The sequence below is a fragment of the Phascolarctos cinereus genome, unplaced genomic scaffold (assembly GCF_003287225.1).
Source record: "Phascolarctos cinereus isolate Bilbo 61053 unplaced genomic scaffold, phaCin_HiC Scaffold_3;HRSCAF=262, whole genome shotgun sequence".
Classification (NCBI taxonomy): Eukaryota; Metazoa; Chordata; class Mammalia; order Diprotodontia; family Phascolarctidae; genus Phascolarctos; species Phascolarctos cinereus.
The window spans coordinates 211230381-211302469 of NW_027555736.1; the positions used below are offsets into that span (position 1 = coordinate 211230381).

Genomic DNA, 72089 nt, shown 5'->3' on the forward strand with positions numbered 1-72089 from the left:
GGTGTTTACAAATAACCCCCTGAGATTATAGCAACCCAGAGAAATTTAGTAGGGTTGACAATTATCTATGAGTGTACTGAGATTCTAGAAACAAATTCTGCTTTGAAATCCAAACAAAGAAAAAAATAATCAAAATATGTTTTATTTATGTTACGGTTTTTGAAAGTCCTGATACTTAATGACTTTAATCAAATTTATGCATTTTATTTATAGCCCCTTTTATTAGTTTCTGGAACCTGCTGATGTAGCACCATTGTGTATGTGTATGTTTTTAACAGGATCTATGGTATTGCCATAATAAATATTACAGCAGAAAATTCACACACTTCCCACCCCAGCCCCAAGGGTGAGAAGTTTGAAAGTGCATGTAGATTTGGCCACGTGAATTCATACATTGTATATGGGATTGTAAAAACCAATACTGTGAAAATTTATTGCTTTCATGGGCCCAAAATTGGCACTGAATAACAAAAGTTGGTTGAGAGGTATTTGCACCTACAGATGTGGTGGGGACCAGCAGAATGTTCGTTGGGACAGTCCCATAGGTCATTGACCATATTCAGTGCTTGCTAACCAGGGCTCGTGCTTAAATAGTGGCATGTGGTCTTAACATCTAACATATGGCCTGAATTTACAGTACTCTGGCAGGGGCTATTAGGCTCAAGAATGCAAGATGACCCAGTGCATTAACAGACTAGATATCTAGAACTCATGGTTTATAGTATGGGTTGTTGACGTGGGGTCCATGGACCTCCCAAAGGGTCTATAGCTAGATTTCAGAGGGTTAATGAACTTGGATGGGGAAAAATTACATCTTTATTTTCACTAACATATAATTGACATTCAGCATTTCCTTCAATTATGATTTTAAATCAACAACAACAATAACAACATTATTTTGAAAGAGGGTCCGTAGGCTTCACTAGACTGCCAAAGGGTCCATGACACATAGAGTTTAAGCCTTGTTTTATAAGTTGTCTCAAATAATTGGCTGTTAGGGTTGAAAAGGACCTCAGATATCCTCTACTACAATTGGTACGTGATCAAGAATGACCTCTAAAGAAGAGGTCATTCAATCTCTCTTTGACAGTGTTTAGTGGTGGAGAATTTTGAATGGAATCCATCTGCCTAATATACCCTTTGTTCACTTTTCTCATCATGAATGTATGTGACTTAATTAGTTTTAAGAGAAAGGAAGATTTAAATAATAGTAGTGCAAATGGATTAATGATATAAACTTGAGAATAAACTTGTGATTTGATGTGGAGACCACTGAGTTAACTCAGTACTCAGATTCAAAATGTTCTGGAGTAGAGAGACTGTATGATGTGATGGAAAGTGCTGGTCTTGGAGCCATGAGTCACCTTGGTTTACATTCTGGATCACATGTTTGCTACTTACATCATAACTCAGTAAAAACCACATAGCTTCTCTGAGACTCAGTTTCTTCATCTATAAATGGGGATAATAATACTTGTGCTATCTTTCTTATAGGGTTGTTGTAGGAAAGGAACTTTATAAACTGGAAAGCACTTTAAAATGTGAGTTTTAACTATTCTAAAGTTCTTACTCCTAGACATTTTTAAAAAATGTCTTTAAAAAAAACCCAAGATTTTTTTTAGCAAAACCAAAAATAAATGAAAAAAACTCCTTCATTGATTTCTGTTCCCCCTAATCCCACTAACCCTCCAAATTAGAAAGGCTCTTTCTACCATCTTTGTAGCACTTTTACCTTTCTTGTTTACTTATCACCATTTATTTATTATTATAATATGTATATATTGCATTCCAATACTGTATTGCAGGTTCAATGAGGGTAGGAACAATGCCCTATGGGATATTTTTATTTACCCCTTGAACAGATAGATAGTAAGGATTAGATATTTGACACTGCATAAATAGTGATTGAATCAATGGGTAGGCCATTTCTATTAATTAAAATTCTAGTTTATATTTATATAGAATTTTATGGTTACAAAGCACTTAACAACATACTCTACCACAGTGAGACCTCATAACAATCTCTAGCACCTAGCATAGTGTCTGATATATGATTGGTATTTATATTGCCTGATTGATTGAATTCCACAGGGTAGACACTGTCAATATTATTACCTTCATTTTATATATAACCAAATTGAGGTGTGTTAAATGACTTGCCATAGGTCATATGACTTAATAAATGTGGAGGATTCTCCCAGAACAGGTGATGCCATATCTCTCTCTCCTTTGAAGTACAACATGCTGCCTTAAATCTGAAAAGAGCAATGCCATTGGCTCAGATATGTGATCCATGGCCAACTATTATCTCTGTAGGGTCTTGATGTCCTTTCCAAAAAGAATTGTACCCAGTTATCCAGGAATCGACTATATTAGTATCACAGAAGTATAGTAAGTAGGGGATGAGTGAGAGAGAAAGTAAGGAAAGTGGGGACTGGCTTGGACCCTGAATGTCAGAAGGAATGGAGACTTTATTTAGTAGGAAATGGGGAGACAATGATGGTTTTAAGCAAGAGGAATGACAGAATCAAAGTGTTGCTTCAGGGAGATTAATTAATTAATTTGTGATTGATTGAAGGCAAGGAGATCAATTTGGAGACTACAGTTGTTGTTAAGTCATTTCAGTTATGTTTGACTCTCTGTGACCCCATTTGGGGTTTTCTTGGCAAAGATACTGGAATGGTTTGCCATTTCCTTTTCCAATTCATTTTACAGATGGGGAAACTGAAACAGGTTTAAGAGACTTGCCCAGAGTCACGAAGCTAGCGAGTGTCTGAGAACAGATTTGCGCTCATGAAGATGAATCTTCATGACTCCAGGTCTGGCATTCTATCCAATGAACCACCTACCTCCCACAGTTGTAGACTAGGGATTAGGTATTAATGACCTAAGATAAAATCAACATAATAGTAATAGAAAAGAAGATAATGCTTGGGAATTGACTTGCATGTGTGTGTGTGTGTGTGTGTTGGAGGTGGGGTGGGGCTTAGGAGAGGAAAGTATCAAAAATGATACAAATTTTTTTTGAGGAGAGAATCTGGATCTTTGATGTTCTTCATTTAGGAATCTGTATGGAAACTTCCTCTATCATAATAAAATAATAATTAGTCTGTAATTTATAGTGTTAGTTGCCTGAGGTACAAAGAGTTTTAGCTATTTACTCTGGGTCACGTAGCTGGCATGGTACTTGAAACCAAGTCTTCCTGACTCCAAAGTTAACCTTCTATCTACACTGCCTCTAAGACCTGGATTAACAGGAGAATAATGGTAAAACAGCAGGAAAGTCAGAAAGAGGAGTTGGTTTGGTGGTGATGGTGGGAAGGGAATACTGAGTGCTTCTTTTGCTCTGTAGAGTTTAAAGCAATGGTGGGAGATCCAGGTGGAGATGAAAAACGGGCAGTTGCAAATGTGGAAATGGGAGCTTGGGAAAAAGGCTGAGGTGAAAAATAGGACTTTGGGAGCCATGTGGATAGTAGTGTAGATGTAAGTATGTAGATATGTAGTTAAGATCACCAAAGGACTATAGAGACAATAGAGATGAGGACCATAGATTGAATCTAGCTCAAAGCTCATATTTATGAGGTTAAGATAAGGAAAAAGTCAGTGAAGGAGAATGAAAAGAATAGATCAGAGAGGTGGAATGTAGGATGAAATGAATATAAAATTTCCTGTTATCCAAGGATGAAGAAGGTGCCAAGAAGGAAGACACAACCAATAATGTCAAATCTTGCATGTAGGTTTAGAAAATTGAAGACTAGAAACAGGTTGTCGGATTTGGTAATAAGTCGGTCACACTCGTGACCCGGTAAAGAGTGGTATTGTTAGAGTGGGGTGGCAGAAGAATTTAGATGTTGTGAACAGAGAGAATGAGTAGTGAAGAGATAGAGGCACTAAGTGTAGAGAATTCTCTGACACATCTGGTGCTAATAGGAGGCTCAACTTATCAACAGGAGATTGATGATGATCTGTGTAGAGGTGAGGAAAACTCCAGGGGGGATGCTTCCTAACATGGCCCCTAAATCTAAGGGAGCTGAAGTAACTTGTTGTATTTGGAGAGACCTGCTTGCAATATGTAGAAAGGTGTGGCATAGTCTCACACTTTCCCTGGACTAGGAAATAGTAGGAGTCTCGATCCCTGTGAACCTGCAGTGTTTCCCACAATACAGGGATAGTACAGTCACTACGAGGAAAGGACAAGATACTTGGGAGGAGGTTAAGGAATAAAATGAGAGTGCTTGTGCAAACTGAATCATCATCTGGGAACTAGAAAAAAGTTTGGAGGATGCTTATGGAATAACGTGACAATTTCCTGTTTCTATGACTTCCTCTGTGTGTGGGTGGGTGTGTGTGCGTGCGCGCGTGCACACATTTTAAAGTTATATGCTAACTTAAAAGTTTAATTCCCTTTGGGTACATCCTGATCTGCCTGTTTGCTTGCATGTTGGCAACAATAGCGCCAGTTTATTGTGAGTTCTAGTAGAAGGATTTTCCCCTGAGAGAGAACTTGACTTTTCTTGCCACTAACATCTGGCAAGAGGGTTACAGATGTGCAGAGATGCCTGTCTGATTTGGACCCCTTGTGACTTCACCCTAAAGATGCCTTTACTCGGAAAGTTGAAAATATCTGTCAACATGAAAAATTCAGGAAAACAATTGTGCTGAGGGTTAGACATCTGATACTAAGGGGCAAGGGAAAAATACATATTTCAAATTTGTGGAGATCCCCTGGGGCTTAGGGATAGTTTGTACATGTAAACAATGCAGCGAACGGCTGAGAAACATGAAGTATCAATGGCACCAAAGTACAGAAGAGATTTTTCAAACTTTTGAAGCTTTTCTCACCCTCCTCAGGTAGACTAGTTCATATCCATATAGTGCTATAAGCAAAACATATTCTTTGCCACAACCTGAGTGTTTGGTTGTATGGATATTGTCATTCCCTTCTTACAAGTATTTCCATAGGGTTGGATTGGATTCCGCCATGCATGGAGATGGTGCTGATCCCTGGCCACTTCTGGTATTCTGATTGGAACACTTCTCATGGCGCTGAGCCTCTGTTCCAGCTGCTTCTGGCAACTCATGCTCTAGCCTTTTGCTGAAAGAAATGTATGACCAGATGCTCCTGGTTGGGCCCTTGGTCTCCCTAATGGGAGGGGGTGAGGCAAGTAAAAAAATTGTCCTAGGAGTGGCTTTAAGTTGTAAACTTTAATAGGGGATTCTTTCCACACACATATATGTGTATATCTATCTATCTATCTATCTATCTATCTATCTATCTATCTATCTATCTATCTATCTATCTATCTATCTATCATCTATCTATCTATCTGTATATATGTATCTGTATATATGTATATGTATATAGGGGTGTGTGTGTGTATGTATGTGTGTATGTGATGATACTTTACAACTAGAGAGTAACTAGATGCTTTGCAAACTTAGATGTGAGGAATAATTCAGATAAATACTTGAAAATGTAATGTGTAAACACAAACAGATGTGTATACACTTTGTATATACATACTTAATCAAACAGAAATATTTGTATATACAAAACTTCCCAACTATATCTGTCCACATGTTTTCTCAATCTCTCTCCTGATAGAATGTAAATTTGTTATGGAAGGTACTGTTTCATTTTTTGTATTTATATCCCCGGTGGCACATAGTAGGCACTTAATAAGTTCGACTGATTGATCTGTTGCTAGAAATTGAATGGGGCTTATGATAGGCTGAATGCTTGATTAGGCTTTGTGAGAGTTGATGTGAGGGTAAAATTCTAATTTATTTCTTTTCATGAACCCTCCAACAATTGAGTAGATACTAATTTATCTACATATCTCAGACACTTAAAGTTATGAGGGGCCTTAGAAAGAATCTAGTGTGCAGTTCATTCTAGGCAGACAGCATGGTATAGTGGTTGGAAAATGCTGGATTTTTCAGTTAGGAGATGTGTGTTTTAGCCTCAGCTTTACCATTTACTGGCTTATAACAATAGATAAATCCTTTACTCTCTCAAGTCTCAGTTTCTTCATCTGTATAATGGGAATAGTGTAAGTAAAAGCTATATCACATGGCTATAGTACAGAAAGGTGATTTATGAAGTGATTTATGCACATATGTACTGTTGTTACCTGATTAGAAGTCCCCCTTCTACATTATCTTCCACAAGAGGCCAATTCCTATTTTTAATGGATGCTAGAGAGAAAACACACTATTTATGGAAGCAGTCCATTTTAGTTCAAACTAGTTCTAATTATTAAAAGATGTTTTCCTCCTTTTATTGAGCGAAATCTGTCTCTTTGAAATTTCTACCCACTGCTTCTAATTCTGCCCTCTGGGGCCAAGCAAGACAAGTGTAATCTCTTTCATGTGTTAGCTCTTTAGGTACTTGAAGATAACTCCTATCCCTCCATAGGTTCTACCCCCTTTTCAAGGTGAAATAACCTCGATTCTTTCAAGTGATATTTGTATCAGCTGGTTTCGAGCCTCTGGTATTATAGTTGCTGATCTTTTGCCTCAATTCTTACCTAGCCTTTAATTTCCAAATGGGTGTTGCCTCAGACAAACTGAGACCTGGGAAAGACCTCAGTTTAAAAAGGCCAAGGTCTCCCACTGCATCTGAGGCCATCGCCAGTCATCCTGACTTGTGTGTTGCCACTGGACTCCAACGACTCTGGAGGAGAGAGTGAGGCAGGTGACTTTGCATAGCCTTGCCTCACTTAAATACAATTCATTTGCAAGTCAAGACATCACCCTCCTAATGTGATTGGTCCTCTTTAAGAATGAAGGACAAACAACAACAACAAAACCAGCATTTGTGGTTTCCATCCTATGGATAAGCTAATTCAGATTGTCAACATAGGCCAGTTGGAATGAATAAGAATAACCCAGATGTGGTCTTACCAAGGGAATTTTAGTGTAAGATTATGAATTCCCTTGTGGTGAGTATTATGTTTCTACCAATGCAACCTAAGATGTATTAGCTTTTTTGGTTGTCATGTGATACAATTAAGTCATATCAAATATTTGTTTTCTACTTTCTCTAGGTATTGTTCAGAGAAATTGTTGTTTAGCTAAGTTTCCTCCATCCTATACTCATGCAGCTTTTTTTTTTTTTGACCCAAGTATAACACTTTACATTTTAAAAAATTAAATTCCATACTATTAGATTTGTCTTAGTGTTGTGGTCTTTTCAGATGTTTTTTGGATCTTGATTCTGACAGCCAATATGAGTTATTTCTCTAAGCTTCAAGATATCTGCATTATTTGATAAGTATGATATTTGTAACTTTATACAAGTCATCAATAAAATGACAAAATTCTGTTACACTCATGAGAAATTTCCCTCCTGGTTGACATCAATCCTTTAATCACTATTCTTTGTGTCCGATAATTCAATCAGCTCCAAATCCACTGAGTACTTTGTCATTCAGTTTACACTTTTTCATCTTGTCCAGCAAGAGATTATGTGATGTTTTGTTCATTGCGTTGCTGAACTCAAGGTAAATGCTATCTGTAGCATTCTTCTGAACAGTTAGCCTTGTGAAAAAAGAAAATGAATCTTGTCTGGCAAAAGCTGCTTTGATGAATCCATGATGGCTAGAGGTGGTCAGTTTTCTTAAGTGGTTCACAAATTATTCCTAACTCTAAAGGGGTGCCCATCAATTGGGAAACTGATGAAAAAACTATGGTATGTCATGTAATGGGACATGATTGCACCATAAGGAATGAAAAAAGGGACAATTTTTTTTTAATTTTCTGATTTCTTCAAAGAAACTCGTGAAGACTCATATGAACTGATACAGATTGAAATGAGTGTAAGCCAGAAAACAATTAGCACGATGACTACAACCTCATGAAGAAAAGCAACTTTGAAAGACTTAAGAACTCTGACCAATGCAATAACTAACCATGACTCCAGAGGACTACTGATAAAGCACCTGAACTGCCTCATGATAGAGAAGTGATGGACTCCAGGTGCAGAATGAGGCATACATTTGTGGACATAGTTAATATAGGGTTTTGTTTTTCTAGACTATGCATATTTATTACATGAGCTTTATTTTTCTTGGTCTTTTTAATTTGGAGAAGGGTGGCACGGAGAGGAGAGGTTAGCAATAAGTTGTTAAAAATAAGGAAAGAAAGAAAAGGACATAAAAGCAGTATTTTTCACAATACAAAGAAAAGAACAGAAGGAAAGTCAGAAGGAAACACACCTAAGTAGTATAGCTTTGAAAGTTTCATGTTGAGATTGTCATATACTGTTGGGTCCTGGGGGTGGAGTAGGTTACCAGGGTGAGACACCCAGATGTTGTCTCTGCCCACGAGGCCAGGACCAGTTACTGCCACGTGGGCTAAGGCTGGGGCCAAGGTATCGAGACAGCATCATCCAACGGGTTCGGCTCCCCAGTGAACCCGCCCACGCAGTAGGAGGACCCTAGAAGGGGATATAAACACAGGAGCCGGAAGCAGGGGGCAGTCCCTTATTCAGCCTTAGCTTAGCTCACCTCCGTGGCGAGGAAAAAGTGCCTACTTTAAGAATGTAGTTGTTAGCAATAATTACCTGAGCAACCAATTCCGCTGTCCGGGTGCTCTGTTGATCGTATTCCCTATCCTAAGGAATTCCCTAATCCAAGGGGGTTAGGGCCGGAGACGTCCGAAGACCGGGAAAGGTAAGAAGCAGGCAGCCCGCGAGGCTAGGACCTCGCAATATACTTACAAAGAAAAGTAAGCTGTACTTGAAGGATTCATGGTTTCAAGTATAATAACCATTGAAAAGACACTGAAATTGGTATTTCTTTCTATCTTGGGAAGAGAGGAAGCCAACTTGAGATCAGTACTGAAAGGTCAGTTTTTCTCCTAGTACATTTGGAGTTTTGTTCTTGAGCTTGGTTTCATTTCTAGCTTTTTCAGCTGGGAAGAAATGGGGTCTGAGTCTTTTGAGGACTGTTACACGTGTATAATCTTCTTTCTCTATTCTACTTTATATATGGAAATAATCATTTTATTTGGTATTTATGTTCAGAATTTTAGAAAATAACATATTTTAGAATTTTGCAAGAACTAAAAAGCAAGCTCACTCTTTGTGGTTTGAAAACTCTACGGTCTTCCTTTTTTTGAAAATTGGGACAATTTTTTTTGCCCATCTCTAGTTCTTCAGCCTCTCAGCTGTTTTGCATGATGTTTCACAGGTCACCAGCAGTGGCTCAACAATCACATACATAGTTCTTTCATTACTGTGGAAGGGATTTTGTTCACTCTGATGAAATTTGCTAATTAAGAACAACTAGATGCTCTTTTACCAAAAGATCTTGTTTTGGCCTTGTTCGAAGACAACAACTAAAGCCAATTGAAGGGAATGGTAACCAAAATTCAGGGAAAAAAAATAATGTATTCTACATTATGTCTCTTTGATGGCTCTGCTTTGGCCCTGAGCTATATCTTAATAGACTAATGTCTTTTGTACTTGTGACCACTGTTTAAAATTAACCAACAAATATTGTTTTAAAAGGAACCATTCCAAGCTCAAATAACTTTACTTCTCTAGCATATTTTGTGGTTTCCTATGATTTGAGGTTACAATGGAGCATTTGATTAATGAGCTGTTTCATTGGGATGCAAATGCTGTATAATGTCACAAGATCCATATGCTGTAGATTACAGAGGTATTAAACTCACCTTGGCGTGAAATGGAAAACTTTAAGTATCTCTCTAGTGAAATATATCATTTTTAGAAAAAATACATTTAGTATTGCCTATATTTATGACAGATGAATTTCATGCTGTTTGTTTATTTTCAAATAAATTCAAATCATATATGTGTATGTATGAATTTATAGACACTGTTGAATGATGGATAGAGTGCTTGATTGGGAGTCAGGAAAACCTGGGTTCAAATTCCACTTCTTACAATGACCAGGTATGTGAGCACAGGCAAGTCATTTAGTCTCTGTGTTCCCTAGGCACCTCCCTACAATTTATCTAATAAGTCATAGATCATCACCATCTGTTCTCAGCAAAGGGTATTGCCAGACAGGGAGTTCTACATGATGACCAAATCGCATATCTATTGTGACATATTTATTGATTGTAATTCATTAGCTAAGTAATCTGACATTTATTACATTCTGATTTGGAATATCGGAAGATGGGAGCAGAAATACAGTCACACAGTTTTAGAGTTGGAAAAGAATTCAGTGGCCATCAAGTCTATTGCCCAAAGGGAATCCCTACTATTATTAGCCTGATATGTGGTCATCCTCTAACTGCTTAAAGGTCTCCATATGAAGAGGAACTTACTACCTCCTGACATAGCCAATTCCATTTTGGAATAGCCCCAATTGCTAGAAAGTTTTAACATTTTTTTCCTCTTTGAAATAACGAGCCACTGCTTCTAATTCTACTCTTTGTGGACAAATGGAACAAGTCTCTTCCCTGTTATAATCTTTCAAATACTTAAACAGAGTTATCCTTCCCCTCCTCCCCCAGATCTTCTCTTTTCAGGTTAAATATCCCGTAGTCCTTCAGTTGATCATAAATGGACTTAATGCCTTTTACCATCTTAAGTTGCCTTTTTCAGCACACTCTGCAGCTAATCAATATCCTTTCTAAACTGTCATACCCCAAACTGAACACAATACTCCAGGTATGTTCTGATCTGGAGAGAATGTAGATTCTTATTTCTAGAAAGTTATAACTCTCTTAATGTAGTTTAAGATTGCATTTTTTTTAAATGCCATAACATGTTGTTGACCTGTATAGAGTTTGCAGACTACTAAAAATTCTCAGGGTTTTTTTTTTTTGGCAAAAAGTGTCTAACCATTATTCTCCCATCTTGTACTTGTAAAGTTGATTTCTTGAACCCAAGTATAAGAATTTACATTTATTCCTATTGAGTTTTATCTTATTAGATTCAGCCCAATTCTTTAGCTTGTCAAGATCCTTTTGGATCTGAATTCTTCCATCCAATGTCCTTTTAAGTTTTGTGTCATCTTGAAGAGGTGCCTTAAAAGTGCATCTAAAAAGTGCCTTAAAGAGGCACATCATTATGCCTTTATCCAAGTCACTAAAAAAATATTAAACTGTAGAGAGCCAAGTACAGATCCCTGGGGCAGTCCACTGGAGGAGCACTCTTGACAAATTGTCATTGCATCACTAACTTTCAATTCCAACAAATTCAATTAGTTTAAAATCCATTTAATTGTATTATCATCAGTATTTTTCTTCATTTTTTTCTATAAGAATAAGTATTAGATACTTTATCAAATCTTTTAATAAAATCTCGGTAAGTGATATCTTGCAACAGTCCCTTGAGGAATCAGCTTAGTAACTGTATCAAAAAAAGTAAGTAAGGTTAGTCTGGCATGACCCATTCTTGATTAAACCAAGCTGGCTCTTTGTGATAATCATTTCCTTTTCTATATGCTCAGCAATCATCAAGTTGTGTTCCCAGAGCTAGACTGGCTACATTTCTCCTTTGAAGTTGTAGGGATACCCTTGAGGGGCAAAACAATGGCTTTCTGGTGCCATTGGTTCAAGTCCACACCAGTGTAATTTCTCCCCAGATTATTAGTTGAGAATCAATTTAGTCAGCCAGCTTTAACTAGCTTTTAGAAATGAATACTAAGTTGGCAAAATAGGAATAATTGCTATAAAATACTCCTACAAAAGCCTGTGACACATTCTCTTAAAAGTATGTACAGAGTCCAGGGGAAATTGATCTCAAGCTAGAGAGGACACATGCCAAAGGGATAATTCACAGCTCTTGATTGCTTGAAGGCCCCCCCCCTTTTTTTTCCATTCGTGAGGTACTCAAGAGATTCCCCTTAATCATGGGGAATCTGTTTTCATTTGCCCTCTTCCCAATACATACATTACCACCAGCTTGTTTTAACATAGGACACAAAATCCCACATGCAAGACTTTCCTGAGAACACCAACCACCCTGCCCTAGTCACAAATTGGTGTTTCTTGGTGATCTTATTCTTCCTTCTGTTAATAGTTGGAAAAACACACCAAAATAGACCAGTATAAATACCCAACCAGAGGCTTTGGCTCTCCTTGGTTTTATATGCTATCCATGGTCAGACTCAGATCAGTAGAGAGGCTACTAATCTCATTTGGTCTAGTGGCAACAGTAGCTGCTTTGCTCCCTTCCTTCCCCTACAGATCAACGATTTTATCTCTTTAGTTATGATTAAAAGATCAAAACAAGAAAAATCCAGATTTTCTTTTCCCTAGTTCCTGGTAAATCTCATCTTCTTCTTCAATCCAATGATGCTGGCTTTTTTGCTGTTCCCCAAACAAGACACTCCATCTTTTGGCTCTGGGCATTTTCTCTGGCTGTCCCCAATGCCTAGAATAGTCTCTCTCCTCATCTATACCTGCTGCTTTCCCTGGCTTCCTTTAAGGTCCAGCTAAAATCCCATCTTCTACAGGAAGTCTTTCCCAACCCCTCTTAATTCTAGTGCTTTCCCATGTATCCTGTGTATAGCCTGTTTGTATATATATATTTATTGGTTTGCTGTATCCTCCATCTCATTTTGAGATTCTTGAGGGCAGGGACTGTCTTTTGTCTCTTTTTTTGTATCTCCAACACTTAGCATAATGCCTAGAACTTAGTAGGTACTTAATACATGTCTATTGGTTGATAGTTCCATCCAAAAAGTGATAGATTAAATGAAATTTAAAGAATGTTTATTAAGTATTCAACATGTTCAAAAAACTTTGCTAGGAGATGGAGGAGATACAATGCTTACATAATAAATGATCGTTACTCTCATGTTGGGGTAAGTAGATGGCACAATTATAGAGTACTGGGCCTAGAATCAGACAGACATCTTTATGAGTTCGTGTCTCAGACACTTACTAGCTACGTCATCCTGGGGAAGTCACTTAACCCTGTTTGCCTCAGTTTCCTCATCTGTAACATGATCTGGAGAAGGAAATGGTAAACCACTCCAGCATCTCTGCCAAGAAAACCCCAAATGGGGTCATGAAGAGTCAGAAATGACTCAACAATAACACCCACAACAACAACAACCTCTCGTGAAGCTTAGTCCTATAGATGATAATGATGACAATTATTAATAGCCCACACTTATGTACTACCTTTTCTGAAGCCTTCTCCCCAGCTCAATCTGCACAGGTTTGCAGATTGGGTGATTATTCTAAGGTTTCAAAGTTCTCTGTAGATTAAGATTACTTGAAAAGTTATAGGTCATAAGTCCCTACAAGTGAGCTTAACTTTTAGAGTCAGACAGTAGACATGCTCATCTTAAAGCAAAGGCATTTACTAAAATGGCATTATAAGAAAAGCAGCTACAAAGCATGTCCCTCATACACCTAGGGAACACTTTCCCAATGAATAAACAGTGTCAGTCAAAAGTGTGAATAGAAGTTTAGAGTATACCAGTAGTGAAGTGTACATATGAAGAAGTCGTGTAGTCAGGGCAAGTCTTCCACTGTTGAAGGGACCCTTTTTTTTCTCCTTCTGGAGTCCTCATGCTGTTCCCACCTGGGCACAGTATCTTTTCTGGTAGGCCACAGCTCTCAGTGTTTGCTGAGTTCTTTGTGTCTTATTCATTTGTTTTCATCGTTCAACACCATGCCATCTACCTCTTACTTTTTGTGGCTGTATCCTAGCTAGGCTGGGGTGGGGTGAATTGTTAAGGGATCAGTTATCTTTTTCTCTTACCTGATAGTAGCTATGTGATACATACTCATACGTGGCTGCAAGGTTTTCATAAATCCTTTTAGTAACTCTATAAAGTAGATAGTACGTTATCATCATTCCCATCTTACAGATAAAAAACTGAGGCTCAGGAGATGTGATCCTTCCTGACGTTCAACAACTATGGTTTGCCATGTCCTTCTCCACTGTGTCCCCATTTTATAGGTGAGGAACTGAGGCAAATAGGGGTTAAGTGATTTGCCCAAGGTCACGCAGGTTGTAAGAATCTGAGGCAGATTTTCCTGATTCCAGGTCTAGTGTTCTATCCGCTGTACCACCTATCTGCCCTAATTATTTCTTAAGCACCTGATATGTTCCAGATCTGCATACTGTGTACTATGTGAAGCTCTGAGGATCCAGATATAAAAGTGAAACAATCTCTGCTCTCAAGGAATTTTTAGTCTATTTTTAAGACCACAAATGAATATAGTATGGTTTCTGTTCCTATCAATTAACATGTAATCTCACCTCAAAATCAAGCAGATATCACTGGGTCTACTTCTCTTGAAGAGCATTCTTTCACAGTTACTGATTTTACTCAGTACACTTTGATAGTTTCCTAAAAATTATTTAAATAAAAAAAACCCACTGCCTTCTCTGTCACTCCCATACCCTCGGTGCTACTCCCTCTCCCTCCACATTTCACATCATATCTATGTCTCACACCTTGTCTACCCATTGATTCCACTTTTTAGAATGCTGACTCCATAGTTAACACACTCTCATCTTACAACATCTTGAACTTTTTCCTTTCTTACTTTCTTTGTCTTCTGGCTCTTACTGAGATATAGCTACCTTCTGAATGACATGGCATCCCTGGCCATTCTTTACAAGACCAATTACACTTTCACTCATACTGTACCCTTTCACCTCTATTCCCCCACTCAACCGGTGAGCCAGAATATTCCTTGCACTCCATTACTACTTCCAAAATCTCCCTTAACCACTTTTGTTGAGAAACTGTTCTTCCTCTGAGGTTCATTCAATCCAAATGTAGCACCTAAATAGGATTCTGGTGGTTATCTGCCAATCCCCAGATCACTCTCCTTCTTTCCTCAATGAGTTCGGTGATTGGTTTACAGTCTTTCCCTCCATCGTCATATTAGGGGACTTGAACATAATAACCTTTACCACTTCCCTAATTCATTAAATTACCACAGTGTCTATTACAAAATTTTTGATCCCTCCTCAAGTCTCCCATGGCATCTCTCTCCTCAACCTCTCAATTTTGTGCCTTTTTTCATACTTTACCAAAAAATGAAGGCATTTGCCAATAATTCCATCTATTACCTTCTTCTTCATCTCTCATCACTTAGATGCCTTCTTCTTATCTTTTCCTCCATCCCTGTTTTACCTGAAGAGGTAGCCCTTCTGCTTAATCAGATACAAACCTCTACATGAAGCCTTGATTCCATTCCATCTCATTCCATCTCCTTTAGTATATTGCCCTTTCTGTTATCTCTTGTTGTTGTTGAATCCTTTTTCAGTCATATTTAACTCTTTGTGACCCCTTTTGGTATGTTTTTGGTAAAGATATGAGGAACTGAGACAAACAGTGACGTGCCTAGGGTCACACAGCTAGTAAGTGTCTGAGGCCAGATTTGAACTTGTGAAGATGAGTCTTCCTGATTCTAGGCTCAATGTTCTATCTGCAGAGCCACCTTGGTGCTCCCGTTATGTTTACTTTCTCACTAATCTTCAATCTCTCCCTATCTGTTGGCTGTTTGTGTGCTGCTTATAAACATGTCCACGTCTCCCCCACCTTTAAGAAATCTCTTGATCTGACCATCGCTGCCAGCTGTCATCCTATATTTTTTCCCTCATCCCCTTATGTGACTAATTTTTTTGAGAAATCTGTCTATATCAGGTACATTCACTTTCTCTCTTCTCACTTACTTATAAACCCTCTGCAGCCTGGCTTCTGACCCCATCATTCAACTGAAATTTCTCTCTCCAAAGTTACCAATGTCGCTTCATTGTCTCTCTCTTTTTTTTTTTTTAAGGCAATTGGGGTTAAGTGACCTACCCAGGGTCACACAGCTAATAAGTGTCAAGTGTTTGGTCTGAGGCGGGTCTTGAACTCAGATCCTTCTGACTTCAGGGCCAGTGCTTTATCCACTGGGCCACCTACCTGCCCTTCATTGTCAAATCTAATGCGTTTTTTCCTCAATCCTCATCCTTCTTAACCTGTTGGCAGCCTTTGACACCATTGTCTTGCCTCCTGGATATTCTATCCTTTCCAGTTTTTCACAACATTGTTCTCTTCTTATGACCGGTCTTTCTCAGTGCCCTTTGCTAGTTCTTCATCCAGGTCATGCCTTTGGTCCTCTTTTCTTCTTCCTCTATACTGTCTTGCTTAGTGGTCTCATTAACTCTTATGGTTTCAGTGATCATCTTCATGCAAGCAATCATCAGATCTATTTATCTAGCACTGGCCTCTCTTTGAACCTCTAATCCCACATCCCAAACTGCCTATCGTTCACTTGAATTGAATATCCCATAGACATCTCAAACTCAGTATGTCCAGAACAGGACATCATCATTTTTCATCCCCACCTCCCAGCTCCCATTCTGTCTTCTTCCAAACTTCCTTATTATTATAAAGGGCACTACTATCCTCACAGTTACAAGGTTCTTAACCTTGGTGTCCTACTTAATCTTCACTTGCCTTCATTCCACATATAAAATATGTTTTCAGTTCTTGTTTCTAACCTCACGTTTCTCATATTTGTCCATTCCTCTTTACTTACATGGACTCCAGAAACAAAGAGTTTAGGGCTGATTGTCATCTTGCTGTCTGCCTCAAATAGTAACTGAATATTTATTTGATGGCCTGGAGAATAGCCTCTGCTTTTGAAAAGCAATGCACTATAGTGGATAGAGTAAAGAACTTTGGTGTTTGCTGACCTGGGTTTGAATCCCACCTTAGACATATACTAGATTTGTACATTAGGTAAGTCACTTAACTTTTCTCAGCCTCAGTTTTCTCTTCTGTAAAATGGGGATGATTATAATATCACTTCATAGAGTTGTTGTGGGGATCATAATGTACACAAACTTTGAAAATCTCAAAGTATTATGTTAAGTTTGTTCTTGTGTTATTTATTCATTTCAGTCATGTCTGACCCTCCATGACCCAATTTGGGGTTTTGTTGGCAAAGATACTGGGATTGGTTGCTATTTCCTTCTCTAGCTCTTTTTACAGATAAGGAAACTGAGACAAACAGGGTTAAGTGACTTGCCCAGGGTCACACAGCTAGTTAGTGTCTGAAGTCCAGATTTGAACTCAAGAAGATAAATCTTCCTGCTTCCATGCCCCATGCTCTATCCACTGGGTCACCTAACTGCCCCTGTATTCAATTATTATTGTTATTATTATTATTATCTCATTCTTATCTTTTTGGTGGGGCTCAAATGGAAAGTTTAGGCATTCTGGTTGGTCTCCCTGCCTCAAGGCTCTCTGCACTCTAACCAATCTTCCACTCAGTTCTTTATAAAGAACTGATCCAATCATGCCACTCTTAATTCAGTAACATCTATGACTTCCTATTACCTCCAGGTTCAAATATAAAATCCTCTGTTTGGCTTTTAAAACCTCTCACACAAGGAACTCTGCTTACCTTTCCAGTCTTCTAACACTTTACTCCCTCAACATACTCTATAACACAGCAACACTAGCTTACTTTGCTAGTTCTCTCACAGGATGCACCCCTCTGCAAACTCCATGTATTCGCACTGGCTGTTTCTTGGCTATGGAATTCTATCCTTCTTCCCCTCAGCTTCCTGGCTTCCTTGGCCACCTTAAAATCTCAGCTAAAATCTCATCTCCTTCAAGAGACCTTATCTAGTCCCTCCAGTCCCTGCTAGTGCTTTCCCCTCTGAGATTACCTTCCATTCACACTGTACATGAATCTTGTATGTACATAGGTATTTGCATGAGGTCTCTTCTACCCCATTGGAATGTGAGCTCCTTGAGGGCAGAGGCTCTGTTTTTTGCCTTTCTTTGTATCCTTAGTTCTTAGCACATAGTAAGCACTCGGTAAATGCTTGTTCAGTAGGATGGAACACCCCCCCCCCCACCCCATCCCCTTACATACACTATAAATACATGCACAGAGGAACTAGAGATAAAATTACCAGATTTACTGGATTATGGAGAAACCAAAGGAGTTCCAGAAAAATATCTACTTCTACTTCATTGATTGCTCAAAAGTCTTTGACTGTGTAGATCACCACAAAATGTGGCGAGTCCTTAGAGATGGGAGTACCAGATCATCTCACTTGTCTCCTGAAAAACCATAGAAAGGTCAAAAAGCAAAGCTTAGAAGTAAACATGGAACAACAGGTTGGCTTAACATTAAAAAAGGAGTATGATAAGGCTGTATATTGTCACCTTTATTGATTTAACTTACATGCAGAGTACATAATACAAAATGCCAGGCTAGATGAATCAAAAGCCATAATTAAGGTTTCCAGGAGAAATATTCACAATCTCAGATATGCGAGGAATTAAGAGGTCTCTTGATAAGGGTGAAAGAGAAGAGTGTGAAAGCTGGCTTGAAACTTAATAACTAACTAATGTTTTGGAAACTGATCCCATCACTTCCTGTCAAATAGAGGGAGACGAAATGAAAGCAGTGTTAGATTTTATATTCTTGGACTCAAAGATCACTGCAGACAGTGACTATAGTCATGAAATTAAAAGATGCTTCCTCCTTGGAAGGAAAGCTATAGCAAATCTGACAGCATACTAAAAAGGAGAGACATCACCTTGCCAACAAAGGTTCAAATAATCAAAGCTATGGTTTTTCTAGTAGCAATGTATGGTTGTTAGAGTTGGATTATAAAGAAAGCTGAGTGCCGCAGAATAGATACTTTCAAATTGTGGTACTGGAGAAGACTTTTGAGAATCCCTTGGACAGCAAAGAGATCAAATCAGTCAATACTGAAAAGAAATTCATTCAAGCTATTTACTGGAAGGTCACATACTGAAGTTGAAGCTTAAATACTTTGGCCACATAATGAGAAAACAGGACTCATTGGAAAAGACCATGATGTTGGGAAAGACTGAAGGCAAAGGAAAAGGGGGATGGCAGAGGATGAGATGAATAGATAGTGTCATGGAAACAATGAATATGAACTTGGACAGACTTCAAGAGATAGTAGAAATTTGAAGGGATTGGTGCGCCATGGTCCATGGGGTCTCAAAGGGTCGGACATGACTGAACGAGTGATAACAACAGCTAGAACAAGGTTCCTCCTAGCTTTAAATCAAATGAACCATCTCCAAATCAATAAGTCCCAAACTGAACTCATTATCGTCATTCATTCTCCCCATGGAGACTAAACAACTGAAAAGCAATAACAACGACATGTTTGATGATATCACACCATTATTATACATATCCACACATTTATGTATATATTTATGCATGCAAATGTATATGATATAGTATATATTTCATAACCTACTACAAGTATATATATACATATCTATATATAATGTGTCTGAATATACATAAATACAGGTATATATAATGCATTATATACATATTTATCATTATGTGATACAATATATAATATATTTATCATCATATAATTATCATTATGTAATTATATACATAATCTCTATATATCTACCTATATATACACATACAAATAATGCATATGTGTATGTATACAAGCATACGTTCATAATAAACACAATAGGGACTATAAATGTATATATGCATGTATAGTGTGTATGAATGTATGCATGTATGTATGTATGTATAACTTTCCCTTAACTAGTAGGCAGTACGTATGGCTTTGAAAGCTTATTGTCTGCCAGTGACATAAGGCCTCTCTCAAGCCAGTAGGCCTCTCAGATTCAGAATGGAAGGGAATATTGCAGAGAAACTCATATTTCAAATTAACCACCCTCTCTTCATATAACACATACTAGGTAATAAAGAAAAACCCTTGGGGATATGGTAACAGTTGATGTACTTCTTATTATTTATGTTGTTCAGTTACTATAGCCATATCTACTTGGGCACTAAAAAATCAAATGCTCAGTATTCTTGTGTCTAGTGAATTTTAATTTTTATGAACTGAACATACGCTCTGCTAAGGTTTCTTTCTAGTCCTGCAGGAAAAATAACAACTATCACCCATGCCATATCTACCTAATAGGATCACTGAGGCTTTGGAAATGTACAGTGGTCTACAACTGTCAAGATCATCTTACTTGTCTCCTGGCAGAAAGCCCCAGGAAGCCCTTTGCAATGGCTGGAAAAAATAGTTAAGGACTTGGGAGCTTACTGAGCATAGAGGTGCCTATCTATGGGTAGGGAAAAAATGTGAAGGAGGTTTAATTTGTCTTTGGCATATCTGATTGTCTTTCCCTTTTTCTCTTTCGGGGACATTTCTGTTCTCTCCCCTCCATACTCAAATCTCTTACCAGTGGTGCTAATGCTTTCTCCCTCATTCCTTTATAAAACTTGCTTTTAGTGAATACTTTTGATAAAATCACCACATGAAGATATAAATGATTGATAAGGTTTGAAAATATTTTCTTTCCTAGAATACATGTAACCTTTCTTCCTTTACCCCCTTCCTCCTTCCCTCCCTCTCTTCCTTCCTTCCTTCCTCCCTCCTTCCCTCCCTCTCTTCCTTCCTTCTTTCCTCCTCCCTCCCTCCCTCCCTCCCTCCCTCCCTCCCTCCCTCCCTCCCTTCCTTCCTTCCTTCCTTCCTTCCTTCCTTCCTTCCTTCCTTCCTTCCTTCCTTCCTTCCTTCCTTCCTTCCTTTCCCTTCTCTTCCCTTCCCTCCTTTCCTTTCTCTTTCCCCATCCTCTCTCATCATTTTTTTCATTTCAACATTATATTGTCTCCTCTAATTAGTGTGTGAGTCTATTTGTATTCCTAGTGATGGACATGTAGTAAGGATATAATAATAATAACAATAACTAACATCTGTATGGCAGTTTAAGGTTTGCAAAGGGCTTTATACATACTGTCTTATTGACTCCTTACAACAATCCTCTGAGGTAGGTACTATTATTATTCCCATTTTACAGGTGAGGAAATTGAGGCTCAAAGATGTTAGGTGATTTGCCCAGGGTTACCAGACTAGTAGGTGTATCTGAGGCAGGATTTCAACTCAGGCCTTCCTAACTCTAAGTCTGGTTCTCCATTCACTACCCAGAGGTGTTAAGCTCTGCTGCTGTGAACCAGATTAAAATGTAATTGGGAGTGCTTGCTTTGGCAGCATGTGTACTAAATTAAAGTTGGAATGAGATACACATGATTAACATGGGCCCTGTGCTGGGATGACAAACAAATTCATGAAGTGATCCGTATGTTAAAAAATTAAAAAAAGTATAATTGGGAGACATTAACAAAATAAATAAACATATAATACAACATAGATAATTGTGGCTTTTTAAGTCCATATGCAGCCTTCAGGGATCAGCTTCTGTTTGGGTTTGACAGCTCTGTACTACATCGCTCAGGAGCCTCAGCTCTCCCATTGCATTCCAACTGTAAAAATGGAGAACGGTAATTACCTCACAGGGTGGCTGTAAGCATCAAATAAAATATTGCACGCAAAGTGCTTTGGAACTGTACAATCCTAGGAACTTGGAACTAAAAAGCACTGTAAAGATTATGTAGCCCATACTCCTCTCATTTTATAGATGAGAAAACTGGGGTCTCCAAAAGTTAATTAACTTGCCCAGGGTTACACATATGGTATAAATGGTACAGTTTGGATGGAATTTGGGTCTTCTGACACCAAATGCCGTGCTCCTTCCACTATTTCTATCTCTTATTGCTACAGAGCTTTTGTGTTCATGGCTAGAGGAGATTTTCTGAGACAGGTAAGACTGCTCTGTGGCTGCTCCAATCCCAACCCAAGAGCATTGGGCAGACCTAGGAGCACTGCGGGGTCAGAGGCTGTGCTTCCTTCACAGGGTGTGGGCTAGGAGTAGTGGTAGCCTAGTCCAGATGGCATTTAGATCAAGCTGGAGAGGATAATTAACACCCTAAAAATGCCTCCCTGGGACTATTGGCAGAGAGAAAGAATGGGGAAGTTGAATGAATCCTGAAGGAAGTCACTCAGTCAGCCCCTTGATGGTATTAGAGCCACTGACTACATTACTTCCTGTAGGCCCATTCCACCCACTGTAATCCTCCCCTCTCAGGTTCCTAGTTAAAGCAGAAATCCTCAATGTTATTTTAATGTGGCTTTTTGTGTTTCATTTCCTTTGTTGGTTAAAAAATGTTTGCACTGAATCATTTTATAGGAACTCTACATAGCACGTGCATTTGGAACATTTTATTCCTATTAACATAAAATATTATTCTCATTTCCTACTTTGTGAGGAAGGAAAGGTTTTTTAGCATAATAAAATAAAAATTAGAAAAATGTATATTTTCCCTTTGTCATGAAGAGGGTATGAATGATTTATAGGTGTAATAAAGAGGAATGTCTTTGGTCACTAGATGACATTTTAAATTAAAAAAAAATGACTCCTTCCTGTCAGATTCTTCAAATGACTCTGATGGCAGCAGGTACTAAAATATCAAAGCAGACTGCTTTATAATGGCAGGTTCATTTTTCCTCCTTTCTCTCAAGTAAAAATAGGCTTCTTTGTTGATCTGGTTAAGAACTGATGGGAACAGTCCCAGGTCAGGGTCTTGGAAACCAAGTCAGATAGTTGTTTTTTTTTTTAAACTTCAGTCAAGTTTTTGTGATCACGACAAAAAAATTTCTAAAACCACTATAATGTTCTTCCTAGTCTTCTATTTATTGGTGGTGGGATGGAGGAGAAGGGAGGAAGTTACCTATTCAAGCCAGGTGGTTCCTCAACTCCATCCACATAGTGGTGCTTAATAAATGCCTGATGACTGACTTCTTATTGATTAAGCTCCAACTTCTTTCAAACTGCCTAAAGTCCACCTCATTTCATATTGTCCTGGTAGGTGGCAGAAAATCAAAGAGTAAATGTCCAGGAGCTTTAGCCATCCATGGGATAGGTTTCTTTATCCTTAAGGGGGAAGGAATCTAGCTCCCAGAACTGTGAGTAATTGGAAAGTAGAAATTGAAAAGTAGTAAGTCATAGGCAAAACCAAGAGAAAACAGAATGTAGGGTGTCAAGTCAGAAGGTCAGCCAGATTAGAGGTCAGAAAATGCCAGAACTGGTTTGGGATGCTGAAGCAGAAGCTGGACCAGGAGAATAAGGGCTAAGAGAGTGCTAGAGGAAAAATCAAGTTTAAAATCTTTGCTCAATAGAGGAATGAGTTTACTATACGTGGCTGGTACTCCAGCACAGCATTATTTTAACAGCCCACCAGTGTATTATGACCATGCTTCTTTCTCTCTTTTAGTAGCAATTAAGTGCAGCAGTAGATAGAACCCTGGACTTGAAGTCAGAAAGAATTGAGTTCAAATCCTGCCTCAAATGTTTACTAGCTGTGTTACCCTGGTCAGATCACTTATCCTCTTTGAATCCTCATCTACAAAACAGGGATAATAATAGCAACTACCTCACAGGGTTGTTGTGAGGATCAAATGAAAAAAAATACATGCTTTGCAAACCTTAAAGTGCTATCTAAATGCTAGCTAAGCTGGCTTTTTAGGAGCTAGTATTTAGATATCACCTCTCTGAATTTTCTCTGAACTAAAGTTCACACATTCCCATCTCACAGAAGCCACAATGTTAAGGACTTATGTGTGCCCTTAACTCATTTCCGCTTTTTTGAAAAATACAGAATATTGAGATTTGGGACTCCAGATGTGGTTTATTCCACCACGATAGATCAAAAAATGGTTGCTGTGAAAAGGCCAGCAGAGTTCTTTTATTGTATTTCCAACTTCATCTTTAAATGTTAATGAGATAACTTGGCTTGCTTGGACCTCATAACAAACCTCCTGTAGATTTGTTTTACCTCTCACTGATTTTTACTTAAAAAAAAAAGAAAAAGTTCTGTTGATACCTTTTAACACCAGTCACCTTCCAATGTACTGCATGCCTCACCTCCCCACCCACTTAACCCTTACTATCAGCGAAGTAAAACAGTTAAAAAACTAGTTATTAAAATGGCCATATCTGAGAAGGTATGTGACTTTCTATACTCTAGTTTCCCACCTCTCTAACTAGAGATAGGAAGTATTGCTTCATCACCTATTCTTCAGCACCAAGCTTGGCTGTTACAATTACAATGAGTTCAGCTATCGTTTTTTGCATTATTTTCATTTATATTATTATTGTCATTGTGTTTATTGTATTCCTGGTCCTTTTTAAAATCAGTTTATACAATTTACATGCTTATCTCAGCTCGAATTTATCATTTCTGATGGTGCATTACATTCACATTCCACAATTTATTCAGCCATTCCCCAACTGCTGAACTGTCACTAAATTCCTCCTTCCCTTCCATTAGAAATATTGCTATGCATATTTGGGTACATATAGGTCTTTTTGTCTCTGGTTACTTTGGAGTAACCATAAAAATAATTATCACACCTACTACTGCTATGACCATTACCACTGCCACCACTGATGTTTATATCATGCTTTAAGGCTTTAAGATTTGCAAAAAGTTTTATATACATTATCTCTTTCAAACCTTAACTGAAATGACTAAACAAGAACAAAGACATAGAGAACAGACTTATTTCACTGGTATACAGTACTTGAAGGTGAGGAACTTCCCTCTCCCAATGCAAGTTGGCACCATTCTGCAAATTTTAGTCTTAGAGCAGGGGTTCTTAACCTTTTTTTTGCATCATGGACTTCTTTGATGGCCTGATGAAACCTATGGCCCCCTTCTCAGAATAATGCTTTTAAATGTATAAAATAAAATACATAGGATTGCAAAAAAGCCAATTATATTAAAATACAGTTATCAAAATATTGAACCCCCCCAATTTCACAGACTCCAGATTAAGAATTCTAATCTAAGAAAGTTGCTTAGATGAGCATTGAGAAGTTAAATGACTTACCCATGGTCACACAGCCAGTGTGTCAGAAGTGAGATGTATATCCATATTTTCCTGGGTTCAAAGCCAATTCTATCTGTGCTATGATATGCTACTATCTCTGTTAAGATAACAGCCAATTTCTTTTTCTTTTAACGCTCCCCTCCCTTCCTTCCTTCTCCTCCCTTCCCCTCCTTTTGCTTCTCCTCTTCTCTCCTTTTCTCTTTTCTTTCCTTGATCTTATTCACTACTTGCCATAGTTAACATTGTTGACTTCCTTCTGTATGATCGTATAAACAACATAATTCTGCAATTCTTTTTTCTTGTTTCTTTTCTAATAATTTTGCTGTATCCATCTTTGCATTGAAGTTAGCAAGTATCAACATACATATGTTAATTTTGTTGAGAAGCTCTCGTTGAGTTCTCCATGTTGTTGTTGTTCAGTCATTTCAGTCATGTCCTACTTTTTGTGCCCCATTTGGGGTTTTCTCGGCAAAGATACTGGGCTAGTTTGCCACTTTCTTCTCCAGCTCATTTTACAGATGAGGAAACTGAGGCAACAAGTTTAAGTGACTTGCCCAAAGTCACACATCTAGTAAGTGTCTGAGGCTAGATTTGAACTCAGGAAGATGAGTCTTCCTGACTTGAGGCCTGGCATTCTATCCACTGTGTCACTTAGCTGCCCAGAGTTCTCCATGAATTTTTCTACCTCTTCAACTTCTGCTAGGTATTTGATAGAATCAATCACAGAGCTAATGGTATTCAAGCATCCTTCGTCAATACCAAGGGAGGCATAAAGTAGGGGGATGAATACTTACTAAAGGCATTTGCTTCTGTCATGAAGGTTATTCTTTGTAAAATTCAAATAGAAGGGGGGATTCCTTGTAAATGGTGGTCTTTCACAGGTTCCCATTTCCATATAATAATGTGTTGCTTGAATCAAGTTCCAGAACACAATAAATTGGTATGATAATACACAGAGGAAAAACCAAATAGATAAGGAATGTTCTTTTTCTAGACTATGACATGAAGCTGGGTGTATAAGTGAATTGAGTTAGTCCATGAATATTTCTATCTTGACAGATGTTACAGATGGGCAATGAGTTGGGCCCAGAATTGAAAAGGAACAAAGGAGGATAGATTATGTTCAGGCAATTTTGCAATGATTTAATAGTCTCAATGTAAGGATTGAGGTTGTCTGAGTCAAACAATCAAATTGTCCCCATTCCATTTAGAGGAAATGGCAATACTTTTATCAAGTGAGAATGCATCTTGTCTGTCCACTAGGTATGAACAAAGCCTGTACATCTCTGTTCAATCAGGGCCTTTCAGCAGGTGTGATAGGAACTCTATTTGGATTGTTGACGGACTTAGTCACACCCTGTGGTGCTTGTATAAAACTGAGAAGATAACTTGGTATCATAGATTGTAGGAGCTTCTAGGCAAAGCAGTGTGTGTGTGTGTGTGTGTGTGTGTGTGGTGTGTGTGTGTGTGTGTGTGTTGTATGTATGGGAGGGAAAACACTTTGGCCTTGCCCTTGGCCACAATTTTATCTACTCTCCTCAACCCCATCCCTCACCTTGACCAGAGGAAGGCCTTGTGAATTTGGAAGAACCCAAGAGTGTGGATTTTTTATTGGCATTATGCTGGTGCAGCATATGCATTGGGAACTGCGGATTGATTGAACATAATGAGGAAAGGCAGATTCAGGATTCCATAAGGATCCCAGTAGAAAAGCAATATCATACCTAAGGGAATCATCTGGAGGTATAAGAACTTCTAGGACCTGTGAGCAACTCCTTTTTCCACATGTGCTTTCTAAGCCTGAGTTCTCTTTCCCGTGGACTCTGTGTGCACTGGTGGGACAGTATATTAAAGACTTTTAGGGGAATATTTTCATTATCAACTATTCTTACTGTATCACTTTGGTAAATATCCCTTTAATTTAATTAACTCTGACTGATTTTGACTGATAGTCATAGGGGAAACACACTGGTGGGGGCTTATGAATTATAGTATTGGAAAGACACCCTAAATATCTCAGAGCTAACTCCAGAGCTCTGAGAAGTTATAGCACTTGAGCTTTGGGGATCTGACTTGTCAATATGAGATCATATTTGAGAGAGTAGCTCCAGAATCTGTACGTGCTAAGTCAATGTGTTTCCCTGGTGGTGATACCAGGTGGACATATCAATGTGCTGGAAAGAACCAGAGGTGGGAAACAGTGTGAGAGAGGGAAGCAATCAATTAATCATTCAACTAGCATTTATGTGTTTCCCAACACAGACTCCTGTCTTTTGAATACTGAATCTTCTCCCAGTAGTGCTACATGGCACCAATCACAGAACACCACAATCTCTCAAGAGGCAAAAGGGCATTAGAGAAATAAATGGTAGGCATAAGTAGATAGCAGTTTACTCTCAATGATAACTTGCATGTAAAAAATTACATAAAATATATTATATGGGAAATGTATATTTGGAAAATTGCAGATTTAGTGTGTTTTGGGACCTTGAAGCTCCTCTGGGTTCACCTCCTTATTTCAGAAATAAGAAAACTGAGGCCAAGAAAAATGAAATATGTTACTGAGCTAGAAATGAAACACAGGTCTTCTTACTACAGATGCAGTACAATACTTTCTCTGCCATTCCATATTACTCCTCAGTTGTACATCTGTAGAGCCCAGACATAGCAATAGAACCTACAGAACGTTAAAAGTCTATCCATATAGGATGATTCTCTATGGAGAATTCATGGGGGGACACAGACAGGGAACTCCAGGATAGGAGAAGGCATGGACTAGTTGCAATCCACATTTGTTAGCAGGACCATTTACATCAGCAAGGTCACAGATCTACTGAAATATTAGAATATATAGAGTACATCTGCCTGCCATTAGTCACAGAATGAGTATTATCCTTATTCACTCCTGGGTGTGACTTGTAGTTCTCCTCTGGAGAACAAGGAGGACTTGTAATTCTCCTTTGAGTTGCCTATTGTAATAATGCATGACGTTTACACAGTGCTGTAAGGTTTACAAAGTATTTCCCACGTATTATCTCATTTGCTTCTCACCTGTGAGCAAAGAGCTGTGAGCTTCACCTGGTTCCAGAGCCCAGAACTATTCACAGCATCTCAGTTGCCTCTCTTGTAAACTGTTTCACTCTTCAAAGCTAGCACCATTAGTTCTATTCATGTTGTTTCCCAGCACCTACCTTAGTGGTCTGAGCACAATGAGAAAGCCATGAAGGGTAAGCGTTATCCCTCTCAAAGACTTAAATTCTGGGGGAATCATAATTCCTTTAGTCAGGCTGCTGTTATGTGATATTCTGAAGGCATTTTCATCTTGCTGGTGCTGGTTTTAGTTCTTAGGATAGGATGAAGAGGAAGGAGAAGGAAGAAGAAAGATCACAATTCTAAGGACGAATAATTCTAAGCCATGAACAGGCCCAGTTGCAAAATCTCTGCTTGTGTGGCCTGTCGGTAAGGGCTGTGTGGTAGATGCAGTTATATTGGTCCATACTGTTAAAGGACCCCCCTGAACTTATCTTCTTGAGTTGCCATATTTTCTAGACACACTGGATCTAGAGTATGCAGGAGGTCCTGAACCTGTCAAGGACAAAGCCCCACCTGAGCTGACATAATTTGTCGTTTGCATCCCAAGCTGGACTCCCCCGTGGTGTGTCCTTGGGAGTCAAGGTTGGCACCAGTCAGTCTGCACCAGACTGAGAAATTGTTTGTGCAGTTGGGATCTTGTAGCTAAGCAGACCCTCCTATCCTCATAGTCTAGCAGTTCCCAAGGGAAAAGACTGCAACTTTTGCTGTCTTACTTGCTCATGTTCTCCCTCCCCTTCTTTTGTCTTTCTCTTCACCTTTAGGAGGGGATGGGGATTAATCCTTTCCCCACCCCTATGCTCCGTTCCTCCTCCTATGCCACTTCCATTTGAGAGGGGATTGTTGTTCACTCCCCCTCTCTTCCTTTCAGTTTCATAAATGTGCAAGCTTCTGTGTGGACTGTGAACTCCTTGCATCTATAGAGGAGTTCCACATGCATATTCATTTCTCTTGTAATAAATCCAATTGCAACGCATGTCTCATGGACTTGTGACACATTCACACACACATATCTCTATCTGTCTTTCTAACTATCTATCTATCTATCTATCTATCTATCTATCTTTTGGTTAACAATACTACTAGCTGTCAGGTAGACTTTGAACTGCTGCCTGGTGTGAATGATATTGAGCTGGGTCCATGACACTGATTAAACCTTGTCCTGCATGGAAAATGGGAAGGCAAGGACAGGTAGCAAGGTGGTGTTCCAGGGGACATGACCATGGAGCAAGCACAGAGTGCAACAAGCCAATATTAGCTACCAGGTGGTACCTGGTGGTGGTACCAGGTGGACATATCAACGTGCTGGAAAGAACCAGAGGTGGGAAACAGTGTGAGAGAGGGAAGCAATCAATTAATCATTCAACTAGCATTTGTTAAGTGCCTTCTGTGGATCAGGTATTGTGCTAGGTGCTGGGGGCATAAGACAGAAATGAAAGAGTTCCTGCTCTCAAAGAACTTTCACTCTATCAGAATCAAACACATAGTGAAGTTAAATGTGGAAGAATTCTGGTAAGAGACAAGGTTTGGACTTCAGACTGTGAGAGTTTATTGCTGAGACAAAGATGAAGAGCTGAGCCAGACAATGAGAATAGGTTGAGTTTATTATACTCACGGGATACATGGTTTCATGCCAGTTTTAAGCCTGGCTTGGTGCTGGCTGGTCTTATCATTCTGACTTATGCAAACACCTGTCAAATGGAGAGTTCCTTATATTTCTGCTGCATTCATTTGCCTCCATGGAATCTATCGGGCTATAAATCACGACCGTCCAATTGTATTACACACATGAATCACCTCTCTTATGGTCTGAGACTCTACTTTTTTATATCTAATCATCACCACGAGAGGAAGAATGTCCTGGTAGATAAAGAAGTCATGAAGATCTTGACATCTGCAGATTTGCTTTGGTAGAGAGGATTTCTTTACTGATCATTGCCTATATTAATGAAATAATATATTTAGACCCTCACTCAAAAATATTCCATTGTCTTTGTATTTCACTTTAGTATTTACAAAGTAAAAATAAAATGTCTTTTGGTCCTTATAGCAACCAAGTGAGGCAGGCAGGAGAGACATGAGTATCCACTTTTTACAAATAAGTAAAGTGACTTTAAAAAAAGTTTAAGTGACTTTCCCATGGACACATATCAAGACAGGTCTTTTCACTCCAAGTCCAGTACTTTGCCTATTACATCATGCTGCCCATTCTTAGTATGTTAAAGTCAGAAGAGACTGTAGTGATTCATCTAATCCAAATTCATAATTTTATAATGTATTGATGCAAATCAGTCAGAAAAGAGGTTAAGTGACTTGCTCAAAATCATGCTACTAGTCAGTGTCAGGGTCTAGACTAGAACACAGGTCTTTGGAGCCCTTGCTCTGGGCTGCTCCCTAAGTAGAATTGATGCCATAGAGTAAATTTCCCATGAAGCAATGTGGTATAAAGGAAAGTGTACTCCCTGGCTTTGGAGTGGCTAGAGATCTGTATTCAAATCCTGCCTCTGACATTTACTAACGTGTGACCATGGATAAGTGACTCTGAACCTCAATTTTTTCATCTTTTAAGCACAGAGCTTTGCATGCAGTAATACTCATAGCACGTGCCTCATAGGGTTTTTGGGAGGATCAGATGAGATACTAGTCATATAGTATTTGGCCACACCAAAAGGCTTCATGGACGCTAGTGATTATCCTTAACCAGAAATTGGTAACGGAATTTACCTTTTTTAGAAATATTATACAATCAGGGGGAAAAAATAAATGATGCCACAAACATTAGAGAGTGTTCATGTCCAAAAAACTGGACAAAGCACTGGGCCTAGAATCAGGAAGACCTGAGTTCAAATCCAGATTCAGAAACTAGCTGTGTAATCCTGGGCAAGTCACTCAACCCTCTTTGCCTCAGTTTTCTCATCTTTAAAATAAGCTGGAGAAGGACATGGCAAATCATTCCAATATCTTTGCTGAGAAAACCTCAAATGGAGTCATGAGGAGTAACAACACTGTGTCAAAAAAAAAGTATTGTCAAGTTTGAAACAGCTACAGGCATATATAGAGGGAACCCACTTAAAGGCATATTTCTGACACGGGGTCGGCGAAGGAGTCTCTTGGTGATTGTTGAGGAAGCAATACCTCTGAGGACATTAAAGTGTGCACAGTGTACCATAAAAAAAATAGACGTTACATGTCCGTGCTGTCTTTGTAGCGGCATTCCACATTCGATCATGGACTTTCAGGAAATTGCGCACTCATAAATTACTCATTTATAACAGCTGTGTGATGGCTGCTTATGTGGGAATTGTCAGGGTTTATTTCCTTCCCCCTACTCCTCCCCGCCCCATCCATCCTGACAACAGCTTGCTTTTGAATTTTCTTTGGACTTGTCTGAGCATCTGGATGGACTCAAGCCTGCTGCTGACAGGATTAGTAGTGTCTCTGACCTAGGCATCAGGAATTCTTTCTTGTTTATGCTATCTGCCCCATTGGCATGAGTTATTAACCCTATACTTCCTTGGTACCATCATATGGTTCAACATCAGAAACTAATATGGTATTACTAATGGAAATGACATGAAAGAAGATGCATTACCATCTGCCTTGCTGCTACACCCTAAGGACCACTAGGTTTTTCCATCTGACTGGTTACTGAAAGTTCCTATATTGTCTTGTCTTCCCGTGTTAAAATGTACTCTCTTTGAGAGCAAGGGCTTCTTCTGCTTTTCTATTTGTATCCCCAGCACTTAGCACAGAGCTTTGCATGCAGTAAGCCCTTAATAATAAATGCCTATTCATTCATTCATTCATTTGCTTGTTCATCCATTCATCCCTACAGCTGATACAATTGATAGTTCAGATGAAAGGTACTCACAGTCCCTTCTTAGCAGAACCTGTTCTCAATCCTCAGTAAAATCAGGAAATCTCTTATAACTTTATCAAAGACTTGATCTAAGGCTCCTTAGCACTAGCATGTCCAATTCCTTGTTTTGAACTGGCCATGCCAGCCTACTCTTTCCTTTCTAGAAACAGCATGGTATAATGGAAAGAATACTGAATTGACCTCAAAAAATGGGTTTGAATCCTGTCTCTGAAATTTATGAGCTGGATTAAGAAGGAAGAAGGCACTTCAATTTTTGAAGCTTCAATGTCTTCATTTGTAAAGTAGAGAGGATGACACATGTAGCTTCTGCCTTAAATACCAAAAGTACTTTGCAAACCTTGAATGATTTCTACCTGTCCCTGGCTCACATGGTAATTCTACTTTCCCATACATAGTTACCAGTACCCCTTTGAAGTATGGCCATCATTGCACATGGATTTCCAGAGCAGGTCCCATATACTCTCAAATTACTTAAGAATTTACATTAATAAGTAAGCACAGTGATGAAACATACTACCCGCCTCAGAGAAAGAACTGATATTATCTGAATACAGACTGAAGCATACTATTTCTCTCTCTCTTTCTCTCTGTCTCTCATCTTGTATAAAATGACTAATATGGACATGTTTTACATGATTGTGCATTTATAACCTATATCAGATTACTTGTCATCTCAGAGAAAGGGAAGAGAGGGAGGGAGAGAGAATTTGGAACTCAAAACTTAAAAAAATGTAAACAAATTATTTTAACATGTAGTTGGGGGAAAATAAAATATTTAAAAACCTTAGAATTTATTAAATACCTACTATGTACCAGGAAAAAAAGAGTAAATACAAATAAGAGACTTCACAGCATGATGGAAAGAACGCTAGATGAAGAATTAGGAAAACTGAGTTCTAGTCCTGGCTGTGTGCTTTGTATAAATTATTCACACCTTCTGGACCTGTTTGCTAATTTTCAGTCTGAGGAGATTGGACTAGCAGATCCATAATGTCCTTTCTAGCTCTAATGAGTTATGATTCTCTAACATTCAATGCTTGTCAGGTGCGGGTGAAAACTAGTGGTGTTATGTAATCAATGAACTCAGCCCTTTGCCTCAGCTTATCGCTGTCACAGACACGAATTCTGTGCCAGATTGGTGCCTATTTGGCACCTCGATGGATTTCTAAGGTCCCATCAGTTTAGAGAATACAATTTAAGTTGATTAGAAGCTAGTGCCAAGGTGAGGAAGTCATGGGGTTGATCCCCATGTGGGCATAGTAGTTTTATTCTGTTCTATAATCACAGACTGTGCATCTACCCCTGACCTTTCTTTGGAAATGTATACCAGTAATCATGGAAGAAGGGGAGCAGATTAGAAGCATTGTAGTGTGATTCAAGTTTATATAGTGTTGTACAACTCATAAGGTACTTTGGTTACTGTGATGCCACAAGACAGGTAGAGAAATACCACTCTTCCTACTTTATATATAAGACGACTGAAGCTCACAAAAGGTTATATATATGACTTGCCCAAGATTATATAGCTAACAAGTGAAACAAGAATTGTCATCTAGGTCTTATTAGCCACACGACCTTGGGGAAGTCATTTAACCTCTTTGAGCCTCAGTTTCCTAATCCATAAAATGGCTGTAGTGGTTGTTGTCCTTCGTGCTTGAAGAGGACAAAAATGACTTCACTATGTCAGGGCCAAGGTACAGCATGTAAGACTGTGGCTGATCAGACCTGTATGAGCTCACAAGGCTCTAACATAGGTTGGGCACAAATAGTCCATATAACATTTGGAGTGGAGATGTCTCTAAATTTGTGCATCTCGTGTTTCTTTTGAGCTAGTGCGATTCTGCTTTGCTCATAAAGCACAGTCTTCTTTGATGCAAGCACACCTTGCTGGGTGATACTGTGCCAGTGTCTCCCATGTCTCCTAATAGATTCCAAAATTCATGAGAGAGACCTTGAGAATGTCCTTGCATTGTTTCTTTAGATCTCTTTGTGTGAGTGCTTTTTTTGTACAAGTTCTCTGTAAAATAGTCTTTTAGGCAAACCTATATTTGGCATTTGAACAACATGGCCAGCCCATAGGAGTTGCATTCTCAGCAGTAGAGTTTGAATGCTTGGCAGTTCAGCTCAAGAAAGGACCTCAATGTTTGGTACCTTATCTTGCCAGGTGATCTTCAGAATCTTCCTAAGAGAATTCAAATGGAAGAGATTCAGTTTCCTGGCATGACTCTGGTAGACTGCCCAGGTTTCACAGGCATACAACAGTGATCTCAGCATAATGGTTCTGTAGACTTTCAGTTTGGTAGGTAGCCTAATACCTCTTGTCTCCCCCACTTTCCTTCAGAGACTCCCAAATACTGAGCTAGCTCTGGCAATGCATGCATCACCTCATCATCTGTTTATATGTACGTCCCTGGAAAGTATACTGTCAAAGTAAGTGAACTGATCCACAGTATTCAACATTTCTCTATAACTGATTGTTCCACGTTTGGATGGTGTAGTGTTGGTTGGTGGAGAACCTCCATTTTCTTGGTATTAATTGTCGGGCCAAAATTAGCACAATTGGCAGAGATTCAATCTGTACTTTGTTGCATTTTAGCCTTAGAGGCTGTATTGAATACACAATCATCTGTGAACAAAAATCCATGCACCAAACTCTCCCTCTATTTCAGTCTTGGCTTGTAGCCTTTTCAAGTTAAATAATTCACCATCAGTAAGGTGACCTTGATGCTATTTTTATCTTTGTTGAAGGCATTTGACAACATTACTGAAAAACGTCATGCTAAAAATCATGGGAGCAAGCACACATTCTATTCTGTTGGTGAGTAGGAAAACATAAGAACGTCATCTCTTAACCAGAACCCGTGCAAGTGTGCTATCATGAAGCTGACAGAGAGTACTGTTGAGCTTCACCAGACAACCAAATTTTGTCATTATCTTCCACAGCCCATCGTGACTGACAGTATTAAAGACCTTGGCCAGATTGATGAAGGTTGTGTACAGACCTCTGTTCTGCTTCTGGAATTTTTCCTGCTTGTCAGGAAACAAACATCATATCGACTGTTCTTTGGCTTTTTTAGAAGCCACGCTGGCTCTTGGGTAGGTGACCATCTTCCAGGTGAGGTATTAACCTATTAAGGAGCACTCTGGCAAGAATCTTGCTGGCAATGACTAAGAGAGAGGACTTCCCTCATCATGATTGTCACAGGACAACCTGTTTCCTCTTCCTTTATGGAGATGGACAATGGAGGCATCCTTGATCTCCTGGGAGATAGCTTCTTCTTGCCATACAACCTGGAAGATTTCAATCAGCTTTTGTATGAGCAGCAGACCTCCTTCCTTGTGAATCTGAGCTGGAACAAAATGAGCTTCAGGTATTTGCCTCATGAGGCGACCCTCTTCTTTAGTTGGAAGAAATGGCTGTAGCACATTTAAGCTCTACTTTTGCCCAAGTCTGGGGCAGTCTGTCTAGAAGTCATTCCTGCGGTGCTGCATGAACATGAAGGGAGAATTGACTCCTAGTTGACTGAGAGACCTTTGTGATGTGTAGCTGTGTAAGGTGGATTCACTTTGGAAGGAGTTCAAGAGAAAAGGGGAAAGGAGTGCCAGAAAGCCAAGCCACAATTCAAAAGTTTACCCTTGCCTTTCTCCAAATTCTTTCTTCTCTTGCTCTTTCTCTGTCTCTTGTTTTTGTGTCTCTCCCTCTTTCTCCCTTTGTCTTTGAGTCTGTTTGTCTCGCTATCACTGTCTTTGTCTGCTCATCTCTGTCTCTTTGTCATTTTTCAGTGTCTGTCACTGTGTCTGGCTGCCTTTCTCTCTGTCTCTCCAGGTCTTTTTTTTTTTGGTCTGTGTTATCTGAATGTCTGTCTCTGTCTCTTAATCTCTCTGTCTCTCTCTCTGATTTTCCCAAAGTACATCCAAATTTACTCCAGTATACAAGATAACGGGCTCAGAGGTCTCTCAGCCAATCAGAAGCCACGTTTACTTGTGTATGCACCCAACATATAGATCATCATAGCGTTGTCTGTCAAAAAGATCTCTCCAGGCATGGGTGGAGCTGGTGTTGCAGTAATTATAGCAGAGGACACATCTTGTAAACTGTTCAACAGTACAAAAATATGAATTACTATATTCATAGTAATGGAATACTTTGACTCATATCTTTTAAGCTGGAAAGGGCCTTCCAAAGTCCATAAGTCCAGTCTTCATTTTACAAATGATGAGACTGAGGACCTGAGAGGTTTAATGAAGTAATAAGTGACAAAACACGTGAGCATTTGGACTCAGCTACTCTCCGTTGCTTTTCCCACTGCAGACATAACTACTGAGCCACTTTCGGGAATATTTGGCAGCTTGTGGGAAGGGGGGTGGTGTGTACCATAAGATTGGAGGACAAAGGTCTCAGTTTTCACAAAAGGTCAAAAGGAAGAGACAGTCTATAAGCTATAGGCTAGTGAGATTGACCTCAATTCATGGGAAAATTCCAGAATGGATCATTGAAAAGGTGATTGGTGAACATCTCAAAAAGGAACTAGTGATTAGGTGCCGTCTCCGTAAAAGAAAAGTCATATCAGATTCACCTTCCTTACCTTTCTTTCTTTCTTTCTTTCTTTCTTTCTTTCTTTCTTTCTTTCTTTCTTTCTTTCCTTCTTTCTTCTTCCTTCTCTTCCTTCTTCCTTCTTTCCTTCTCCTTCTTCCTTTTCCTTCTTCCTTCTCCTTCTTCCTTCCTTCCTTCCTCTTCCTTCCTTCCTTCCTTCCTTCCTTCCTTCCTTTCTTTCTTTCTTTCTTTCTTTCTTTTCCCTTCCTTCCTTCCTTTTTATTTCTTTCTCTTTCTATTGACAGGGTTACTAAATTCACAGATGAAGGAAGCGCTATAAAAAGTTTTCTAAGATTTTAGCAAAGTTTTTAATCAAATTTCTCATATTAAGCTTGTGGTAAAAATGGAGATATATGTACTAGATAATGTTAGAATTAGATATATTCAGAACTGGTAAGATGCCCAGATTCAGGAAGAAGTTGCTATTAGTTCAAGTCGGTGTGTTAAGAGATCTCTGATGGAACTCCCCAGGAATCTATGGTTGGCCATATTCTATTTAACTTATTTATGACATGGGTTAAGGCATAGGTGATAAGCTCATTCAATTCTCAGAAGACACAAACATGGGAGAGATAACTAACATGATGAATAATGGATTCAGGATACACAAAGCTCTTGACAGGTCAGAACATTGGGCTAGATCTGAGAACATGAAATTCAATAGAGATAAATGCAAAGTCTTATGCTTGGGTACAAAAACTCCAGTTTCACTAGAACAAGATGAGTGAATGCTAAAGGTTCCATAAACCTTTGCTTGAGGTGTGTTACTCTGGCTTGGGCTTGGATAGGATCCCCCAAGTGCATTTAGCAGTGACACATTGTTCTGAACTACAGGTGCCCAGTAAAACAAAACAGAAAGAGAGAGAGGAGGGGGGGGGGAGAGAGAGAGAGAGAGAGAGGAGAGAGAGAGAGAGAGAGAGAGAGAGAGAGAGAGAGAGAGAGAGAGAGAGAGAGAGAGAGAGAGAGGGAGGGAGGGAGGGAGGGAGGAAGAAAGAATGTCTCTTCCACTCTATTATCCGTATTTCTCTTTCTAGTGTGGCTCTGTTGCGGTCTAGGAGTGCTGGGAACCCTGAAATTCAAGGGCAAAACATGTAGGTTCTGCCTCAAAAGAATTTGACCACTCAAGCCTTTTTTCATTCAGAGACAAAGTTTATTGTTTCGCCAATAGAAGCAGGCAGGATTTTAAGAACCTGCACATTTGTTAGATGAGATTGACCTTTTTTATAGATGAAGAAGATTTGTGGGAAGATTTGGATGGGATCTAGGAGTGGTTGAAGTGACCTGGAGGTAACAGAGAAGACATCTAGATGGGATTGAGGGCGGGAAATAACCTGAGGTGGTCTAGAGGTAACAGACAGTGAAGGGCTGGGCTGGGTTAGGGGTAACAGAGAATTGAAGGTTGGGGCTGGGATAGAGCCACAATGAAGGGACAGTTGAAAGGATTATTCTGGGATGAGTCAATGCCTCAGGTGAAAACCAGGGCATGGGCCATGTGGGAAAGTTTAAGGGAAGTTCAAAGTGGGGGCGGGATCCAGGGCCCATACCAAGTCAGCTCCATGGCCTGGCAGGGTTTGTGTGGTGCTTTGGCATGGCTTTGGAATCTATCACCAATCAGTCCAGTCTATGTCTTTAAAAATATAGACTGGATTGATTGGTGATAGATTGGTGATAGGCCCTGGCTTAGGACCATTATTCATGATATTACTAACATTTTCTCTCAAACCTTTGAGTTTACCCCTTAGAGATCTCAAGTTTGAGTGGGAATCAGAAAATGTGAAGGAACCATCTGCCTTGATAACGTAGCTACAGGTGTACATTTTAGAAAATGAGTGTATGACAGATTATTATGGTGCACATGAACAGAGACTGACTTGTGTTATAATGGGAATCCCATTTGTGTATGAGTTAGACCATAAAACCATTTAAGTTTCTTCTGAGACAAGGGGCCTCACAAGATCATGGAGGAGGTAGCTTCTGATTGCTATTCATATAAAGTTAGCAGGGATGTTCTTTATTAAACTTTTACTCTCAAAATGAATGAAGGCAGGATAAGAATTGTAGCCATCTTTCTCTTTACTGATTGCCTCATCCTCTAAAACTTCCTTAAGGATCTGCTAGAGAAAGGGATAAAATGTAACAAGGAACTGAATTGTAAGGTATTTATTTTCATAAGAGTTCTATTTTTCTCTTTGTGTTGGGCAGTTAAGGGCTTAAGTAGTCCTGAGTGCTTTGAGAGGTCTTGATTTGTACCAATATAAAAAGAGTGAATATATCTGAGGGATAAGAACTGAAGGAGATGCAAGATGATTATAAATGTTTTCGGTAAAGCTTTCAAGCTCATTTATTCATTCGTTCATTAAATAAACCTTTACTGCCAATCCAAAGCTGATTGACTTTAGGAAGCAAATGACTTTAGGGGGTGGTATGATATATTAGAAAGAGCTGAATTTGTAGTCAGATGACTGGGGCTTGAATCTTAGCTCATCCACTCAATACCTGTATGATCATAGTTAAGTCATTGAATCTCACTAGGCCCAAGTTTCCTCATCTGCAAGATGAGACAGTTGGATCAGATGTTCTTGAAGGTCCTTTTTAGCTCTAAGTAAGTCTATGATTCTATGTTGACTGCTATCTTTCCTCCTCAAGGCTGTTCTTGATGTACATTTTAGTTTAATTTCACTCACAACATTTCATAAGGGTAGGGAGGACAAATTAATCTAGTTTGTTTTCCTTCGCACCTCTCACTCCTATAGAGGTAAGTCTAGTGGGTATTCGGGGCGTACACACACACACACACACACACACACACACACACACACGGAAGTACAGAATGATTCACAAAGGAGAGACCTCCAGCAACATGAAGGGAATCCAGTTTAAATTTTGCTGGAAAGCTTTGTTTCAGTTTGGACACTCCTGATACACTTTCCTGAGCATCCAGGATCTCATGTACTTCAGCCATTGACATATTTAGCTGAGGATTGTATTAAACTCTTCTTTTCTCCACCTAAAAATCCCTAGAGTTTGCTTTCCTGAAAGCAATCTGACTGGTAAAGTGGCCCTCAGAGCACAGCCTTGTATACCATATGGTCTGGGAAATAAATCAATTTTTCTTTTTAAAGGCAATGTAACATCTCCACAAAAGAAACTTTATCTTTTTTGTCCCATCCATCATCTTCCAGCTCCACCTTATCCCTCCCACCCTGGGAAACTGTTTCCATGTACCATGTGGGTTATAATCTCCACTGTATTTCTGTCTGCCATAATGATGGATCTTTTGCTAACAAATCAGCCTGCTTGGCAAAGCTGCTGTTTTTAAATTCTTCCTTTGATGGAAGGTTGGGTTCTACAGTAAATCATTGCTGGGTTTCAGTCAGAGAACAGATGAAGGGAAGGATGAGAAGGTTTTGGTTTCCAGGAATATGTCTTATTGAAAAGATTCCAGCCTTCTCTCCTCTCCACTCCCACCAGCTCCCTGGCCAATTCTCTTCTGTAGGTGAGATGTCAGATGTTGGCACATAGTGTATGGTGGAATCAGAACTGGAGTAAGTTTACACTTTATTTGTTCCTTCCTATCCTTGTACTGTGTAAAGAATCCAGCGCAGTAAATCTGAAATCCAGAGATCTCAGTGTCTTGGTTTGGATTTACCATTGAAAGTTGGGGATCAAAGAAATGTTGATTTATTCTTAGAAGTCAATTCAGAGATTATCGAGTCCAACATTTTCATTTTACAAATGAGGAAACTGAGACACACAGTGATGAAACAAATGCCAGAAGTCACATAGGAAGTAAATGTAAGAGGAAGGATTTGAATCCAGGCAGCTAGGTGACAAGGTGGATAGAGTGCCAGGCCTGAAGTCAGGGAGACTCATCTTACTGAGTTCAAATTTGGCTTTAGACATTTACTAAGTGTGTAACCCTGGGCAAATCACTTAACCCTGTTTGCCTCAATTTCCTCATCTGTAAAATGAGCTGGAGAAGGAAATGGCAATCCACTCCAGTATCTTTGCCAAGAAACCCCCAAATGAGGTCACGAAGAGTTGGACACAACTGAAAAACGTTTAAACAAACACAACCTCTGACTCCAGAGCTACTATTCTTTTTACTCTGCCATGTCATCCCACAATTTGTTCTGTATATGCCCAAACATATGAAAAGAAATAGAAAGATCTTAGAAAAAAATTTTATGATTGTGACATGAAATGTTCCGTTTAACACTTTGTCCCAGAAATGCCGTGGCATGTAACATCTCAATAGCAATCCCTAATTAGTACTGAGGCTCCCCATCAGCCATTGAGCTAATGCATCAGTAAGCTGTCAGACAGGGTTGGTGTTAAGACACACAGACTCTTGGAATAGTACATTGTCCCCAAAGATAGGGAAAGGAAAGTAGAAGGCCTAGATCATGGTTACCAATATCCTCAAGATATTCAGACATGATAGTACTGGTGTTTGCATATAGTGCTTTTAAGGTTTGAAACATGCTTTACATAGATTATTTCATTTGGTTCTCATAACAATGCTGGGAGGTTATTGTTTAGTCATTTCAGTCATGTCTGACTTTTTGTGACCCCATTTGGGGTTTTTTGGCAAAGATCCTAGAGCGGTTTGCCATTTCCTTCTTCAGCTCATTTTACAGATGAGGAAACTGAGGCAAACAGGGTTAAGCTGAGAACAGATCTGAACCCAGGTTATCCTGACTCCAGGTCCAGTGCTCTATCTACTGTATCACCTAGCTTCCCAATTCTGGAATGTCCCCATTCTATGGATAGGGAAACTGAGGCTCATAGGAGTTGTGACTTGCCCAGGATTATAGAGCTAGGAAATTTCTGAGGTGGGATTCAAACATAGTTTTCCCTGAAGTCCAGTGATCTATCTCCTTTACAATGCCATCTCTCTGAGCCAGACCCTGGTTTATAGACTATTCATTAGAACTGAATTTTTGCTCTGTGCTTTAAAACTTCTGTTTAGCCCTGAGAAATATGGAGCCCAGCCTGCAATACCCCTGACCACAAGGTCAAGAGGAAAAGTTATTGAGGACATGAAGCAAAAGGGATTGGAGTATGCCAGGCTCTTGCTGGGTCATTATTTCTGCTTTCAAACTTGTCATCTTTATATCCTATTGTACTAATAAAAGAAGAGAATAGTCGTTGACACTGATAGATAGAGCTGTATGTTCCATATTCTTATATAAACTGCCTCATGCAACTTGATCTGATTGCTGTGGAGACACAAATTCAAACATTTCAATATCAATAACCTGCTCCTTAATCGTAACTCAACATCCATTCAGATTAAAGCACTGTAACTCTTTTCAGTGAAAGGAGGAAGGAGAAAAAAGATATTACAGATTTTTACCAGTTGATTTATTGTTATGTGACAATATTGGGTACATTAAATTTTAATATCAGTGCTGTCACTTTAATCATAAGTCTTGGGCTGAGGAGTTCAGAAATTACTTCATTTTAAAAAGGACATTCATTGCACTGTATAGGCAGGTACATAATTCCTTCCTTTAAGAAACCCATGGGTTATTTTCTATGTGAGATGCAAGAACTTTTGATTTGTTCAGGTTCTGTCATCTGGGGGTAAAGGAAGCATGATTTGCAGTTACTTTTGACATTAAAAAAGCGGCCTGTTTGTTTCTGATTCACTTTCAAGCATTCAGAATGGGAAGTTCCTTGTAATCTCCTAAATTCAGAATTTAGTCTCTCTAAAGCTCAAGGATAGGGAACAAGGGAAAATGGTTTTGAATCTCAGCCCAGATCTCAAAGGGGCTCCTGCTTGCATTTCAAAGTGAGAGCTCTCTTGGGTTAGCCTTGAGAAAAGCAGACAGTTTCTGGTCCAGTTCTCACTGCAATCAGCTCTTTTTGGGGAAATACAGCAACGCTTTGATTCGTATGACAAGAAATAATCCATAGGATGATTTGTTTTTTAAAACAAAGACCAAATCTGTGGGATAGCTTTCTCTGTCCCCATCATCAGTTTTAAATAATATTTAAAACAATATTTATTTAATACTGTTGTTTATTGGTATTAACACAATGTATCTCAAAAGTCTTAGGCAGTTTTAAGCAATCAAAGCAGGAGCTAGGTGACACAGTGGATACAGGAAGAGTCATCTTCCTGAGTTCAAATCTGGCCTCGGATACTTACTAGCTGTGTGACCCTGGGCAAGTCACTTAACCCTGTTTGCCTTAATTTCCTCATCTGTAAAATGAGATGGAGAAGGAAGTGGCAATCCACTCCAATATCTTTGCCAATAAAACCCCAAATAGAGTCGCAAAGACTTGGACAAGACTAAAATGAGTGAATGACAACAAAAGCTATTTAAACTTAAAATTGCCCCAAGATTTTTGGGATACTTTGTATTTAACCTTATATAAGAACAAAAGAAAAAACAATCCATCAAAGAGAACAGTTCATTCACTAGTTATGATGTCAGTGTCCAAGATAACAATTTCTTAATAAAAAAAAAGATACATTTTTGAATACTCCTTGAAGATCTTGATCAGATATTTTAAGTTCATCTGGCTACTTCTTCCTGGTTTATTCATCTTAACAAATGGTAGTTAATAGCTAAGGCCATTTTCTTCTGCACCTGGTCTTCTTCCAAACCTCTCAGGTCTTTGCTTCTAAAACTGGCATAAACCATTTAAAATATGTTATTGTAAGGGGCAGCTAGGTGGCGCAGTGGATAGAGCACCAGCCTTGAAGTCAGGAGGACCTGAGTTCAAATACAGCCTCAGACCAAACACTTGACACTTACTAGCTGTGTGACCCTGGGCAAGTCACTTAACCCCAATTGACTCCAATTGACTAAACATATATATATTTATTATTGTACTGCTGTTAGAGGGGCCAATCCCATTAGTTGAAATTCTGTTGCTCCAGCCATTATGCATAGGTTAATATCAAGAATTATTCATGTTAATGATGATGATGATTAATGAATATTATATAATATTTATTTTTTCATATTAAAAGATAATTTATGAGAAAACACTTTAAAACTGTAAGACAGGATATAAATGTGCAAAGGTATTACTGTTGAAGAATATTACTACATCTATTTAATTCAACAGACATTTGTCAAGCCCTTACTATGAGCAAGGCACTATGCTAAGCTAGGCACAGGAAGGCAAAGGTAAAACAATGCTTGCCCTCAAAGATTTTATCTTCTGCTACAGGGATATGCTATGTACACAGATAAGTATTAGAAACAGGGAATGGATGTGTGCTTTCACTAGTATGGAAAACTCCCATGTTAGGAAACTACCTCTGCCAAAGCAGGTCAGAGCCTTCTCTGTAATTTATGGTCTTATAGAGTTATTTAGAGCACCAAGAGGTTGTGACCTTCTCAGGGTCACATAGCTGGTATGTGTCAGTGGCGAGACTTAGACCCATGTCTTCTTGGCTTTGAGAATGGCTCTCTACTCATGATGACATTTTGACTCTATTGTGTATACATGCATATACACACATACATATATATATACATATACATACACACTTACACCCATACATACATGTATACACATTCACACACATATATTTGTAGGAGGGAAGATTAGTTAGTGAGAGGATCTTGGAGGCAGTGGGCACCTTAGCTGAACCTTAAGGTGAGACAAGAATTGTGACAATTGAGGTGTGGAAAGAGTGCATTCCAGGCATGGGGAAAGGATTTTGAGAATGCATAGAAGTGCGAGGTAAGGTCAATTTGTTCTGCTATTCTATATTTTGGCATGGAATAGAACAATATATTTACAAATTTCTAAAATTTTCCTTACTTGGGTAATGAAAGATTTAGTATATTCATCTTGTTTAACATTTATCTCAAATACCTAAACATATTTGTAATCTCATTGGTACAGAAATTGTTTCTACATTTATCTTGTGGAAGTTCTCTCCTATAATTCAGATCACAATCTGGCCATGCCTGCTCACACCATGTAATTCTTTTCTTTCTTTTAAAAAATGTTTATTGTATTTTTAATTTATGAAATAAAACAAGCATTCACATAACACTATAGAATAAAAAAAAAGATTGCTCATGAAACTGCAAATCTATTATGTATGACTTGCTATTCCTTTTAAATACACAATAAACTTACCATTTAACTTTCTTTTTTTTTCCTTTTTCCCACTTTCCCTCTCCCCACTCTAGAGATGGCTACCATTACCCACACACACACATACATATGTATATAAAATCATTTTATATATGATATATATGTGATATATATGTAAGATCATATGAATATACATACAGATATATATGTGAAATCTCTATACAAACTTCTATTTTTTTAGTTCTCAAATCATTCTATATGTACTTCTATTTTTCCAGCTTTCTTTTCCATTTCTTCCAATAAATTCACCCTGAGGTCAATATCCACTGAACTACCCCTGAACCTCATGGAAGCCTTCCTCATAGTCTCCTAACATCATAAGAACACCAGTAGAAGGCTCTGTCTGCCCATCTGTCATCATTTGTACTTGCCATAGGATAAGCTCACTTTTTCTTTCTACCACCTAATTCATTAATTACAGTATTTTACTCCTTTTTCTCAAGATTCCTCATTGGTTGCAATCTGCTTGCACCTACCACATACCTTTCCATTGCTCTGTGAGATAATAATTTTTAATTCTTTGGAGATTCTTGTATCCCATATTTTATTCCCATATAGAAACAACTGTATACTGTTGGTATTAAAATGTTATATTTTTGCTTTTGTGAGAAATCTTGGAATGTGTAAAGAAACTTAGCAATTTCCTGAAGACTTTAAAGCCCACTTTACTACTCTTATTCAACTGTGGGGTCAACTCATTGTGCAGCTGTACTCTCTGTCCCCGATATACAGACTGATGGATAAACTCTATTCCATACAAAAGCATGTTTGTAATCTGGGCAATAGATATATTCATCCACTTCGTCTTTCCTGTATGGATGGTCAGGACAAAATTCCTTGAGTTTTACAGATCTCTTTTAGGAATCCCTGCAATATCCCTATGTAATCAGTACATTATCAGCTGCAAATAGGATCATTTGGAGGACATTATCCTTTTCCTCATGAATTGTTCTTCAAACTGGATTCTGCAAAAGATCTTCACTGTCACGGTGGTGAGCAATTTTAATGTCTCTATGTCTTATTCCTTGCCTAATGTTTATGATTAGAAGATCATCGAGTAGAGTTATTTCTGTTATATTTCTCAGGGAATCTTGAGTAATTCTGAGGCATTGATGAGAGAAGTGCAATTTATAGAGAGCTAACCTTCAATCTAGGAAAATCTGAGTTTAATTTCTGCCTCTATCACAGAAGAGCTGTGTGACCTTGAGCAAGTCACTTAACCTCTGATCTCTGCAGGCAACTCTCTAAGACTACAATTTGCAGAAAGGTTGCCTATCTTCATTGATAGAGGAAATTTCTCCCTGGGAGCTTCACACATGTATGAAATTACAGATTTAGCTTAAAAATGGATGGAGACATCCTGTTGAAAAAGATGCTGTGTGGCATCATTGTGCCATCCCATTGTGCTTTTCCACAATCAACAAACAATAACCACAGTGAGATTTTATATTCCCTATATTTTTCCATCAATTGTGGAATGGTAAAGATGTGGTCCATTGTTAAACATTCTTTTGAAAACCTGCTTGTTTTCTACAAATATTTACTGTCATTGAGGAAATCCTCAATTCACATACATGACTGTCATAACAATTTTGTGTGGATGGGAGATTAAGTATATAGGTCAGTAGTTATTTATGTTGATTTTTTTATAAGATTTTTTTCTTCTTCAGTATCTTTCCCTCCTTTAGATAGATGGTATATTGATCTCTTTATGCCCTCATAATTTTGTTATCTCCAGCATGAATTTCCTCTATATATACTTTGTTCAATCCTAATACGTTTCCTGTCTATTCTCTCTTCAATACCATTTTTGCTTTCCTTTTGTAGTGGAAGGTCTGGCTCATGCTCAGAGTGCCTCTAACTGTATCTTCCTACATAGAGATGCTTGGAAATTTGCTTACTACTTCTGGGACAGTCGTGATGACACAGAATGGAAGTGCCTTGGAGAGACTGTGGAGCGTCTATCGATATTCTCTACCTGGTTCTGTTCAATTAACCATGTGTTCAAAAGGAGGCTCTTTGGATGAGAGGCAGCTAGATAGGATAGTGGACAGAGCCTTGGGCTTAGAGTCACAAAAACCTTAGTTCAAATCCAGCCACAGGCACTTAGTAACTGTGTGACCCTGGACAAGTCATTTAACTTCTGCCTTAGTTTCCTCAACTGTGAAATGGGGATAATGATAACACCTACCTCTTAGGATTGTCATGAGGATCAAATGAGATAATATTTGTAAAGCTCTTAGCACAGTGCCTGTAATGTGTTACGGTGTGAGAAGAAGAAGAATGTGGGATGAGGCTGGAAATGAAAGATGCCACCTGGACAGTTTGAAGAGGTAGGGTAAACACACTATTTCTTCTCTCAAGTGAAGGGTATGCATTCATAATAACCTTTAAATGAAGTGATTCTGAAGACTTCGGTTGTGGAGGCATTCCAGATAGGTCTGTTACCTTTAGCCATTTGTTCTTTGCCTTAGTATTGAGGGTTTGCTTGGCAAACAGCTAAGGGAATGGGGCCTACAATCTTGTGAGTTTTAAACAGCTAAAGGGTGGCAGAACATTAACATTCTGACATTGCACAATTTGGGTTTGCAGTTGGCATTGCATCAATGACCCAAAGATCAGTGAGTGAGCTTTGGGGTCCCAGCAGTATCTGGAACAAAGACTCATCAGGAAGTGAATGCTGCTTCTGGTGGTGAACTTGGTGGGACCAATACTATGTAGGAACTGAGCAAAGCTGAGCAGACTCTCCTCGATGCCCAAAGTAAAGAGGGAGAATATGCCCTTGAGGTGCTGGGCAAAATGTTTGTACTTTGAATTAAGAAGGAGAAAAAAATACAGTCAGAAACTTACCTTTATTAAAAACTTTGGAGACTAGCTATTAAGACACAAAAAATTTGTTGAAAGATTTTTAATTTAGATGTAGTAGCAGCAGTTGGTGACCTACTGGATAGAGCACTGGGCCTGGAATCAGGAAGACCTGAGTTCAAATCCGGCCTCAGATACTTTCTAGCTGTATGACCCTGGACAAGTCACTTAACTTTTGATTGCCTGGCAAAATGGATCCGCTGGATCCCCTGGAGAAGGAAAGAGCAAACCACTCTAGTAATCTTTGCCAAGAAAACCCCAAATAGTGTCACAAAGGGCTGGACACAACTGAAATGACTGAATAACAACAGAGGTAATGAAAGCTGTCCATCATCTGCGATGCAAATGGTAACAATTAGAGATGAAGTTGTATGCCCATTAATGAGCATCCTCTGATAGGATGATCTAAGACTGTAACCAGATAGTAGGTCTAAGCGGATCTCAAGAAACACATTCTTTCTCACTTTCCACTCTCCCAATGCATCCCTTCTCTGCTACAGAGCAAGTGAAGGATGAGAGGGGTGAGGGTTCAGAGTCTTAAAAACAGAAAGTTAGGACAGTGAGATGCCTGTTACTTTTCTGTACCTTTTAATGACATTTGGTGTTTCTGTGGAAAGCAGCATGTTTTTTCCCAGTTTAGAGTTCAATGTCATTTGAGGGGAATAGAATCACCTTCCCCATTTAAAAGGAGGCTTCTATGGTCAGCCCTCTAGTGTGTTAGAAAAGTTGTTATGTGAGCAGGAGTCTCCAATCCTTTTGCTGTTTTCCCCAAACACCTATTAAATGAGTTTCCAGCTTAATGACTTAGCTTTATGGTGGCCGGCACATTCCTCATGTATCTTGAAGTCAAAGTCAGCTGGTTTGAAACTTTCCATCTATCATTCTGTGTATTGATCTGAGTGCTCTGTAAGGAGGCTTCTAGCATAGCAACAATGCATAAAATCTGATCTCATGGTTTGTCCTCAGCTACACCACCTTTCTAGGTTGGGTTTTAGATTTCGAGGCTGATATTTGATGGTTATAAACTACCAACTCTTCTCTCCTTTTGAGTCCTGTTTCCCTAGTACTTAAGGTCAAAAGCAGAAGGAAAACTTGCTTATGTTCTCCACTGATTTTTGCACACAGGGCAACTGCTGGGTTGAGTGCCAGGCTGAGCAGCCTTAACAAAAGAAAATGATGTTAATTGCCATGTGTATGTGCTCCGGAGTGCTTCTGAGACACATTTCTGCACTTGTCATCTACCAGTGGAATAAGCTGGTTGTGGCATCTACAGCAGTGTTCATTATCTTTCATTTCAAACCTGTCTATTTACTCCAAGAATCTAATTTCAACTGTATTCATTTGTAAAATATCAGAGCCTTCAGATGAATCATGGAAAACTGCTGGGCCCTGTTTACTTAGACTCCCTGATTATTTCATTGAAATGTCTGATCAGAGGCTATCATTTAACAATCAATGATCTGCCAGATTTTAATTTGAACTGTCGGCTTCCTTTTGTAAGTGTGTAGCTGTAGTAGAAACTTCTACTTGATTCCTTCTCTACCTCCTTTGCTTCTCCTCCTCCTTTTCCTCTCCCTCTTCTTCCTCCTCTTTCTGCTTCTTCCCCCTGTCCTTCTGCTTTTCTTTTTCCTCTTTCCTTTTCTTCCTTCTTCACATGATGCACACTGGATAATATGCCTATGTTGGTTAGAACTAGAAAGGACCATCTAGTCAAATGCCTTCACTTGAACTCAGCTTAAGCAACGTTAGACCTCCTGGTGAGTGACAAAGGAAATGGCTGCCAATTCACCGTGCTCTGTACTCTGCAGGTTTGGGTTCAAATCTCATCCTTGTTCAGTTCTGGATCATTCGTAGTCTTAGGGTAAGATGGTCGAATGGGTAGAGTGTTGGACTTGAAGTTAGGAAGACTTGAGTTCAAATCCTGCTTCAGACACTTATTAGCTGTTTGACCCTGTCACTTAACCTTCCAGGTCTCACTTCACTTGCCTATAAAATGAGGGCTTTGGATGCCAAGGTCCCTTTCAGCTTTAAATTTTGATCCTGTGGATCTCAGATCCCCTGAATCCTGGTCCAGTGCTCTTCCTCCTATGCTACCCTAGAGATGACAAGCTAATCAAAATCCCTGTTATTAACAAACATTTATTATGCCCGCTGTGTACTGAGCACTATTCTGGGTGATAAGGAAGATAGAAAATTTAGAAACCGTGGAGCGTACAGTCTAGGAACTCAAGGCCTCCATACTACATGCTGTGATACACAGTATGACGCGATAAGTTCATTAGGCAGAAAATAAAGTGTTTTTTGAAGCGTAGAGGGGAATGCTGGGGGAAAGAATTAGAGAAGGCTCTGTGAAAGGCGTGGCGCTTCAGCTGGGTCAGCTTTAAATAATAAGTCGGAATTCAGCAAGTTAAGATGTAGATTAAGAGCTGGAAAGTATCTCAGCGATCGTAGACAGTCCCCTTCCCACTTTCTCACCCTGAGAAAAGTGAGTTTCATGGAGAGGTTAAACGATCATTCTCCACAGTAAGTGCTTCTCACAGTGTCTTGAGCTGGCCTTGGGGGATTGCTGTGATGCTGCTAAGAAGTCGAGCTGTCATGGAACTCTGGTCCTGTACTCCTTCTGCATCACCAAGCTGCCTCCACAGAGGGCATTCCAGGTATAGGGAACAGCACCTTCAATGGCACAGAGATGGAGAGGTGTAGGGTGTCAGGAGTCTAGAGAACAAAAATATCGTCTGGCAGATTGTGTGTGTGAAGAGAGGAATAACGTGACATGAGCCTGGAAATGAAAGATGCCTCTTGGGCAACTGGAAGAGATAATACAAACACTCCATTTCTTCCCTCAACTGAAGGTTATGCATTCCTAACGACCTTTAAAGTGAAATGTTTCTGAAGGCTAAAATGGCATGTATGTAAGTGCTTCCCAGGGTAGAAAGCTCTAATGTGCTGTGAAATTTAAGAAGCACCTAGAGTGCCCTCTGCTGGGATAAGGGAGCAAAGAGTTGTGCTCTTCAGACTCGTAGCCCCTGGGCAGAAGCTCTGTGTTCTATTATTTTCCTCTGCCTTCCAGGTTGAACCATTTAGTGATTGCATTTATAATTGAAAAGTTGTTTTGCTGGACTTGGAGGGAGTAGAAGAGAGAGAAGTCACATGGCTTTGTTAAAGTCTCACTGCATTGCGCCAACATCCATAAGATAATTAATACAAGGGAAACCATTCAGAAGATGGGGTTTGCATTCTGTTCATAGGGTGATTGCTTATTTGTTCCTGTTTACAATCTTCATCTGCCCGAGGTAGTAATCTAAAAGCGGCATGCAATACCTAGCAGGGAACTATTCTGAAGAAATTTGCTCCCGGGCAAAGCTGATGTATTCGTATTGACTTCACTAAAACCAATTGCAAATCTGTGTTACAATGTTTTTTTTTTAAAGTCACATATGGGAAAATGCAAATAATCATAGAAAAGAGATGTTTATTCTCCAGATGAAGGATGTCTTGCAAGATAAGAGGGTGAGATGGGGAAGGATAGGGATGACATGTTAGCCATCCTTTAAGAACCAATTCAAATGTTTTCTCCTCCCTGAGGTCTTTCTGGGTCTCCCTATCTGGAAGAGATTTCTCTTTCTTTTGAACTCTCATGGGATTTGTGTTTATCTGCCTCTTATCACATTATACTTATCTGTTTATATTTCTGTCTGTTCTAGTAGAATATGAAGTCTCCAAGGGCAGGAACTTTGTGTCCTTAGCAGCTTATTAAATACAAACCATTTCAAAAATCTTAGTGCAATTTTAAGCTTCTAAAATCTGCTGGATTAGGTATTTTAACTTATTTTATGCTGTACTTACTCATGATTCTTGGTAGATTGTAAACACCTTGAGGGAAGTTTTATTTATGTTCTTCACCATCTAAGACAGTGAAGAACGCATAAAAAAAAGCTTAATTAACGTCTGACAAATAAAAATAAGGTGATAAGAAGAGGAGATGCAATAAACAAGTTTGTGGCTCCTTCTCACTCCTATGCCTCATCATTTGAGCCATCCCTTCATTCCTTGAGACTAAGTATCTTTGAACAACACCACATTCTAGAAAAGGGAACCTGAGAAAGATAGAGATGAGACTAATACCATACAGAATATGACGCATTTTTTCCTGTCTTGGAGATTCCTGTGATGCTGCTAAGATTGGTAGATGGACAGAGGAAAAATTACTTGAAAAGGAAATATTGCTATATTAGCCAGTGATAACCCCTGTCCCCCATTTATCCCATTTATATACATACAGTCAAATGACAAATTCTCCACTTTGACCAATGACAACTGTATTGGTCTATACCTCATTCCTTGTTACAGCAATCAGCCTGCAGTTTGTCCTTTTTGACTTCCTTTACCCTTTTAGACTGTCCACTGTCAATCAATCAATTAATGAACATTTAATATGTGCTTACAATGTACTACTGTTTTAGGCTCTGTGGATACAATTACAGAAAATGAGAGAGTCTCTACCCTTAAAAAGCTGATGTTTTGCTAGGGAGTGATAAAACCTTGACAGATAACAAAACACAGGGATGCAAAAAACCCAGTAAGTATAGTGACTTGGGTGGAGGCATTAAAAATTGGAAGGAAATCAGGAAAGGCAATTGCGACAACTTGTCTAGAGCAAAGGTAACAGAGAGTAAATTGTAGTTGTCTGGAAAGATGCTAGAGCCAGATTGTGAAAGGTTTTACATGCCAAACAGAGAAGTTTGTATTTTAACTTAAAGGAAATTAGGAGCCACTGAAGAATCTTGAGCAAAGGAGTCACTTCCATCAGAACTGCTCTTTAGGAAAATCAACATGATCCATATTTGGATAATGGATTGGAAAGGGGAGAGACCGTATACAGGGAGACATGTAATTTCATTGAAGATGCAGACTATGTCATTTTTGTTAATTTTATTCCTTGGGCCTTGCACATAGTAGGTACTTTAACTGAATTGATAGACAGTGCTTGACAAATATTTATTGATGGAGTAATAGATTCAATTGAACCCAAAGAGAGAGAGCTATAGAATAGAGCAGCAGTAGTATCAGGACCCAGGCACACTCCTAAAAATTATCGAGGACTCCAAAGAGTTTTTCTTTATGTATATTATGTCTATGAGTATTTGCCATGTTAGGAAAAAAAAACCTGATATATTTAAAACTATTTACTTATAAATTAATACAAAATATAATAAACCTATTACATGTTAACATGACATTTTAAAAATGAAAAATAACTATATTTCCCCAAACCAAAAAAATAGTGAAAAAAGTGGATTGTTTTACATTTTTTTCCCAATCTCTTTAATTTCTGGTTTAATAGAAGACAGCTCATAGCATTCTACAATCAATTTGTTGTGATGTGTTTCTTGGTTGACTGATATGAAGAAATTTGGTCCTTGCACGGTTATGTAGTTGGAAAAGGGAACAGTATTTTACCAGACAAGTAACATCTTACTATTATTATGAAAATAGTGTTGACCTTGTAGACCTCCTGAAAGGTTCTCAGGGACCCCAAGGGTCTTAAGAACTATGCTGAAGAGTACTACTAGAAGAGTGTATGGTGACTTTAGGGTCATATCAATGGAGAGATTTTTTCGTGCTGTTAGTTCCCCACGCCATGAAATCACACATCAAGACTAAAAACAAAACAAAATAAAGATAACAAACAAATAAACAAATAAGTTTGCTCAGATAAAGAAGAAAATTCTTATTGTTGTCTTCCATTCTTGTTTTTGTTTCAGTTTTTTCCCCTCAGCTTGATGTAATGTGAATATTTGGGCTGAGATTGTTACCATCCCTGCTTGATTTGTTTATTCAGCATACCTGGCACATTCTGCTGGTCTTTATCAAGTATGCAGTCCCAAGGTAACGATAGGAATGTCTTCATTATTGACATAATAAGAAGGAGGCAGCCAGTTTGTAGAAATTGTGTCTGCATATTTCTGGAATCTGCCTTGTGTTATCTGCCTTCTGCTAATTAGACACCAACTAACAATAGCAGAGACTCTAAGAGGGAAAAGAGCCACAAGATTATACTAACATTTTGTGACAGCCACTTAGAGGTCTACTTAGCTTTCTCAGTTGAGACTTCTGCCTGAGGTACCAGGTCAAAGAAAAACAACCAAAATTTAAAAACAAAACCAAACCATACTGCAAAACTTACATATGTTGCTTTGGAGTCTATGTGCCAAACCAACAGATGTGTGCCTCTGGTAAGTGATTATGTCTCACCGCATCCCACCTCTACCTCTCACCCTTGCCCAAGATAATCATTCACTTGTTGAAAGTGTTTTTAAAAAATGCAGCCTGGAAGTTAAGGGGAATAGGGTGACTGGGGCGGTGGGGGTTGCAATCTTATCAGAATGGACCTCTGGGACCTGTTCTTCCCAGACATTTTTCTTCTTGATAAAGAATAATAGCCTATGATTCTCTAGGCTATTGAGGGCACCTCAAATTGTTGCTGAGGAAAAGAAGCAGATAGAATAGTCATATGACGTATGACAATAGTCATAGTCCCAGGACCTGGAAATCTCTAATTACGTCCTTCCCCCCAAGCTCTTACCTAGTCATTTTCCTGCTTGACTTCAAGTCAGGCCTCTACCCTTTCTGAAGTTAGATAACTCCCCTCAGAGAGGTCAAAGATTCATAGCATGTTTGAGCTGGAATATAACAGAGGTCAAGGGCCCATTATCACCAAACCACCACCCCCAGCCTGGATCTTTATGTCCTTTCCCAAGTAAATCATCTACTGTGTCTTGGTTCAGAGCTTCCACTTGGTATGAGAGTGAAGGAACAGGGTGGAATTACTCAAGAACTCTGAGTCAAAGTGCGGTTGTAGGAGAAAATGCAGGAAACCTTGGAGCAGGATAAGAGAAAAGGGAATCTCAGACATAATAATAAGTAGCATTTTTATTGTGTTTGACCTTCATTCTCAAAGAGGACCATGACGTCAGGGAGCTGATGACACGACTTGCAATTGACTGATTTGAATGAGGGAGGGCTGTGCAAAGTCACCAGCCTCACTTTCTCCTCTAGAGCCCTCTGGGTCCACTGGAGATAGCTCAGGATGCAAAGGGAGACCTTGGCCCTTTTAAGCTAAAGTCTTTTCAGTTTCTCACTTTGAGTGAGGCAATGCTTATTCATTCAATGAATAGGCCTCTTTAAAGCACTTTAAAAATGTTTCATGTAATTCTGGCAACAATGCTGGGAGGTAGGTGCTATTATTATCCTAATTTTATAGGTGAGGAATTTGAGACAATCAGACCTGATGTTACCAGTGTCGCAGAGCTAGCTGGTCACTATCTGAAGTTGGATTTAAACTTGAGTCATCATCAGCTCAATCTGCTGAACTATCAAACCACGTAGCAAAGTATTGTTTAAGGACTTCTGTGTTCATAACACTGAGCTAGGTGAATTCAGTCCCTGCTGTCATGGAGCTTGCAATGTAGGTGGGGGTGTGTGTGTGTGTGTGTGTGTGTGTGTGTGTGTGTGTGTGTGTGTGTGTGTTGTGTGTGGTGTGTGTGTGTGGCAGTGGAGAGGGGCAGAAATATGTTTCTAGGCTACCATATCATCTTTCAAGGCTCAGATCAAAAACCACCTTCTCTGTTCCCTGATTTTCCTATCTACAAAATGAACTTTGCTTCCATGAAACTCCCATAGCATTTCATTTGTAGCATTATGGTTACTTCTGTGTTTGTCTTATCTCCTCTTTTAGATGGCAACCTTCTTGGGACCAGGGATGGGGGTCTTATTTATCTTTGAATATCCCACACCTGCTCAAGTGCCTTGAATAAAGTAAGTGCTCAGTAAATGTTTGTTGAACTAATGATCTCATGCCTGCCTGGGCTATCTGGAAACTTTCATTCTTCTCTCTGGGTTCATTGGATCCTGGGGTCTGTAGGGGGAGGCTCATTGGATTGTTGCTATTTTAGTAAATGTCACACACAGGGGGTGGGATGTGTGAGTACGAAAAAATAAAATGATTGACATTCGATTTTTTTCCCTTTTTGGTCCTGACCTATGATTTCATTGAAGTAGGGAGTACTCAGTGAAGAAACTCCTGCTTCCAAAGCTGATCAGCAGCTATTCTGCAAGTTACAGTTTTAGAAAGTTGCCTGGGGCCACTTAGAAATGAACTGGCTTTCCCTGGGTCACACAGTCAGTATGTGTCAGAGGCAGCACCTGATCCCAAGTCTCCCTCACTCAGGGGCAACCTCTATTGACTATGCCAAGTTGCTTCTCATTTCTAAGCAAAGGAAAGATATTAAGGGAGATGTAAGGTACATTGGATAGGGGCAGAGGACTTGGGTTCAAATCCCAGCTTTGCCTCTTGCTACACGTGTGACTTTGGGCAAGTCACTTCATCTACCTGTGTTTTGGGTGCCTCTGGGTTGGACTAGATGACCTGTAAGGGCCCTTCTGGCTCTGGGGCTATATGGTTCCCAATCTTGGATCCTGAGTGAGGCTAGTCCTGATGAAAAGCATGGAACTGACTGCCTTGGAGTGCTCCTCAGCGCTCTGGATGAGGTGCTGGCTCCCAGCATTGTCTTTGGAAGCAAGTACTATACAAGTGCCGGAAAGTTTGCCTTTTCAATCCTCACTGCCCCCTTAATTTTATTCCTGTGAAAAATGCAACTGAAGGGCCTCCATGCTCTAACAAGTACTCTGTGAATCCCAGGGCGAAAATAGTTTCCCTGACAAGCTGGGATGTATGTTTGGTTTCAGAGCACAGTTGCATTGTAAGGCATCAGTAATGATAAAAGGCCCTATTTCCGACAACAAGCAGTGGAATGGAAAAGCAGAAAGGGAAGGAAAGAAAGAGAGCATCATAAAGGAGGCAGTATAGCATGTCTGATTCACTAGCGTACAGCCATGTGCTAATGCTGTGAGCTCAGAGGTTAGAGAGCCAGAGTTCTCTTTCCATTTGCTCCTGGGAATGACTACAATCATTGGATTCTATTTATGGGCTGAATCTCTGACTGCCTCAGCCTCCCCGGGGGGGAGGGGGGGACAGGGAGGTAACTTTTTTATTTCCTCTCTTGACAAAATGGTTGTGGTACTTGGCAAGGTAAACAGGGACTTCCCAGCCTGACATTAAGAGTGTGGAAGGCTAAGGGAAAGTGGAGATGGTTCAGAGAGCCACAGTGGGAGTGCAGCAGCTGCCATGCTGACAGGTCTATTCAGGGACAAAAATAATGGCTATAGCTAGGACAAAGAAAATAATAACAATCATTTCTGGACTGAGGTATACTGTAGGGTTTTCTACCCTTTGGCCTATCTTTGGCTCACTGAAGAGGGTTCATTCAGTGGAAACAGGTGGCTATTTCGAGCATCCTGCCGTTGCAGAGAGTGGAGGGCAGTGCAATTGACAGGTATGGCCCTGACACTTGTCCATCTTTCATCTTTACCTCAGAGGTCTTGTGTTCTTAAAAAAGAAAAGGGGTGGGGGAGAGAGAAACCCTTCAGTTCTGACACTTATTTCCTTTATTTTGTACAGGCTTCTATTCCAATGAGGTCATATTTAAAACACATTACTGTCAATAGCAGGACAAAGACCGTGGCAAATAATAGAAATTAATGCTTGCTTAAGAACAGGAATAGAAAAAGTGGATAATTTCCATGATTTACTTGTAACTCTGCAGCAGCTCCTGAACTTGACATTAATGGTGACACGGCTGATTGTCTTTACAACAACATTTGAAAATACAGTATAATTAATGTTTGCACATTTGGTTAGATTTGACATTTGAAGCACAACTAAAGGACGGCATTATTTATGGAAGATAATGAATAAACCGAGAATGGAAAGGTGTGTCATTCGGCTTAATGAAATAGTCATGAATGTTTATTTGTGAGCATGTATAAACACTCCACAGCAATCCCTTTGTGCTCAGGGAGCCTGCCTCACCTCCCACACCAAGCAGGGCTGTTGTTGTGTGAGCATCTGGATGAGGCTTCAGAAGCACACCTGGGGAAGCTTGGGAAAAGAGGGCCTGATGATCCAGCTGGTGACACACTGGACCAACACTGAGCCAAATGCCCTGCAGGACTCTCGGAGCAAGTAGCAGCTGGCAGGATCACTTTTCAGGACAAGTGTAAAACCAACAACCTGGGCCAAATCCCTCCTGCTGCTGCCTCCCTACCCCTACCCCTGTGGGTTTCTTGACATTCTCCAGTCCGGTTAATCAGATCTAGTCTCTAGACATTTCCTATTTTGTCTGGCTGAAGTGGCTTCAGCTTCCTGTCCCTTTTTTGTTGTGTTCTGGAATTGTTACATTTCAGACAGGTGATGAGTGGCAGGGTTGGGTACTATGATTTCTATTAGCCACAGGCTCATGAAATGTGGTATAATGGAAAGGGCACTAATTTGGAGTCAGAAGCCCTGGTTTTGAATCCCAGATCTGCTACTTGCTCCCTGGACAAGTTACTCCTTCATTCACTCATTCATCATCCATCCATCCATCCATCCATCCATCCATCCATCTATCTATCTATCTATCTAAGATGGCAAAGAGTAAGAGGCTCTGGAGAGGTAGGGACTTGTCAGGCATTGTTAGGGAGGCCTGGGGCCATGTCTTACTGTACTATGGCCAGTTTCCTTGACCTCTACCCTGCAATCCATTGCCCCGACATCTACTGTTATTCTGCCCTGAATCGCTGCATCAATACTATAGTTCCGTTCATTATTACTACTTTGCTACGATCAATGCAAATGTTCTTTTTCCAACTGTGACCCAGCCCAAGACCAAAGCTTCATGTACCTCTTCTTTCCCCTACAGGACCTAACCTAGAACTTCAATCTCACCTCTTGTACTCAAACCAGGACCAGACCTTTCATGCTCACTAGACCCCCTCATTTCGAACCCCAAGCATCAAGCCCTTCGCACTTAGGACTAGAGTTTTCAACATCAGGACTTCAAGGACCCATCTGGGGACCAGTGACTCAGAAACAATCCTTGTCAGCATCCTGCCTTCACAAAGGCCCCTGAAAACAATCTGATCTCTCTTCTTCTCTATTGCTTAAAGTAGAATTGACTCTGCCCTCTTCTTAGCTATTCCCAAGGTCTCTTGATAATGAACTCTGGCCAATAGGTATTATAGTTCCATCCCATGACTAGTAGACTCCTACCTCTGCCTCTCCTAATCCAAATACTACAGGCTCCCTGCCCACCCAAGGAAAACTATCCCCCTTGCCCCTAACTTTTCATGCTACTACTCCCTATTCTCTCATTCCCATTCACTTCAATCCTTCTTCTCCCAAGTCCCAGTCCAGCTTTGCCTGGCCCTTCCTTTGTGCCCTCTGGAATGACTTTCTATACCTTTCTACTCTGCATCTTTAGAAGAGCTTAGATCTTTTTCTTTCATATTCTTTCTATTTTTTTGACACTCTAGAAGACACTATATCCCTGGCCATCCTCTTTGGTATTGGATGCAACTTTTCCATGCCACTTGGGATACTAGACCCAAGAGGAGGAACTCCTTTACCTGCTCTGATGTTTCCATACCCTCCTTCTGTCACTATCATTAACCTCTCCTTCTTTGAAACTCACCCTATACAGATACTGGTAGCAGTTTCCTACTAACCCTTAGGTAATTACCCCTACTTTCTTAATTGGCAGAACACAATACTTTAGCTCAAAGTCTTCCTCTCTCCCCAATCCTGGTCTTAGACTAGGGGACTTCAAAATACACATCACTGTTCTTACAAACCTTCTTGGGGACTAGGTTTATCAACTTCTTCAATTCCTGTGACCTTCATCTTCATGCCACTTTAGTCAATAACATCAGTCAATATCAATAAACACTTATTAAGCACCTATTATATACCAGGCACTGTGCTAAACATTGGGGATACAAAGAGAGGCAGAAGACAGTCCCTGCTGCTCTCAAGGACCTTACAATCTAACGGGGGAGATTGCCTGTAAACAAATGTACAAAGGAAGCTATATACAGGATAAATAGGAAATCATTAATAGAAGGAGGGCACTAGAATTAAGAAGGGTTGGTAAAAGTTTCCAGTAAAAGGTGGGATTTTAGTTGGTACTTAAAGAAGTCAGGGAGGTCAGTAGATAAAAGAGTCCTCAACTTGACTTCACTACAACATTTTATACTGTTAATCACTCACTCATTTTTATACTCTTCCTCTCTAGGTTTTCATGTTCCTAATCTCTTTTGATTTTACTCATACTGTTTTGTCTGCTCCTTCTCAGTTTCCTTTGCTGGTTCATTATCCATGTCCTACCCAATAACTGTGGGTGTCCACCAAAGCCCTATTTTGGGCCCTTTCCTCTTTCTTCTCTATACCCTGTCTCTTCATGAGCTCATCAGCTCTCATGGTTTCAATTGTAATCTTTGTGTAGATGACTCCCCAATGTACATATCTAGCTCCAGTCTTCCTGATTTGTATTAGATATCTTTCTTTAGATGTAGCACAATTATCTCAAAGTCAATATGTCCGGAACAGTACTCATTATCTTTCCATTTTTTTAAAAAAAAGATGCAGTCAGTGATTTTCAGAATTGGATTTACACTATGGATATTAACACATTCCTATGGCAAAAGAAGTTTAATTTGATTTCATGTATTTCACCAATCTGGGCAGGTGTCTCAAGGCATCTTTGTGGCCTTTGTCACTTTTCAATGGCTTATGAAGGTGGTCAAGACTCGTGCTTGGAAGTATTGGTATATTTAGTTGACCTCATTTTCTTTGCAAAGATACTGGAAGTACTTGAGGAAAGCTTACTAAAAGGGTTGGATTGATCAGATGAAGTTTTCTGAAATTGCCGATGGGTAAGTGTTGATTTTACAGAGCCTTTGGCGACTATATGAGTCATATTGTGTCTGACAAAGCAACGAACATTGATTCAGAGAAAATAATGGTGCTATTAGATGGCTCTGCCCAAAGAATTTTCAAGAATTAAGATTTTTTTCTTAGGAGATGGAGGTAATTATCATATATTTGGTAAAGAACTATGCTTCTATTGCAAAACCACTCAATGATCTCACTTTTTGGATATATTATGGGGAAAAACCAGAAATGGAAAGACAAGAAAGGTCAGCTTGTCCTAAACTCTCAGAAAAAAAGCCCTAGCGATCATGGGAAAGAGAAATGTGAGCAAGCTTTTAACGTCTTGGCCAGCTGCCTCACATATGCACAAATGGTGGCCTACACAGACTTGAGCAACTTCTTTGTGCTGCATACTAATGCAAGATTGGAAGGTGTGGCAGAGAGAATGATGGTCATCAGAAACCTATTGCATTTGCTAATGGAGGACTTATTGATGGTGTATTTCAACATCCTGTTCACAAATTTTAATTTTTGGCTTTGGAGTGGGCTGTCACTGAGTTCAAAGACTGTATATATAGAACTAAATTTTGTGTCATGGATAAAATTCTATTGATTTATTTTTTAAATAATATTCTATTGACTTAAATTTTGAAGAGTGCTAGGTTAGAGAGGCAGAGACCATTAGCGGTACTTGATTGCTAAGAGTTCAGCATAGACTAACAGCAAAAGTTTATATGGATTTAGATGCTCTTCCCTGAAGGCCATGACACCAGGACTCTCTGGGGAACTGAGCTGTATCCAAATAAAAGTTCTATTGAGAGTATCAGAAGGTGGGGTGCAACAAAGCCCAACAGCAAGAGATAGAAAGAGAAATCCCATTTAAACTTACTGTAGACATTATAAAATATTTAGGAGTCTACCTCCCGAAATAAACCCAGGAACTCTATGAACACAATTACAAAACACTTTTCACACAAATAAAATCAGATCTAAATAATTGGAAAAACATCAGTTGCTCATGGGTAGGCCGAGCTAATATAATAAAAATGACAATCCTACCTAAGCTAATTTACTTATTCAGTACCATACCAAACTACCAAAAAATTATTTTATAGAGTTAGAAAAAATAATAACAAGATTCATTTGGAAAAACAAAAGGTCCAGAATATCAAAGGAACTAATGAAAAGAAATGCAGGGGAAGGTGGCCTAGCAATTCCAGATCTTAAATTGTATTATAAAGCAGCAATCATCAAAACTGCTTGGTACTGGCTAAGAAATAGGGAGGTGGATCAGTGGAATAGGTTAAATATGCAAGACACAGTAGTCAATGACTATAGTAATCTATTATTTGATAAACCCAAAGACCCCAGCTTCTGGGATAAGAACCCACTTTGAAAAAAACTGCTGGGAAAACTGGAAAAGAGTATGGCAGAAACTAGGCATAGACCCAAATCTCACACCATATACCAAAATAAAGTCAAAATGGGTTCATGACTTAGATATAAAGGCTGATACCATAAGTAAACTGGGAGAACAAGGAATAGTTTACCTATCAGATCTATGGAGAACAGAAGAATTCATGACCAAACAGGAGATAGAGAACATTATGAAAAGCAAAATGGATAATTTTGATTACATTAAATTGAAAAGTTTTTGCACAAACAAAGCCAATGCAACTAAGATTAGAAGGAAGGTAGAAAATTGGGAAAGAATTTTTACAACCAGTCTCTCTGATAAAGGCCTCATTTCTAAAATATACAGAGAATTAAGACAAATTTATAAGGACACAAGCCATTTCCTGATTGATAAATGGTCAAAGGATTTGAACAGACAGTTCTCAGATGAAGAAATTAAAGCCATCTATAGTCATATGAAAAAATGCTCTAAATCGTTATTGATTAGAGAAATGCAAATCAAAACAACTCTGAGGTACCACATCACACCTATCAGATTGGCCAACATGACAAAACAGGAAAATGATAAATGTTGGAGAAGATGTGGGAAAATTGGAACTAATACATTGTTGGTGGAGTTGTGAAATGGTCCAACCATTTTGGAGAACAATTTGGAACTATGCCCAAAGGGCTACAAAAATGTGCAAACCCTTTGATTCAGCAATAGTACTTCTAGGGCTATATCCCAAAGAGATCAAACAAATGGGAAAAGGACCCACATGTACAAAAATATTCATAGCAGCTCTTTTTGTGGTGGCAAAGAATTGGAAATTGAGAGGATGCCCATCAATTGGGGAATGGCTGAGCAAGTTGTGGTATATGAATGTAATGGAATACTATTGTGCTATAAGAAATGATGAACAGGCTGACTTCAGAAAAACCTGGAAAGACTTATATGGTCTGATGCTGAGTGAAGTGAGCAGATCCAAGAGGACTTTGTACACAATAGCAGCCACGTTATGCAATGACTAAGATTGTTAAACTGAACCCTTCTCAGTATTACAAGGATCTAAGACATCTCCAGAGGCCTCGGGATGGAAAATGCTGTCCACATCCAAAGAAAGAACTATGGAAGTCGAATCGCTATCACTTATTTTTACCTTCTGTTGAGTTTCGTTTCGTCTTTCTGATGGTTCCTCCTATTGGTTTTAATTTGTGCTTACAACTTCACTGATGTGAAAATATGTTTAATGGGTATGTAAATGTAAAGCCTATATCAGATTGTGCGCCGTCTTGGGGAGGGTGGGGGGGAGGAAAAGGGAGAAAAATTTTCAACTCAAAAGCATATGGAAAAAAAAAAGAAGGTGGGGTGCCCTTGTATATGAACTTTGTTGCATCAAATAATTGCCTTTGCCTTAGTTGTCCTTTAATGACTGGTGACATTAGCAAAACTGTGAAAAAGACTTATGTGACATGATAAGCCAAGAAAAAAGGGAGTGACTTATGTGGGTTCAAACATTGTTCCTTATAGGCCATCTTAATATTGAGACAGTGGGAGAAATTGAATCTATGCAATGGATACTGTACTAGACTACCTTATGTCACACAAGTAGTTGGTGCTGTCCCTGACATTTTGCCCTATGGCCATTAAGGCATTACATAATGACTAATAATGATAGCTAGCATTTACATAAAACTTAAGATTTACAGAGTACTTTACAAACATTATCTCATTTGACCCACACAACAACTCTGGGAGATGCTATTATCATCTCCCTTTGTTTTACAGATGAGGAAAATGAGAGAGTTGACATTAACAGACTTGCTCAGAGTCACAGAGCTAGTAAATATCTAAGGTGATATTTGAACTCAGGTCTTCCTGACTCAAGGTCCAGCACCCTATCCATCATACCACTTAGCTTCCCCCAAATTTCTTTGCTAATTTGGTTCACGTGAAGACACCATAGCTGCTGGTAATCAATTTTCACTGGTTCAAAATAGAAACAGATGTCTATAAGTGAGATATGCCTGATTTGTACAAAGAAAAGTACCATCAAATGATGCTGCATACTTGGAAAATGTAAGTATCACCAACCCCCTGACATTAGCGTGCCTTGACTTTTTGTCTCTGGAAACCAGAAGAACGTACATATAATCCTAGTAATGACTGACCATTTATCTGGTAGGCATAGGCAAATGAAACTAGAAAGCTTCTAATGTTGCTATGGTATTGTGGGAAAAATATTTCTCAGCACATAACTTAGATTAGAACATTCAATCCACTTACAGGAATTTTGGCCTCAGCAGGAATAGAACCATATCTTACCTCATGCAGACCCACAGGTTTTACACTGCACATTGCTACGCGCTAGGGACTCTGAGGCTTGAGGAGAAATCCCAATGGAGTCAACCTGTAATATTTTAAATGCATTCCTTCCAAACCACCAAGAATTATACTGTAGTTTTTATGGAATATTTGCTGATGTTTGGGAAGAAGTCATATTTGCCTATGGGCTTGGGCTTTGGGTGTTCAGAAGGCAGAGAAAGTATAGAGACTCAAAACCTGCAGAATGTCTTTAATCTCAGAAATACCTGAAGGAAGCCTATTACTTAGCTGTGGCTTCAGCTCATAAAACCTTTGAGAGAAATGTGATGATATGATACCCCAAATTCTTTTTCAAAATCTCTAGCAAGTTGATAGAGTTTTTTAGAAAAAAGAATCTTGGTATATATGGAACACACAAGATAGCAGAAATGATGATAATCTACCTTATAGCAAGAAGTCGAGAGAATGGGTAACTTGCTTATCTAGAAAATAATTCCAGAGGATGATCAGGGCTCCATCATCTACTGTCTTTTGAGAAATTAGGTTTCTTGGTGAGCCGATGAAAAATAGTTATGGACAGTCAAGGAAACAGAGCCCAAGGTACCAGGGGCCAGAGTACAAGTTGTAGTGGGCTGGGTGTGGAACATAGGTTAACTCTTGGGTGAGTTGCCAAAATCAGGGATCTTGAGAATCCAAAGGAGTATCTGAGGAAACTGAGTTCTGGGGTGCTGGGATTACCTATCACAAGGAAGATGGTGAGAGGAATATAAGAAGAGGAGATGGAAAGGCACCAAAGAACAAGCTTCATCAATATAATGTTGCCTGGGGTCAGCCCCAAATATTAGGCTGAATACAGAGCCACAGAAAATCTTTAGAGCATATGAGAAGAGTAATGATAAATATTTCAAAACTGGACCGCAAGTTTTACAGCACAACAGCATTACAAATGTACTAATACCACGGCAAATCTCCTGTATGAGTGCATTAAGGTGATTCATAAGAATAGAAAATTCATCCTTGCCTGGGCTGAGAAGGATAGATTACTTGTGGGCAAGCTATTATGCCTGTTCTTAGCACTCTTAAAATTACAGCTGACATTTATTTCTAATAAGTTATAGCACAATAGGTAAGAGAATTTACCTGTATTGTAGGATAACAAACTTTTTTTTTTTGTAAAGCCACAGCATTTTCTTATAGGTATGTGATAAACCACCCAGTACAGGACCAATCACAGTAGAGAACCAGGGCTATTTGACTGTAATTTTGGTAAGGGATAGGAAGAGTATGATAACAGTCACAGAATTGCCTATTGCCTAGCCTAGTATAGCTCCTTTTATTAACTTTCTGAAGACTGAGCCAAGGATATATTTTTTTTAAAAGATGCTGTTATTTGACACTAATAATGCTAGCATTGATTAAACTAATAGTGAGGTCTCTAAAAATATGTTTAGGTTTTTCTTGGTTAGGCAATCATCTAGTTTGCCAGGAAATGTGTGTGCATAGGGAACGAAGGATGTTGTGTAGGGATGGTCAGCCCTGGGCAAAACTGTACAGCCAGTATTAATTCTCTGCCAATTTTCTTCCTTTGACTCTTTCTGCAGCACTCTCTTGGTTTCCTTAAGGCTCAATGTCTGTAACCTTCTCCCTCTCCCCTATTCTTTTCTCCTTTTCCTCCCCCCAGGTGATTTTGCTAGCTGACACCCCAATTGAAACTAATGATTGCTAATAGATTACCCTCTCAGATTATATTTAATGTTTGGAAAAGCAGCTTTGTAATAGATTGGTGATGGACCCAAAGTCAAGAAGATCTGGACCAGAAGCCTGCCTCTCACACTCGTTAGCTGTGTGGCCATAGTGATGTCATTTAACCTCTCTGATCTTTGCCTTCCTTATCTGCAAAATGAGGACAATATCAAACATGTGTGGGGAGGTTCAAAGAGGTTAATGCATGTAAAGTACTGTGTAAATGTAAACTATTGTTATTTTAACACTGGGCTCAGAAGTCTACTTCTGAAGAATGGAGACTGGAGGGAATTTCAAATACCATACCTCGGTTAGTGAAAAGACAGGGTATTTTTGGTGGGATTGAAGGTCTTTTTGGTATGGTATTGTTCAGTTGCATCTGACTCGTCATGACCCCCTTTTTTTTGGCAAAGATACTAGAATGGTTTGCCATTTCCTTCTCCAGTGGATTAAGGCAAACAGAGATTAAGTGACTTGCCCGGAGTCACACAGCAAGCAAGTGTCTGAGGATGGATTTGAACTCAGGTCTTCCTGACTCCTGATTCCAAGATCAGCATTCTATCCACAAAGCCCTCTAGCTGCCTCTACCTTTTTGTATGGAATGGCCTATATCAAGGTCCCTAGGATCTCTCCACTCTGCATCTGCTGCTTTGCCTGCTTTCAGTTCCTTGGAACAAGATGGCCCTCTCAGATTAAGCTCATCACCTCTAATCTCATCACCAGGCTTCTAACTCAAGTCTTGACTGACACCACCTCTCTCAGCCTCCTGCCTGTCCCTTCTGACTGGAGGGCTAGAAGATAGGGTACTAAACTCCTCCCAATGCCATCCTTTACAGGGGCAGAAACTGGATTTTTTTTTTCTCACTCTATTCTTCATCTGCTTCTCTGCCTGGTTTCAATTCCACCAAACAAGATGCCCCTACATGGGGTATTCTTTGTCTCCCCCTTATTCAACTCCCCTTTCCTACCTCCTTTTGTCTTCAATGCCTGGCATGCAGTAAGTGCTTAATAAGTGTTTATTAGATTGGATTCTTCCTCTTTGCCTCCCATACTCACAATAGTGGCACTTCTTCATTTGGGATTTGCGGTCACCAGCCTGAGATTATCCCCTCACCCACCCCAGGTATATCTGAGGGGGTAAGATTATTGATAAGCACCTTCCACCAAGCTTCTGTATCCTTTGACTGCTGTCTCATCACTTTTTAGGAAGAATCATTAGAGGAAAAGAGGGGAGGCTAGGACCTAGCCTGTGTTCTTTCTTTTTCCACCACTGGCCAGTTGAACTGTCAAACAGTATTAAGGCAACTGGCATTAGCAGAACAAAATGTCCACGTAAGGCTTTACCTTGCACCTACTCTCCTTTTCCCCTCTATTTCTAGTTGTAGTATTATAACTCTCCATCATCCACATGGTTCACAGACTGGTCTGATCTGTGAGGCTTTTGTTCTTGGGGCAGATAGTGAATGAATAGTATACTGAAGGTGAAGGCTAGACTTAAGGATCAGGAAGACCTCTGCTCAAATCCTGCTTCTGACACTAGCTGTGAGACCCTGGACAAGTCACTGAATCTCTGTCTGCCTCAATTTCATCATCTGTAAAGTGGGGATGATAATAATAGAACTTACCCTCTAGAGTTAATGTAAGAATAAAATGAAATAATATATACATAAAGTGCTTTGCAAACATTCAAATGGTGCCCAAGTGTTTGCCATTATTTTTTCCCTTGAACACCAGGATTCTTTAGGTGCAGCTGAGAAGTGGGTGGTGCTCTCCATGGTGTCCTGGTGAGCTGACACCTTCCATTAGGGACACTGTCCAGGGAGAGCCAGAGGATAGTTCCTAATGGCATCTGACAGTCCTGAGGTACTTGGCCTTTGTCAAACCATGTCTGTAGTATTATGTTCAATGCTCAATGCCACATTTTTTTAAAGGGATGTTGATAAGCAAAAGCCCATACTAAGATCAGAAACCAGTATGGCAAAGGAATTTGAAAACAATATTTCATGATGATTGTTGAAGGAAATGTTTGGTCTGGAAGACAGAATCCTTAAGAGGGGTGATTGCCCTGTATAGCAAAACTAGGAGGAGTGGGTAGAAGTCACAAAGATGCAAATTGAGTTTTATATAAGGATAAAAAAAAACCTAATTAGAGCTGTCTAAAGGGAAATGGGCTTCTTCAGGAAAGAATGGGTTATAAGTTGGAGTACATGGCCTCAAATCTGAGATTCTGTGATTCCATGATTTTGAGAGGCAGGAGTCCGTGGACCCCATTTCCCAACTTGGAATAGAATCTCAATGAATCTCTTAGGGAATCAAAGCTCAAAGTCAATAAATTGGAATCAAGCTCCAGCAACATTTTCCATGTGGTCCAAAGTACTGTCTGTAAAAAGAACTGAAACCTATTAGCCCTATAGAGTGCCTTTGTGACTGTGAGGAATAAGTGAAATAATGCACGTGAAAGTACTTTGAAAATCATAAAACACCTTACCTTCTCAATGGGCAGGGCAGGGGTGGGAGGGAGAAAGAAAATTTGGAACTCATAATTTAAAAAAAAAATGCTAAAAATAAGAAAAATGTATTGAAATCATGAAACATCTTGCCTTCTCAATGGATGGGGGAGGGGTGGGTGTGAGGCAGAGAATTTGAAACTTGAAATAAAAAAAGATGAATGCTAAAAAATTAATAAGTATATTTAAAAAGGAAAATTAATAAAACAAATCTGGGACTTGTGTGTTTTAGTATAATAAAAAGAGAACTAGATTTAGTCAACAAACTTGGGTTCAAGGTCTGGCTTTACTGTTTACTGGCTATATGACCTTGGGGAAGTTGCTTTATCTTTCTAAGCCTAAAATCCCTTATTTATAAAAGGGAAATAATACCAACACTCCATGGGATTGTTGTGAGGAAAGTGGTTCATAAACCTTAAAAGGGCTACAGAATTGTGGAATGTTGGTTGCATTGTGATTTAACTCTAAGGTGGTGCCAGGAAACTGACAAACATTCTAGGCTCAGTCTAATGTTAGCTTCTAGCCCCTAGTTGTAAATAGATAAAAGCTATTATTGACATGGAAACTGTTTTCAGGGCTCATAAATAACAACTAAATAAGAAACTTGTTTAAGTCCATTGGCAAATAGTTAAATCCCCTGTGCTAATCTTATGAGTAAAGTATCATATTTACCTTTTTATAGGGGGTGAAACGGAGGCAAATGCCAACTAACACATAATACATCCTCAAGAGACACTTATTTCAGTGAAGTTATAATTATTCCTCTTCAGCTAAAATTTTACTCTGGTGCCTTATTGTATTGTAGAGGAGCTCCATCGTTGCCAAAGGTGGTGTCTGTTGATAGAGCCCTGGCTCTGGCATATTTGATGGAGTTCAGAAGGCTCTGATTACTGTCCCAGCGATGGTCTGTATCTGTCTTTTGAAGACATAAAATCATAGTCACAGAATATATTAGTTAAAAATTACCCCCAAAACCCTAGGTGTCCTCTAGTTAGGGTAGCATCCCAGACAAAAATCCAGCTGAAATATGCCTGGCCGACTTCTATCTAGCTTTGCTCTAATACTTCTAATGACAGGAACTGCTGGCATTACCTTAGGATGGAAATCTTTCTATTATTCTATTATTAGGTCATTCCTTTTGTTAAGGCCCTGTCTTACACATTAAGCCGAATTCAGTTTCTTTGTAAATTGTTTCACAGGATGAGGGAGTCATAGATCTAAAACCAGAAGGGACTTCAGAAACCATCTAGTGCTACCCCTTCATTTTATAGAGAAGGAAACTGAGGTCTAAGGAAGTTAAATTACTTTCCCAAGGTCACACAGAGAGCAAACGTGAAAGGTGGGATTTGAAGTTCGACGTGGGCAGTTAGGTGGTGCTAGAGTGCCCATCCTGAATTTGGGAAGACTCATCTTCTTGAGTCCAAATCTGCCTCAGACACTTACTAGCTGTGTGACCCTGGGCAAGTCACTTAACTCGGTTGTCCTCAGTTTCCTCATCTGTAAAATAAGCTGGAGAAGGAAATGGCAAACCATCCTAGTATCTTTGCCAAGAAAACCCCAAATGGGGTCACCAAGAGCCTGAAATGCCTGAACAACAACGAAAGAAATTTTGTACCCTAGTTCTAGTTCTATTTCTGGAAAATCTTTGAAATAAGAAAGTCAGAGACATCCTAGCTTATCTAATTACACTTGCTGCACCGATGCATGCAGGTAGTGAGCATTTTCCCAGAATTAATGAAAAGACAAACCTTGTTTTCCAGTAAGAAGTCGTTTTCAGTTGTTTGTTTGGCTTAGTTGTACCTGTAATTTCATTGGTACAGGGAATTCCTAATTAGGCAACCTTTTCAACCACCTGCTCTGCAACAGAAAGTCTTAAAAGGTCCTTCTAGGAGAATAGGAATTTGTGCAAGCCTTTATGTGGAATGACAGGTTGAGTGAATAAAAGGTCTCTCTCTTTGTCTTGGTTCTATTTATAGTAGTAACTGCTATCTGAACCAGCCATCAGTTAGTCAGCTGGTGTTTACTAAAGACCTACTATGTGCAGAGCACCATGTTAAGTGTTGGGCATCTAAAGAAAGGCCAAAACCAGACTCTGGTCTCTGGGAGTTCAACTTGTAAACAACTCCAAACAAAAGACTCTTAGACAGGCTATACAGTAGAATTATATGCAGACTTGCTCAGGGGACAGCTGTCTGAACTTGGCCAATGAAACACCTCATATATAACCAACACCTGCTCAGCCAGTCAGTGACCTCTTGGACCCAACCAGTGAGTTTGGAGTCCACACCAAGTCAGGCACTGCCTTTCTCACAATCGCAGTAGTTGTAAAACCCAAGGTACTGAGCCCACGAGCAACTGCCTGCATTACATATGGTGTTGTCTAGCTTGTGTCAACTCTGAAAAGAAATGAGCAAAGAGTCACAGAGGTTACACAAATTCTGTTTACTCTGAAAATACCAAAGAACTCACACAGGTTATCACAACCCCAGTTAACTCTGAAAAATAAAATAAAATAAAAACAAAATGAAACCAAAGAGCTAACAGTGGTCATAAACAAAAAGCTTTCTTTATTCTGTTGGAGGAAGAAAACTAGACACGTGAGCCAGGGCCTCCTTTAGTAGGAGACCGGCAAATCTCAATACATATACCAATGGCTGTACAGGGAGCCATAGGCCTGAGCAGCAAGGATGAGACAAGTTTATGACCTGAACATGGGTGCTGCAGGTGCTTTTCTGAGCTCAGAAACTACCTGGTGCTGGTGTGAAACAATTCTGTGATTTTGCTATGGCTGAGTTCATCCAGAGGGTGAGCACAAAGGATTGTTGTTATGCCAAGCTCAGGGCACAGCTTGCTTGCTGGGCCTAACAAGTTGTCTCCCAATAGTAAAAAAAAAAAAAAAAGGAGTAAAAAGAGAAGGGTGATCTTGGATCCTGACAGTTGCATAGCTAAAGGTGGTCTAAATAAATAGGACTCCCCTAGTTGGCTTGGTGTCACCTTTTTCTGGATCAGGCCAATAATATAAGAATTTCCCTCAGAATTAGCTGCTTTGCAGAAACTTTGCCAGGACTTTCCCCTTTGGCTGAAAGTATGAATATCCTCCATTTAATCATTTTTTCTATTACCTTTATTAAAGTTCTTTTTTCAACTGTTGTTCGGCTTATACTAGTGTCATTTGAATAATCTTCCCCCCCTCCCCCAAGTTTACAGTTGCCTGGGAGCACTGAGAAATGAAGTGACTTGATGAGGGTTGCATGGCCAGTGTTATGTCAGAAGGATGACTCAAACCCTGGTCTTCCAGGCTCTGAAGCTGACTTTCTATTCACTGTGCCACCCTGCTCTTTAAGTGTCTTTAAACAGCTAATTAAATGATTAATTTACACCAGAAACAAGAGCACAGGCACTATGCCTTATCACAAACATTAATGTTGTAAGGAACCAGCCTGTAGACCACCTGGGAGAGCTAGGCAAGCCCCATGCTGAGCATGCTTGCTGTGGTGTTGTAAGACTTGCCATGTGTAAGAATGTGGGGTGAGGTGAACTTATTTGAAATACGAACTCTCCTGGATCTTTGCTCAGAAGATGATACATAAAGCCAGGTTCTTATTTCAGCTATTAGTGGCTTAATCCTTAACTGTAAATTTCTCCTGCTCCTTCATCCTGGCTTCAGACAGTTAATGCTTTTTTAATGCAACTGTGTGAGGTGAACATTTTCTCTTCCTCTGAAGTGATATTCAGCAGACAAAGTAGCCAAATCGGTTTTCCAAGTGTATCTGTCCTTAGGTGATTTATTTACCTGGAGAAAGCTTAAAAGTTCAAATGGAGTTTCTGGCTTTTACTGTGGCACCTCCTGGAACTTGACTCAATTTTCCATTAGGTCTAACTGAAAAACAGGGCAGTCATATGACTTGGCCCTTAGGTCACTCAATGAATCATGCCCCAATATTCCCCTTTTTCAGTTTAAACACCTTGATTACGAGCTGGGCATCTAGATAACAAACTGGTAAAATGAGGACCAATATTTGTA

General features: G+C 39.4%; 1 long non-coding RNA gene across 1 annotated transcript; it reads left to right on the plus strand.

Annotated features, from left to right (window-relative positions):
* Positions 1-8347: 8347 nt before the first annotated feature.
* LOC110217801 (uncharacterized) lies at positions 8348-57114 on the plus strand. The gene is made up of 4 exons (XR_002327142.2): positions 8348-8675; positions 53049-53172; positions 55022-55101; positions 56804-57114. It is a non-coding gene; the product is annotated as an uncharacterized LOC110217801 (long non-coding RNA).
* Positions 57115-72089: the final 14975 nt, after the last annotated feature.